The sequence below is a fragment of the Haliotis rufescens genome, unplaced genomic scaffold (assembly GCF_023055435.1).
Source record: "Haliotis rufescens isolate VD_foot unplaced genomic scaffold, xgHalRufe1.0.p SCAF_18, whole genome shotgun sequence".
Classification (NCBI taxonomy): Eukaryota; Metazoa; Mollusca; class Gastropoda; order Lepetellida; family Haliotidae; genus Haliotis; species Haliotis rufescens.
In genome coordinates, this window is record NW_025963868.1 from 10,076,105 (window position 1) to 10,148,193 (window position 72,089).

Genomic DNA, 72,089 nt, shown 5'->3' on the forward strand with positions numbered 1-72,089 from the left:
ATTCCTATTGACTAGAATTTTCAACGAGACAGTCGTGCCACTTCAAGGAAAGGTTACTGGCCCAGTTTATAAGTCACTGGCATTTGGCTAGTGGGCAGGAAGCTTTTTGAACACTAAACCAGAATCAGGGTTTTACTCTGACTTACAAAGGTGGGGGTTCTGGGGACCCCCGTAATGAATTTTAAGGGTCCTTGCGGGTAATTTGAGTGAGTGAGTGAGTTGAGTTTAACGCCGCTTTTAACAGTATTCCAGTTAAACCACGGCGTGTCAGCTTAATGTGGGAGGAAAGCCCGAAGTGATGCAGGTCTGAGACGTTTACCACTTCGGTGAAACCCACGAGCACGGGTATGGTGCTGACAAACCTAGAAACATAATCGGGGCGAACCGGGATTCGAACCCACAGTCATAGGTTTCTGGCGTGCCCAAGGGACGCAACTCTGCACAGAGAATCGCGCGGGCAATTTGAGGGCCCTGTAAAGTAACAAAATGGTGAAGTGTACTGTATGTTTAGATGATTACTTTACAGCCTGGAATGAATCAATAATCATGTGGACAGTGGTCATGATTGATGGATGAAACGACAGACCCCATAACTGCTCTTGCTGCGCTGTGGGTACAATGGATGTTATTGTGCGTCCTGAGGTACACAGTATATATTTTTTTTTGCGTCCAATCTCAACATTTGTGCATCGCATAAAACCCTAAGCCAGGATACAAATTGTATCCCACCCATAGTATCTGATATGTTTCGTATCGTGACCTCACCGTATCATTACACCAACATGGCACAAAATTGTTTGTAATTAACAAAGCCATAAACATCAACAATCTCATTAAAATCAGATCTCAGTTCTGGCTATCGCTAAACAAAGATGACCTTTCATCCAACCAATCAGAGCGTCGCTTACCAGATCATGAAAGTGACCGTCGGAATGAGTTTTCTAATCATGCAACCAGGATATATTTAACACGGGGTATTCCGAACGACAGTTACAGGTTTTATGATTATATCCATACAATCTATGCCATCTATAAGCCATTCCAGAATGTTCTTCTTATCAGTTTAAAAATCTTTAATTGAGAATACGTCAAAATATGTTTCGAAGCGTAGTCGCCAATTTGAAACTAGTGTCGTAAAGCTCAAGAAAGCTGCCTTCTTATTGGCCAATGTCGATTTCTTGTCAGTCATTTCATTGGTCGGTCAAAATTCGCAAAAGGTCGTTCTGACGTGACCCGTAATGGGATGTCCTCAGATCTTTGTTTAGCGATAGTGAGAACTAAGATCTGATGTTAATGAGATTGTAAACATCAAATAAAACAGAGTAATGTAAGTCTTGTCCTTCATGAGTTGAGGCCAAGGTCACTGAGACCATGGCATGGTGATATTGAGTGAGGAATGTTTCTTGTTGAACTTGGCTGTGGCACGCTCCTCATCCACGGGATGTGGAAGTTGCAGATGAAGCTCAAACCTGTCAGGGACCAGCAGAGTCACATCATCCTGAAACACGGATCAGGGTTCGAAATTAACACAGGTCCGCTAGTCCAAGACTAGAACAATTCAGGAAGGACTAGTGACATTTCCTTGGAACTACCACTTATACAATTAAGCTAATAATAAAATAAATAACTTGTAACCCTTCAGATGGCAATATTTGGTTAGCAGGGTTAGACAGGGACGTCTATTTGGATGCCCAATTTTCCCCTTAGAACACGTTTCCTGGTTAAACAGTTCAACAGTTGGTTTTACAGAAACCCCCCCCCCCCAATATTTGGACTCTAGTTTTTAGCCCAGGAATCTGTAATCATGATTTAAACAAGGACACGGCCATCACTTTCCCCAGGTGTGATGAAATGAGGTGAAATTGGGTTTAACGTCGCGTCCAAGATTATTGCACTTATATAGTGACGTGCATGCAAGTGTGTGTGGCTGCTTGTACTAGTCCGGACTGATGCCGATTTATAGTGCTAGCCCACTGAGATACCATGCCGCAGTTTAACATGAATACCCCACTCAGACACAGTATACTGACTCCGAACCGACCAGTCCTTGTTTTAGCCCCTAATGCCGAGTGCCAGACAGGGTAACAACAAGTACCATCTATTAACGTCTTTTGGTATGACGCGGCCGGGGATCGAACTCCGGACCTTCCGCTCTCCGGGTGGATGCTCTACCACTGGACCATGGAGGCGGTCTCACTTTCCCCAGCCATGGGCAGTTGTGCACTTTAGAATTTTGACTGTTCATATTGTAGTGAATATGTGAAAGGGAGGGAAAAATGACTCAGCAAAAGAAGGGGGTTGCCCAAAAGTTATCAACTCTAATGGGGTGGGGGCATGAAAAAATGAGTTTCATTTTTTAAAATTATTTTTCCCCATAAATTAAACATTATTTAAGGACCAGTGATTTTGTCACAAAAAGCTATATATATAGGTCAATGACTTGGACCCAAGAAATGTAATAAGTCAATGGGAAATATCAATAAGTTAAATAAACAAAATGGAGGATGAGCCATAACAACAAATCAATCCAATACTGATCGTGATTAGATGAATATAAATATGATCTGGCCAATGAACATCGCGATAAGAAAAGGGCTTGATTAAGTCATTGTAGCTCGTGACAACTTTTCCGTATGATACAGAAAGTAAGATGCCAAGACACACGTTGCTCAGAATTTCAATTATGATATTTGATGGCTGTGCATCGACACTACAAGTAAGACTTATATTTGCTATTTACTTTATAGTCATGAAATTATGAATATGTGATGCCTTGCTTAGCATTTCTATTGCTCAAAAGTCTGACAAACAAACCATCATTCAAATTGAAATTAAAATTGAAAATATGTTACATAAAATGGGGTGTCAGCAAAGTATGATGCAGTCCTAACACCAATCTCAATGATCTCCCGACCCGTGAAGATCCGGGGTAGAATAGGTCTTCAACAACCCATGCTTGCCATAAAGGACTGTGCTTGTCGAAAGAGGCGACTAACAGGATTGGGAGGTCAGGCTCGCTGACTTGGTTGATGCATGTCATCGTATCCAATTGTGTGGATTGATGCTCATGATGTCAATCACTGGATTGTTGGGACCAGACTCGATTATTTACAGACCGCCGTCATATAGCTTGAATATTGCTGAGTGCGGCTTTAAACAACAAACAAATAAACAAACAAACAAAACTGTCCCTCCCTTGATAAATGACCATTGTGTATTCAAATGACCTGTCGCTTAGATATAACAACATGTAACATGAACTGGGAACATTTTAACTCTCCAGTTTGGGAATATTTAAAGCCGACCCCAGGGTTAGAAACTCACAGTTTTTGTCCAATAGTCCTTATAATGATAACATATAGCAAAACCCTTAAAATGGACTAATTTCTACTAGTCCTTAGGATACCTTTACTATTGGGCAGTTTGGTAAGGCCTACAGGACTAAAGTACTCATGGAAATGAAAAAAAACTGTTTTTTCGACCTCAGGTCTTAAATAAATGCAGTTAATATACAAAATATGTAAATATTCAAACAACTAAATTAGTACTAATTGGGCCGTGGCACAAATACAGCGTATCAAATGTTTTAATGCCTTTTTACACGTGAATAAAACAGACTATTGTGAAACAGGGCATAACCAGGTATAAGTAGATCAAGGTGACCTATGACACCTCGACAGGTGAGAACAGGTGCATAATGCCTATAGTCTGTTTCTGCTACAATGTATGTCAATTTGGACTTAGTTTTTATTTTTGAATGTTGAAAGTGCCGACAAATTACCTCCTGTAAAGTACATTTTGTATTGTTCACGGAGATCAAACTAGCAAATCCAGACTAGTACTTTTCGAGTTGTTTTGTTATTTCGTATTTACAGCTACGTAACACTTTGTGTCGATTTTTAAATTGAGAAAAACAGGGTTTTTTCCATTTCCATGAGTACTTTAGTGCCAATTTCTAACGTTGCACCCACCTGGGATATTTCCAATTCACACTCCTGGACACTGGTCACTTCTGGTAAAGAAATTTTCACCTGCACACATTTTCCACTGTCCACATCAACTGTTTCCATGCTGTACTCTGGTTTCCTTAAAAACACAACATCCGATGCTATTTCTTCAATCAAATTTGACCTTGTTGCCGTTTTCTCCTCAAAAGGCATTTTGATTTGTGATTGGTCAGATTTGGGAATACTTGAATTTGATTGGCTGTCACCGACACTGATATTGGCTAGTGCTTCCATTAATTTATCCTTGCCACCATGTCCTAGAGGGCCAAAGGACTTTTCTAGGTTTTCAAGATTGGACTCAAATTCTTTGTCGTCTTTGTTCTTGGAAGTGAAGCTCTTCTGAATATGTTTGAGGCAGCCTTTGTGCGGTGTGTCTCTGTCAAGTATTGTGTAACGCCGACTCACTTTGACTTTTTGTTGATCTTCTATATAGTCCATGGCTAGATTAATCAGTGTGTCTCGATCTGTCAAGTTGGAAGAGTCTCGGCCGTATTTGTCTAACACTTGTGGATTGAAGGAGACAGATGTCATCCTATAGCGATCTAAAATATTAAATAAACGTGAAACCAAGAGAGTTATTTGTTTTTCGAAAAATCATATTCTGTAACTGGAAATAATTACCGTATTCGACGTAATAAGCGCCCAGGGCGCTCACAAAATTAGAAATAGGGGGCTCTTAATAGAATATAATTTTGGTGAAAGAGTCGAAAGATTGTAATTTTATGGTTTCTGCTGACAGCCTGAAATGATACAAAAGAAAAGTTTGTGCATATTATACATGACAGATATATTTTTCCAGAATTTAATTGCACGTAATTAAGGGTGCATAAAACACATGAGTGAGTATTATACACAAATAAATGTACTCGAATTGTGTACACTGATCAGTTGGAAGGGTGCTAATTGGGATTGTTCACTAGCCAATAAATTGGAAAATATCGCTGTGTGTGCTTATTAGAGCGGGGCGGTTATTACGTCGAATACGGTATGTGTATTATACAATAATATTATATTATAATTGTAACCTTTTGGATGACATAATGGATACTGGTTGGTGTTATTGATGTGATAAACCAGTCTCATAAACTTGGGCCGATCTGATAAATATTTAAATGGGGTCGCACACCTTCCCGAGGCAAGGGAGTTAACTGACTTTAAAAGTCCAGTTTCCACCCTTGCCGAACTAGGCTGGAATAACAGGGCTCGATCGTAGCGCCACCAGTGGCCACTACCAGTTATGTCCCTTCTAAGCCTCTCCTATGGGCCAATCAGGTTCCACCTCTCGTATCACTTGCGTTTGCTTCAAACAAAATGGTGGCACCCAGTCAGGATGGTCTGATCGATAATCAAGATCTATATTGTGATAAAACGGGCACGTGAGCACCTTCATTAAAAACATGAAAAGATTTGGAAAATATCTGCTGACAACGAGTTGGCGATGCACATGCTTTGCAAATCCTGCAATCGATCGAAATCTGCACGACAGTTTACGAACCGGATTTCGATATTTCGGTGCGCGATTTGATTGGACTATGCATAGACTCATTAGTCCAGCCAAAATGTAACTCCATAATACCAGCCTAGTTCGGCAAGGGCAGAAACTGGACTTTTATAGCCAGTTAACTCTCTTGCCTCGGGAAGATGGGAGTCGCATAGCAGGAACTACTTTTTAACTAGAAAGGTATTTACATTTAAACCAGCCTATTCACCACCATCTCCCATCTTCCCGAGGCAAGAGTGTCCACTAGCACATATCGATAGTCCAATCAAAGAGCGTTTCACAAAATCAACATCCATGACTGGTACATATTCATATGAAAGTGACATACTGCTGCCTGTCTTTGTTGACCCGAATATGTCTTTTTCATTTTTAAAATCCCTCAACGATTGCCTTTGTTTTTGTGTCAGGGATGAAATCGTCTTGTTATCTGATCGACTAGGTCGTCGCCTAAGGTAGTCGCCATCTTTGTGAAGCTATACGAGATAAGAACACTGATCTGATTGGATATCGCATTTTCATTACAAGGGGCACAACTCGTGATCACGAGAGGGGGCGCCAGGGTCGAGCCAAGAAAAGTGGCCTTGATGTGGCAAGGGTAGAAACAAGGCTTTGATATAGGTTTGTGGACACGCTTGCCTTGGGAAGATGCCATTTCCAGAAATTTACTGAACAATTATGACTACTTCATAAGTGACATCAGGCATGCAAACACTACAACTTTGAAACAGAAGGTCCTATGCCTCTAGCTATGTTAATAGCAAAGTTATGAACACTTCTGGTTTGGGTAAATACATTACAAATTATTTGACCACTAGGCTACCCTCATGCCCCAAATCCCAGATAGACCACTGGTAGCCCCAATGTGCTAAACATGCAAGTACACCTTTCTCCTGTGAGTGGGCAGTCGGGTAGCCTAGTGGTTAAAGCGTTCGCTCGTCATACCGAAGACCCGGGTTCGATTCCCGACAAGGGTACAATGTGTGAAGCCCATTCTGGTGTCCCCTGCTGTGATATTGCTAAAAGCGGTGTAAAAACTCACTCACTCACTCACTCTCCTGTGAGTACACCTGCCACCGTGATATTGCTGGAATATTGCAAAAAGCTGTGTAAAACCATGCTCACTCACTCACTCACTCTCTCCCCTTCCTCCTGAGAGTACAACTGATGCTGGTTTAATCTCATTAAAATCAGATCTTACTTCTCGCTATTGCTAAACAAAGATCTGAGGACATCCCATTACAGGTCAAAGTTCGCGAAAAGGTCGTTCTGATGTGACGTGTAATGGGATGAATATAGATCTGATTTATTGAGACTGATGCCGATTTAGATTAATACCGGTTCTGTCTTCCATCTGTTCAATTGGCACTCCAATCACAGGAACAGCATCATCTGGGGTTTTTGGTCCCGGAACTTTAGCCCATGAACAAAAATTGATGTACAGTTCATCTTTTTCAGGTTTCTGTAAAAAAATTAAGGTGAGGTGAAATTTTTTTACTTTGAAATTTGACACAAACTAATGATTTCATCTGAGCATTGCTTATCATATATGTTACAGTCAATGTGTGACCTGTGAAGATCCGAGGTAGAATAGATCTTCAGCAACCCATGCTTGCCGTAAAAGGCGACTACGCTTGTCGTAAGAGGCGACTTACGGGATCGGGTGGTCAGACTCGCTGACTTGGTTGATGCATGTCATCGATCCCAATTGTGTGGATCGAAGCTCATGATGTCAATCACTGGATTGTCTTGTCCAGACTCGATTATTTACAGACTGCCGTCATTTAGCTGGAATATTGTTGAGTGCGGCGTTAAACAACACACAAACAAACAATTTGAAACAAACAGTCAATGTGTAAAATTACTGAAATACTTACTTAGGCAATTGATAAAACGCCTAAAGATTTCGCTTATTTTCAAATTGACTGGAAATTTCTTTTATTATGATAACAATTCCAAACATTTTGATTTTTAATTTCATCACCCCGTGAATGAAATTGATAGGATTAAAAGAAAACGAAAGGCAAAGTACATTTTTATATTTTTGGCTTCTAATCCCAGCATAATTAGTCTATTGTGATGTTTTTAAGCCCTTTTGAACTTCGTAATAATATTTAGTCAATTTGTTATAATTACTGGCTAGCGACCAGTTATTGCCAAAGAACAATTATCGCCAACTCCCTGTTATAGGGCTCACGTGATGGCATCTTGTTTTACTTTTGCGCGATTTCATTAGAAGAGAGAAATATTACCCTGTAATATCACAAAATCCTTAGTACATAGAGTTGAGGATGTGCATGTGTAAATCGAATTTGGTGAATATTGGTGTTGGTCAGTTTGAGGACGACAAATGGATAAAAGCATTTCTTATCAATTGTAATGAATACAAAAATTGAGTGAGATACCAGAGAAAATAGAAAATTTAATTTGTAAAACGGAAGCGGTGTGTGTGATCACGTGCTGTTTAGACGATGGCGATAACTGGTACAGTTGGTTGATGGGAAATGTCTCTTTCCCCTGTTTTGATTCCCTATCATTATAACAGAAATCTACTGAAACTTTTCCATGGAGAGAAATACGCGCATTTGTTCATAGTTTCGCACAAATCAAAGTTATAAGCACAATTAACTTTCTACACGGAAAATTTTAGAATTAACATGAAAAAAAATAGCTTTTTGCATACAATAACCAACATATACTGGGATTCGTACCCATGATCATAGGCTTATTGTGTGCCCAAGGGACCTAACTCTGCACAGTGAATTGCAGCGCCTGAAACGACTGGGCCACCAGTACTTGGGGCGTGCCCTCACTAAAGACATGAAACAGTAAAAATGTTCATGAATAAATCCATCAAATAATATTCAATTGAAATCCAAACAACCAATCCTACCAGCATAGTTGTCTTGACAACCATGTGTGGATTTGGTGGCGCCAAGGCCTGTTTTCCTTCCTTCATCTGTTTGTCCATGAACTGTTTGTAACCCTGGGGATTGTTTGCCGCCATATCGTCCAGCATCGTCCAGATATTCTGAGCTTGTTTTAGAAGATCATCCTTGTTGTAGCCTCCCATTGTCTCAGCCATGTTAATTATCTGCAAAACTACAAAAATATGTTTCTGTAAAAATTTGTTTATCAAAGCTGCAATACCATAGTTTCAAATACTACCGTATTCGAGGTAATAAGCGCCCAGGGCGCTCTCAAAATTAGACATATGGGGGCTCTTATTAGAATATTATTTTGGTGAAAAAAACCAGAGTTGAAAGATAAATGTTGTGGTTTATGCTGACAGCTTGAAATGTTTATATACCACAGATATATTTTTTCCAGAATTTAATTGCCCATAATTAAGAGTGCACATAACACACCAGTGCAAATTATACGCGAATAAATAAGTCTGGTGTACATTGATCAATCGGAAGGTGTGCTAATTGGGATTGTTCACTAGCCAATATATTAGCAAATATCGCCGTGGGCCTTATTAGAGCAGGGTGCTTATAACGTCGAATACGGTATTTCTTTCTTTAAATAACAAATAATGGGGTTTAATGTTGCATTCCAAGTACAGTAGAACACGGATAGAACAAACACAGATAGAGCGAACAAACGGATACGAGCTGTTAAAAGAACCCCGATTTATCTCCTATATAATATCATATAAAATTTACGTGTATAACGAACTCTCTACAGCGAACTAACGGATACAGCGAACTGATATCTGATCACTGACAAGCCCAAATACCACTAATTAATGACGTGTGTAGTAAACTGAGAAATCTCACTCAGTGTCAAGTGTCACTGACAATTAACTGTACGCAATTAGCGGTGAATCAACACAATGGCGGCGAATCAACACAATCACTGGTGACGATTCACCTTTGTTAAACTTGCATTACGTTAATCTTACTTGTCCATGTAATTGGACTAATCCCGTCTGTTAAACAAACATTGCTAAGACAAGTCAATGCAGCAATGACTGTGTTCCCTAGCTATTACACTCTTCAATATAGCGCTAACTCTGTTATAGTGCACGGTAAAGCATGGCTCCCAAAAATTACATACATTTTTGATAAATCTAAGTTTTCCAGTGACACGAAATCTTCCCCATCGAAAAAAAACATTATCAGCTCATCATTCAATAACGTTTACATTAATTACGGCAAAATCGTGTGTAAAGGGATCAGGAGATTGCACAACTCACTGTTATTTACAACTACCATGGTCAGATTAACGCTACTGACGCCTTGATATGAACTTTAGTTGCAAGAGAATGGATACATATATCATAAATGCCATACTCTGACTTGTTAAAAGTCATATTTGATTCAGTTTGACTATTAAATGTCGATCAACATAACGTTTTCGCAATCAAAATACATGTAACACGGGAAATACCTACTGTGACAATTTCTTCCGATCATTGCATCAAATGCTTTTGAAGTTGTATCATTGGGTACCGGTAGATACGGGAGGAGACATGTTTGAAAGTATGTGTATTGTGTTTGGTTTTAGCCAAGATGGCGGTTGTTTCTGAGTAAAAACGTATATAACGAACAACATATATAATGAACTGATTTCTCCAGTCCCTTCAAAATTGTAGTTCGTTATATCCATGTTCTACTGTATATGTGTGTGTGTTAGTGTGTGTGTGTGGTGTGTGTGTTAGTGTTAGTGTGGTGTTAGTGTGTGTGTGTTAGTGTGTGTGTGTGGTGTCAGTGTTAGTGTGTGTTAGTGTTAGTGTGTGTGTGTGTTAGTGTTAGTGTGTGTGTGTGTATGCTTAATGTACAAGTACAAGCTAATGCCAGGATTTTAGTGCTAAGTGGTAAGCCCACTGAGACACCAATTACTATACCAACAGTTTAAAATGAATATCCCTGCTTTGACACAGTATACCACGGACTTGCTGTGCCGACAAGTCCTTGCATGCTTTATAACTCAAATATTGATTATTTCTAACACATCAAAAAATATAAAAAGTTCATCCTGAGGCATTTTTAAATCATGCAACAAGTGAAATTTAAAAAAATGAATAATTGCTAATCCGACTTGACAGATTTGTCCATCTAGAATTGCATTTTGTCACTTAACTATTGCCTTTGACTGTTTACGTAATTTTGTTCAATTCAAATTTAAATTATAAATGACCAAAATAGTTGTTATTACGAATTTCACAAATATTATTAAAATGACTGTGCCTCATGTTTCAAAATCTCTAAAATGTTTAGCTTAAAATAAAATGTAAAACAAAGCCGGTTGAAAATAAGCCAAATGCTTGTTAACAGTAAACCTAACAGAGTAGCTCATATGCTGTAACACTAACGGGACTTCCTGTATTTGATCGTAAATTTCAATAAACACAATGGTTTGGCCGTCATCGTTCTCGACATTGATATCAGCATTATTACAAAATCGCCGAATCTCTGTAAATATATGTTTAGTATATCACTTACCGAACTGAAACAATCACGCTTCTGAACAGGCAAGCACCTGTTTCAACGACAAGCGTCCTTGGTATGCGTACTACGAAGAACACATAACTTGATGACGTTTTGCACCGGAAGTGTGGAAAGACGCTCAATGCAACGTTGAGCGTTATTAGAAGGTTAGTTGTTTGTTGTTTCTTAAATTACCCAGGACACATAAGCCGCAAGTTTCCAATTGACTAAATGCAAATGTGTGCAGTCATACGCAAGTGCACGGTTTTCATTTTCAGAATAAACAATAAAAGCAGGCCCAAGAGAAATACTAAGCGACCGCTCTTATCCAACAATACCTCATGTTTTCAACTTCAAAGCTTTGCGTTTGACAAACGCATTATCGCTACATTTATGACGCTTACTTCTTTTCTTCATCATTTTTCGAGATGTCGTCGCCATTGCTTCAACTTAGTTGTAGGCGTGTGTATCAACTAGGTTGTAATTTTTAAAATTCAATTTTCTTTCTTTAATTAATCGTAGATCTATGTAGATCTATGTAGATCTAGGCGAAACGTATAACTGAGACAGTGAATTATTTACACCAAAGACATATAGCCTATACGTCTTTGGGTACACAGTATCGGTATCTTGATTTACGATGACATCCCAAACTAAACATGCTAAAGGTGCCAACTGAAATGTTTTTGAGTGGCACTCACTGTTCAAAATAAACACAAAACAATGAACACACATGAAATTATTTACAGTAAGACTTCACATGGGAACTGGCCCGTGAAGACGCCGGGGTAGAATAGGTCTTCAGCAACCCATACTTGCCGTAAAAGGTGACTATGCTTGTCGTAAAAGGCGACTAACGCGATCAGTTGGTCAGGCTCGCTGGCTTGATTGATGCATGTCATCGATCCCAATTGCGTGGATTGATGCTCATGATATTAATCACTGGATTGTCTTGTCCAGACTCGATGATTTACAGAGCGCCGTCATATAGCTGGAATATTGCTGAGTGCGGTGTTAAACAACAAATCAACCAACCAACCAACCAATCACATGGGAACTCGACAATCCCTTCAGGCAGATCCGTACCCAAACCTTCGGGCGAACTCGTACCCAAATGTTGAATAACTCGTACCCACTTGTACCTAATCAAATGTTGGATAACTTGTACCTAATCAACTGGTAGTACCCCAAAATGCGAATCCATACCCATTGAAAATATATATGATTTGAAACATTAATCGTTTATATTCACATACATTGATTGATTTGAGCAATTAAGGCCACTTGAGAACAAATTACAGACATTGATTGAGTTAATTAACTTTTGAATGAAACTAATGAATGAATTTGTAAAATGGAAAATGAATGAATTTTGGAAATGTATAATGAATAAATAAATGTTGGAAATGTGTAATGAATGAATATTGGAAGTGTATAATCACTGATAAGGAATGAATAAATGAATGTTGGAAATGTAAAGTGAATGAATTGACATATAGGCAGGCAAACTGAAAAGGCTACTTTGAGTATGCACAGCGTCCTCTGAAGATCAGGGTTAGAATTGGTCTTCAGCAACCCATGCTTGTTGTAGGAGGCGACTAACAGGATCGGTTGGTCAGGCTTGCTGACTTCGTTGATGCATGTCATCATATCCCAATTGCGTAGATCGAAGTCATGATGTGCGTCACTGGATTGTCTGGTCCACACTCGATTATGTACAGACTGCCATCATATTCCTAGAATATTGCTGAGTGTGGCATTAAACCAATCTCATTAAAATCAGATCTTAGTTCTCGCTAAACAAAGATCTCAGGACATCCCATTACAGGTCAAGTCAGAACGACCTTTCATCAATCAAAGCGTCGCTTACCAGATCGTGAAAGTGACAGTCAGAATGTGTTTTCTAGACATGCAACCTCAAAAACGTTAACATGGGGTATTCTGAACGACAGTTACCGCCCCTATAACGGGTTCCATCAAAATTATCGCCTATCTCTCGCTTCCGTGGGATAAACATTTGAATGGAGGAGGCGTTGCACAGTATCTGGGAAGCACTGCCATACAATCTCAGCCACATATTAGACATTCTGGAATGTTCGTTTGTTCAGCTTTCAAAATTTTAATCGAGAACTGTCTCAACATATTTTTCAAACGTAGTCTAAAATGGAAGTCGCCAGGTTGAAACGAGTGCTGTAAAGCTTGAGAAAGCTGCTTTCTCACTGGCTGATGTCGACTTCTTTGAGGTCATTTCAGTGGTCGGTGAAAGTTCGTGAAAGGTTGTTCTGACGTGACCCGTAATGGGATGTCCTCAGATCTTTGTTTAGCGGCAGGGAGAACTTAGGTCTGATTTCAATGAGATTGGGCATTAAACACACACAAAAAACTACTTATGCACATTGTTGTTATACTTATTGATATTTTACATGCATATTTGTATTCAAGCAATGCAAAATTAATTTGGTAGTGACACTAAAATGAATCTTATCTGGAGCTTTAATCATGCGAATCAGTGACTTGTTTATTTGATCAACTATTAATCACCAATTACTTGCAAGAAGATATTTGATATGCTTGTACATGTAGCTGTTAATTGTTATATTGCTCGCTGCAGTGTAACAATTATTTTTTTTATTTTTCAGGTTGGCGTTGGTAGTTGATATCTTTTAAGATGTTCTCCAAGAGCACCAAGCAGATGCTGAGAAATGTCATCCGGCACACAGGAACACACAACAGGGTGAGACATGAGCTGTATGTCACAAGATGGCAGCCCCCAGCCCCAGCCCCAAGCCCCAGCCCCAGCCCCAGCCCCAGCCCCGAGCCCCCAGCCCCCAGCCCCAGCCCCAGCCCCCAGCCCCAGCCCCCAGCCCCGAGCCCCCAGCCCCCAGCCCCGAGCCCCCAGCCCCCAGGCCCATGATAACAGGTCCATTAAAGAGATACAGGCAATATGAATGCAATATTTAAATACCCCAGAACTATACAAAATCCCAATTTTGAGCAATTTATTCCGTTAGCATGCCAAGGCCAATTAGTTAGGAATCCTAGATAAATCCCTGCTGGTTTCAATGGCTGTGTGATCTGTGTTGATCAGATGGTGGAGGAGACGGACATGTGGACCCAGCGGAGCTTGAAGAGAGACAGCCACGGAAAGGCCTCCCGGAACTCCTTCTTGTTTGACCAGCGATCAGACAACTATGATGACCGACGGCGCCGCGGTCACCGCACTGCCCACATGGACAGCGGGGACAGTGATGAGGACAAACAGAAGAGCACATACTGGTCCAGGCAGCTGCAGAAGGCAGAGGAAACTAACCCTGACAGGTCAGTTCCGTTTCTGTGGAAAATAAATCGGTATAGAAGGTAGCAGGAACTAAGTTTAGCAAATCGGTTCTGTATCCTTGGAAATGGTCCTGTTTAGAAGGCAGTGGCAGCTAATCTTGGCAGGTCGGTTCAGGGAAAATTGACCAGTGTAGAAGGTGGAGGCTACTAAATTTTTCTGTGCATTTCTTCCTTCTTCTTTGGATTCTGGTTTGGAAATGTCCAAGAACAAAGTTTCCAGCTTAAAAAAAATTACACCTGAACACATCCCATGATTACCATGGTCACCATCTAAACAATGGGCTATGCACCAGTGCAAGCCCCTGCAACCAGACCCTAAGTGACCTGATTACCTGACATTCCCTGCCTCTTCATTCTCTTTCTCATTGCCATAGTGTGGGGATATGTTTGAGTTCACAGAGAATTATATTTATTTTAGGGGTGGGGGTGGGAATCTTCCTTGGACAACTCAACATGTCAGATTCACATTTAGAAACACCCTTTTTGTGAAAAATGTAATCATACAATTGGACAGTAGACCTTAGCTCCAACTGCTGATTGTCATGGACAGTGCTAGTTGTAAAGATTTGAGTACTTATCTTTGCAAATGTCAGAAGCACAACACTGACCAGCGATCAAACTCTGTATCTTAGGACACGGAGCAATGGACCTACCACTACCAAGAAACCTTAATGTGTAGCACAAGTAGCTGTCAGTAAGAAGACGTAACTTTGTGGATAACAACTTCTGGTTTATTGCATATAGCAACATTTCAATGTAGATTCTTACACCGTTATCAGATCTTCATAGGCAGACGGGATGTAGTGTGTGCCATTTGTTATTTGTACTGTACATTTGGCTTCATCCAATTATCTGTAGGGCTGGCTATCGATATGGATTTCCTACTCAAGGCCTACAGTTCATAGGAGCTCACTTCAACACAATGTTGGGCAAGATTTTCGTCCCTCCGGTCAGGTGGTCAAAAGTACAGCCACTAGTGCCACCAGCTCTCGAACAGTTGTTATATCTTCGACAATGGCAGCAGCTCCTGGGTCTGTTGACATCTTCACAAACACCAATACAGTGTATTCAGTGTCTTCAACCAATACAGACGTGTCTAATTCCTGCAGCATGACAACTGCAAAGTCCTGATCCTTCCCCCGACATTGTTATATCATCATCTCCCGTAGTGGCTCCAGGAATTGGATTCTGACACACCATCTGTTTGTGCGATGCCTTAACGCCAGTTGGGGAGCTCACCTTCTAGATCAGCAGATTGCAGGGCATTGGTCCGCAGATGACTCCAAACTCGATATCAACAACTTGGAATTCAACGCAGTCTCATTGGCGGAAGTTCTACGAGCATCACAGCTAATGACCCAGTCAGACAACGCATCCGTAGTTTGGTGTATCAAAAAGATGGGCTCAACTTAGTCAACAACTCTCCTGGCCACCACAGCCCAGTTCTTCCAACTAGTTGACTCACTGTCAGCAGTAGAAACTTTTAGTCCACTAGTCCTTATAATGATAACATATATAGCAAAACCCTTAAAAATGGCCAATTTTTACTAGTCCTTATGATACCTTAACTATTGGGCAGTTTGGCAAGGCTGACAGGACTAGTGCCAATTTCTAATGCTGACTCTGCATTCAGGTTCCAGCCAGACACATTGCGGGGTTGCAAAACGTCATAGCGATGCGTTATCCCGTCTGGATTTGTCTGAACTTTATCCAAAGCCAGAAGTAGACCTCTTCGAAACCCGGTTCAATGCCTAGGCTTATCCCCCAACTAGCCTTCCAACTTGAGTTCTGCAGAAAGCAGCCATCACGAAACACCTTCAACTGCGTTTGGTCGCGCCCTTGTGGCCGGCGATAAATTGGTTCACCGTCCTGGTAAACATAGCAGATTGAAGATATCCAGCATTTGCATTCTATATTGAAGCTCAAGGGTTCGACTCTAGCTACTTATGTAGCAGCCATTAACTCCGTCATTGCTACCTCTGTGGGTTTGAAGATGTCCATGGAAGCTGAATTGCAAGCTCTCCTTCAATCAATTATCCCATTTTCGACCACTTGCTTGGGACCTTAACGTCATCTTACGCTATCTTTATCAGAGGACTATGAACCTTTTGAACATAAGGATTCAGTGTTTCTCTTCGAACTAGCAACTAGTGAGATTCATTCTCCCGACGTCAACAGAGTCCATTTTGAGACCAACATCGTGGGAAAGTCTTTCATGGGAAAGTGTTGTCGATCGTTCCCTCTTCTCGTCTTAGCATGCTTCAATGCCTAGAGGGTGATTGAAAGTTTTGACGATCGTGAAAAGAGATTCAAAGCTGACTCATCCTATTGTCTGCAGGAGAAGCATGTGAAGCCTGTCTTGTAGAACCAATTGGCCAGAGAAGGGGTATTTCACCTTTTCTTATATACTGAATTGGTTACAGGTCGTAACCTAAAAGGATCACCAGTTTAAAGTTACGCGGTCGTTCTTTTTTTATAAGACCGACATCCTGCGTGAAGACACACAACACATGGGTACCCACTATCATGATAGTTATGGCCTGGTAATGCAAAGGGGTTTTATCACTTTCCTTGGTGATCACACATTCACGAGGTTCTTGCCTTTACGACGCAAAACGACCCGTGAAGATTCCGGGGTAGAATAGGACTTCAGCAACCCATGCCTGCCTTAAAAGGTGACTATGCTTGTCGTAAAAGGCGACTAACGGGATCGGGTGGTCAGGCTCGCTGACTTGGTTGATGCATGTCATCGTATCCCGATTGCGTGGATTGATGCTCATGATGTCATCACTGGATTGTCTGGTCTAGACTCGATTATTTACAGACCGCCGTCATATAGCTGGAATATTGCTGAGTGCGGCGTTAAACAACAAACCAAACCAAAATACGACACAAAACATTGTACCTATCATGTGATTGAAGCATAGTTCAGCACTCACTTCCTCGTGTACGTTTCATAGTTGTAGTCTAATACAGGCTACAGTACATGCACCCCGCCATCCAGCCATGAGATAAATGCATAGTGTGAGATGGATAAGTTTAAAATTTGAAATTTTTACAATAAATTGTGTATTTATATACTTATCCTATCTCACACGCTATATGCCCACTCTACCATCACAGTTGCGCAAGACTGTACGCTCTGGAAAGAGAATGAAGAGGCAGGGTATGTCAGGTGATCAGGTCGCTTGTGGTCGTATCGCACGCATCTGCAGCGGTGCATGACCGATTGTTTTGTTGGTGGTCATATTGATTGTGGGATGTATTTGAGTGTATTGTTTTTTTAAGCTGGAAACTTTCTTCTAGGATGTTTCCAGACCAGTATCGAAAGAAGGAAGAAATTCATGGTGTGAAAAGTATATAAACATACAATTTATTTTCGTGTTTGGAGACAAAGTCAGCTTGTAGAATTATTGACCAAAATGGTTTCTTTTCATACTTGCAGACTTTTCTCAGTTTTCACCTATCCATGACTTTCCCCAACACGGCTAATAAATTTGTTCCTGGCTAAGGTGTAATCAATCAATACGTTGCACTGTTGGATAATCTAGTCTATCATTCAGAGATTGGATCCGCAAGCATGATCCAAATCAGAACAAGTAAGTAAGGAATACACTGCCATCAGGTGGACAGACCTGATGGTGATGTTTAAACTGCTTCAAAGCTATATTTAGTACTTGTTACAAGTTTATCAAAATTCACAGGATTAATGCTCCACTAAGGCTGATTTTATTTTTGGCCGACGATCTCACTTAACAAATTGGGCATTGATTTTGCACACCCTGGTTATACGGCTGGCAGATGAAGTGTAGCCATGTGTTATAATGTCAAGTGTCTTCTGTGCAGATGGGGACACAGTGGATTTAAGGAACTGTACCCTGATGACTTCGCCAGCGACCGCTCTGAAGGGGAAGAGAAAAGGAGTAGGAAGTAAGTGCCGGAACCTCCTACCCACTATATTAAGCACAAGCTGCCTGTTAGGTACTTTGTAGGCCTGTGACAGGCAACTCGGGTACTGGGGTCTGGTGGGTACTGAGTAGGACCCGGGTACCCACAGGACCCTTGGTTAGTCAGTCACGTGATATATTGTTCAATGACAAAAATTATATAGAACTCCATGTTTACTCTACAAGTCACTAATGTTTGCATTTCTTTCTGACCATGCACACATTCCTTCTGACTTTTATATGTCTGAATAAAGATAAAACTTCTGTCTACTTCAGTGTATGCAGGACCAGATTGTTTAATTAGTATGTGTACATCCAAATACATTTTTCCAGGGCTATGGTCAAATTATTTCCAATCGGACATTTTGTACCTGTCTCTTGAGACCTACAGCGGGTGCCTGGGGAGGTTCGGGTGATAGGGGTGTGGGTACCCAGGTAGTAAATCTGGACTCATCCCATCCCTAGTACTTGCATGTTTTCATTACCATAACCATCTCATTCTAACGTTAATTTTGAAGTAAGGGGGCGGGGTGAATGGTTGGAACATTTGCTGGTCATGCCGGTGATCTGGGGACCATTCCCCAATCCAATGGGGTACAATGTATGAAGCTCATTTCTGGTGTCCCATGATGTGATAATGTTGGAATATTGAAAAAAGGGGGGTAAAACGATATTGATTTATTTGAAAAAGTTGAATTGTTATTTCAGGAAGAAGAAAAAGAAAGAAAAGAAGAGAAAGAAGAAGAAAAAGGAGAAGAAACACAAGAGTAAACACCACAGTGACAGTGACTCTGAGAGGGAGAGGGATGATCACATGGACAGACCATCGTTCAGGACGAAGTCTGCCAACTCTCTCAACACGAGGGACAGAGTCAGTGACAGGAACTATCAGGACCACAGGATTCAGGAGCGAGAACCTAGAAAACGGAAATATTCTTCCTCTGACTCCTCAGCGAGCAGTTCCTTTGAACCTGTGCGGAAAGAAGGAAAAAGAGAAAAAGACTCTTTCCGAGAAAATGGAGACCATTACTCCTCATCTTCTGAATCTTCTGAAAGTAACACTTTCCGTCAGCCAATCAGAAAAGAGTTGAAGTCCCGCAGACATGGACTTAGGGAAAATCATAATCATAGACATTCAGATCGAAAGAAGAGGAAGAAACACAAGAGCTGATTGTGTTTCCTGCTGGCTCTGTGATGTGTTTAATGTGATAATTGAGCAGGGTTGCACATGGGTGTAGAAACTGAACTCCCTAAAACATGTTCCTGTATTCCTATATGGATTCCGTGGTGGAATTGATCCCAGCTGGCAATGCTTGTCGTACAAGGCAACTAAATGGAACGGGGATCAGGCTCGGTGACTTTCGGTGTTATTGAAGCCCAACGGTGGGATGTTGTTTATAACTCACTGGTTTGTCTGGTCCAGATGACATTATTTACAGGTTGCTGTCATGGCTGGAATATATCTGAATGATGTATAAAACAGAATATAAGACAAATGGTGATGAACTATAATTTCTGTTGCATCACTGTGGGTTTCAGCATCTCTGTGATGTTGTTCAAGGTAACTTTCCGCCACCACTCGGAACAGCTATGCACCTGGTTTCAACACAGCGATCTCAGTGCTGTAGCTTCATACTTCAGGACATGATGAGCATCACAGTATTTAAGTCCCAATTCATCAGTATACAATGCGTAATGACTTACGGACACTCTCGAACCCTTTCCCTTTCGTCGAACTCTAATTGTCGTAGTTCTAGTGTTTGTTCAAATGTGAATGCTTTGATCTCAACTCCTCTGAACTGATGAAACCTCAATCACGTCCCTACTCTCACAATCTCATTAAAATCAGACCTTAATTCTCGCTACCGCTGAACAAAGATCTGAAGACATCCCATAAGGGGTTGCGTCAGAACACCTTACATCCGACTAATCAGAGCGTCGCTTACCTTATTTTGAAAGTGACAATGGAATGTGATTTCTACCTCGAAATGTATAACACAGGGTATTCGGAACAATACTTACGGGTTTAACGACTGAATCCATACAATCTAGATCATCTATTAGCCATTCCAGAATGTTCTTTCAAATTTGTAATCAGAATTTGTCAAAATAAGCTTTGAAGCGTAGTCGCCAATTTGAAATTGGTGCCGTAAAGCACAAGAAAGCTCCCTTCTGATTGGTCAATCCATTGGTTGGTCAAAGTTTGCGCAAGGTCGGTCTGACGTTACCCGTAATGGGATGTCCACAGATCTTTGTTTGGCGGTAACGAGAACTAGGATCTGATTTTAATGAGATTGCTACTCTCATGATTCAGTGTCAGTGAGGACTTGGTATGGAATACTTGTGGACAGCTCCTTGGTGTCAAATTGTGTTTGTGTGAATATAATTTATCAAATTTAAACAATAAATTCAATAAATTTTGATATTTTAACACTATTTTGAAGTGCAGTCTGAAAAAAATTGGACATCTACAAATTAAAATCATAGCATGACTACTGATGACATGATAAACATATTTTTAGAAGGATTTATCTTTTTGAATTAGCAAATGTAGTGTATTTAAAATACTTGTGAAAGTTATTAAATATTCACTTGGCATAGATTATGGCACATGTAAAATTTGATTTTTTGTGGTTGGATTTTTAAAGTCATTCTGACACTAGTAATATTGATTAAATTCTGTTTTGAGAAACACAGTTTTATATGGCTTCTAGTCACATAGTTTAGGCAAAGATATCTAATGAGTTTTCATGTTCAATGATGAGCATTTTGCTTTGGGGTAAAAGACCAGTCTCTTCTAAAGCTTGTAAGCTTATAGCCGGAAGGGGGGTGTGGGTCGTCAGTCATACCCTGGTATATGGTACCACAATTTGCTGTGCAGAGTTGCATCCCTTAGGGCACGCCAGGAACCTATGAATGTGGGCTGAAATCTTGGTTTGCCCTCAGGTTTTATCCATCACAATTTACTGTGTTCTATAGGGATGGTCGGGTAGCCTAGTGGTTAAAGCAATCACTCGTCACGCCGAAGACATGGATTCGATTCCTGACATGGGTACAATGTATGAAGCCCATTTTTGGTGTCCCCTGTCGTGATACTGCTGGAATATTGCTAAAAGCATCGTAAAATAAAACTCACTCACTATTGTGTCCTATATGCATTCAAATTGTGAATGGATGCAAAAAACTTACAACAGTGAGTGGCAAGAATGTGTGACTGTTGAATCATGTCTCACATAACTGCCATTTCTTTTCTGGTAGGAAATAGCCTTGGGTGTTCAGGGTGTCAGTGGTTGACTTTCAGATTCAGAATTCCCATCATGACATTAACAAAAACATGGAAATCAAGTGAAGAGTGCCACAGGTTGCCAGTTTGGGACCTACATATTTATGCCATGGACCCCAAATATTTGTTACTGAAGGTCCCTTGAACTCCAAAATAGTTAGACTCAGGTAAGTCCCTGGCCCTGATAAATTTGTAACATATCGTGCCCGTGGGTTTCACCAAAGTGGTAAACGGCAAAGGCTTGCATGACTCCAGACAGTTCTTCCTTATGAACCTAACACACAATGTTATAACGTAAATGCAGTTTAAAATGTCTCAAACCAACTCAGTCACTCTCTCCCTTATATCCGGAAGAGGGTCATGTCATATATGGAGGTGATATCCGTTGTTCAAAATTTTCCGGGCACAGCAATTCCCTATTCAGATTTGCATCTATGTGTTTCATCAAAGTGGTATATAGCAAAGACCTGCATTTCTTTGGGCTTTCCTCCCACATCAAGCTGACACACCCAGCTAACTCATTAACTCAGTCCTGTGTCAGTAGAAATGTTTGAAGCAATTTACTTACTGGTCTTCAGACCTATTTCCTTTTTTCAATTGCTTCAAATACAAGTTCCTGTGGTTGTTTGTTAGAGGGAGGTAACTGCTGTTATTATCCCCCCACCACAAAGTGGAGGGGGAATATAGGAATGGGTGCTGTCCGTCTGTCCTTCCGTCCGTCCGTCACATTTCGTTTCCGGAGCAGATCTTGAAAACCGTACCATATTTCTTCACCAAACTTGGCACATAGATAGGTCTAGTGGTGAACTGGTGCCTTTTGATAGTTTGGGATTTTAAAAAAAGTTATTTTTTCGAGTTTCCATGGCAACAACTTTGATTTAGACTGAAAATGGCAGTAGTCCTCGTTTCCGGAGCAGATCTTGAAAAACGTACTATATTTCTTTACAAAAAGGCCCAGTGAACATAGTTCACAGGAGCTAATGCATTGCACACACCTGACATGTCATATTGGCGGGGGATGTGAGTATTTCATGCTTGTTACTAGTAGGCTTTCAAAGGTGACCAGACGGTGATATTTGCTAATATATTGGTAAGTGAACAATCCCAATTAGCACCCCTTCCGACTGATCAATGTACACAAGACTTATTTATTTGTGTATAATACACACTCGTGTGTTATATGCTTCCTTTATTATGGGCAATTAAATTCTGGAAAAATATTTGTCGTATTTACACGTTTCAGTCTGTCAGCATAAATCATGAAATTTATCTTTCAACTGTTTTTTTCACCAAAATAATATTCTAATAAGAGCCCCCTATTTCTAATTTGAGAGCGCCCTGGGCACTTATTACATCAAATACGGTATATGCCTTTTTGAGTCTCTCCAAAAACTCAAGGCTTTACAAATTTACTTATATATGAAGGGATGTAAGTATGGTTGCGGAGTAGAAATAGACCATATTCAAATACAGGTAGTTTCCTTGTATTTCAGACAATCTCTTTTCCACACACTTCAGATAATTATTTGAGTTGGTGATTGCATAGGAAAGTACATTTTTAATGTCTTTTCAAGCAGACTCGAAATTCAAGGCCTTTTCAAACTTGTGCAAACCCTTTACATCACATGTAATGTTTCAGGTAGCTTCGGTGCAACAATAAGGTCCGATAAAACTTGTAAGTTGTTTAGAGTCAGATTCCCACTGTGGAAAAATCAACTTATAAGAACAGGCCACATATGTCCCTGTTGTCAAAGGCACTGCAATTCACAGTGCAGAATTGCATCCCTTTGGCGTGCCAGACACCTATGATCATGGGTTCAGATCCTAGATTGTTACTAGGTTTATCCCCACCATCACCGTGTTTCACCAAAGTGGTGGCCGTCTATGACCTGCATCACTTTGGGCTTTCCTCCAACATCAATCTAACCTGCAAAAATAGAACTGAAGTATTGTTCAAAGTGGCATTAAACCAAACTCACTCACTCATTAAGACTCATCAAGACTTTGGAGACTTGAAAGGTTGTGCTGATTGTCCAGCACAGTGATTTGTCAAGGTGAATTAAGAGGACGATATGAAATTTACAGCATGTCAAAAAACTTACAGGCCCTCCAGGCTTGTAGAATTATCATTTTAATAGACCAAGGTCATTTCTACTAGCCTCGGGCCTATGGGCGATTGTTAATTTCCATCCCTGTTCTCAAGTGGACAAAGTCAGAATATGTTTCAGAAATAGAAACTGAATTAATCAAGAAAGATGTTTTGTGTTTCTATTTGGTGTACGAAAGGAGTATGTTGTTTGTATACACAAAACCCAGTGTTCTGTTTTGGTCCAAGTTTACACTGCTGTAATGCTGTGTATCACAAGAGTTAAAAAATTGTTGTGAATGTCTATTTTATATTTGTCTTTAGGATTTTATCTTGTGTTTTCAGTTACTTTTAACTTTTTACAGGGTACTTTTTCATTAATATGATGCATTGTAATATTTAGAGAAAATAAACAATTTATGCAGTTAACTTTGTTTGTGGGTCTTGAACTTTTTAAGCAACTTCTTATCTCTGCATGCTGAGGGACTACTGAAAAGATTTTTTTTATTCTCATGACCTGCACAAACCTAAAATTGCCCCCACATTTTTAAGCACTGTTAATGAAGCACCCTTGCAACTTATATTATGACTTTCGAACATGCTATAAGATTCATATAGTGTCAGATTCTCAGGGATCTTCACCATGGCCTTGGGTCCGTCTCTTCATACTTTGAGGACCGCCTTTGTGGTGTAGTGGATAGAACTTCTGTCTGGCTCTCTGAATTAAGGGGATGAGACAAGACTGATTGGCTCGGAGTCCCTATCTCATGAATAGTGTCAGATACTCAGGGATCTTCGCCATGGCCTTGGGTCCATCTCTTCATACTTTGAGGACCGCCTTTGTGGTGTAGTGGATAGAACTTCTGTCTGGCTCTCTGAATTAAGGGGATGAGACAAGACCGATTGGCTCGGAGTCCCTATCTCATGAATAGTGTCAGATTCTCAGGGATCTTCGCCATGGCCTTGGGTCCGTCTCTTCATACTTTGAGGACCACCTTTGTGGTGTAGTGGATAGAACTTCTGTCTGGCTCTCTGAATTAAGGGGATGAGACAAGACTGATTGGCTCGGAGTCCCTATCTCATGAATAGTGTCAGATACTCAGGGATCTTCGCCATGGCCTTGGGTCCATCTCTTCATACTTTGAGGACCGCCTTTGTGGTGTAGTGGATAGAACTTCTGTCTGGCTCTCTGAATTAAGGGGATGAGACAAGACCGATTGGCTCGGAGTCAGTCCCTATCTCATGGTTGGTCACATTTGTTAATCCGGATAATTATCCCTTGCCCAACAAAGTTGGTGGGGGATATAGAAAAAGGCTCCGTCCATCCATCTTGTTTCGTTTCCAGAGCATAACTCATAAACCGTTCAATATTTTTTCATGAAACTTTGCAGGTTTGTCAGGTACATGCTGAACTGGTGCCTTTTGCTATTTAGAAATTTTAGAAATTTTTATTTTTCTACGTTTCCATGGCAACAAGATGGACTTAGGTTCCAAACTCTTTTTTTTTTTACAATTTCCATGACAAGTTCCACCTCAGTTAAAAAAAAGTTAGGGTTTGTTTAGATTTAATTATGTCATAAATTCTGCAACAGGGGCGGGGGATATAGCCACGTTTGTGGCAAACTCTTTGTTTTTATTGGGACTGGTTTCATCGAGCTTTACAGGGTTTGACTGTAATTGTGTTTGGCTATGGTTCTGTGAGTGGTTATACACTGAACTTTCAGCAAAGGGATGGACAACCACTTAACTATTGAAAAGAAAACAATACACAAATGTTTTCTCAAACATGGTTTTATTAATAATAAACATTATGTTACATGAATAATAATGAATATGTTACACAAGGCCAGCAGGTAGAGACACCTAAACCTTAGGGTCCAACTGACCCAGCAAACCTACAGACAGCAAGGGGAATGATGCGTCACAAAATAGGAAATAGGAGATTGAAGGGAATTGAACTCATGACCTAAACTTTAGACCGCAGAAATACTGATATAATGCTGTTTAAACCTATTTTGGCGTTATGTCAAAGAATAAAAGAATAAAAAAATAAAAAAATGATGTCCTAAATTCAACTTTCAATGCCTGTCAACAGATGAATGAATATCTTTTTGATAAGTTGATATATTTACGTAATGAAATTATTCCAGTGGCAGTTTCAGCAGACTTTCTCTCATGCCAATTTCCCAGGTTACAAAATTGTCTATGACTCCCCTCAGGGAGTTCAGTCAGCTGCTTCAGCATCTTCAGTAGTTTCTGCCTGTTCCCCCTCCGCCTGTTGTTCTCCTTCTGTCTCCTCTGCTGTTCCCTCTTCCTGTGTCTCACTCTGTTCCCCACCTGTTGTTGGCTCCTCAGTTTTTTCCTGGTCTGCAGGTTGTTCCCCACCTGGAGTTGTCTCCCTTGGAGTCTCGCCCGTCTGCTCAGCAGTTGCTTCAGCCTGCTCACCCTCACCTGAAAAATTTGAATTGAAATAATTATGGGGTTTGGGTCACCTAAAATATGTTAAATTGGGTACAACAAAAACATTTACATATCTGAAAAAGAACATGTTCAGTATATGAGAAAGCAAGTGTACACGCTTAGAGCTTCCTGAACAATGTTATATCAGAACAACACTTAAGAATTGAATAATGCCTAATTCAGAAAGAGCAAAAAAAATTACTTTCAATATGATAGTTTTTCCATTGATCGAACCAGGAAGAAAATTAATGATTGGTTTCAGTTGAGTGAAAATTGCATTACGCCCCATAATAAATTTTACAACTGGAAACATTCTTCAACTGATGACTGTACAGTATTTTCAATTCATTTTTGGTTATCAACATTCTGAAAAAGGTTTGCCAAGCTTGCACGTTCAGACAGACAATAGTGAAACCAAGTGCTTCAGCTTACACATTAAAGCAATGCATCTGAGAACAGATCTAACTGTTTGCTGAAGATACAATAAATAGCACCAGCGGAAGGGAGGACACAAATACGAAGATTTATACCAACATTTGTCAAAAAACATTTTGTAAACAATGCTTAAAACATCTCAACAATAACTGATGATAATGACTGATGTTCTTACTTAAAAAATGCTATAGTTGTTCTGGAAGTCAACTGACCCATTCTCTTTAATAATGTGCATATTTATATTTAATAATCTACATCCTAAAGCATACTCAAAGTGCTGCATTATTACCCTGGTCAAAGGATCAGTGTACCTGAGGAATATACAACCGAAGCAGCTTTGAGGCACTTGAAGGTTAACTGTCACATTACCATCTCATCCTACTGGGTACCCATTCAATCAATAAATAAATCTCTGTACATCAACTCTCGATCTGGATTTCCTCCCACATCAAGCTGACACATTGTGATGTAACTGAAATACAGTTCAGAGAGGAGTTACACCCAACTCTCTGAATATTGGGACCCGTGAAGATGGGGGTAGAAAAGGGCTTCAGCAACCCATGCTTGCCGTAAAAGGCGACTATGCCTGTTGTAAGAGGCGACTAACAGGATCGGGTGGTCAGGCTCGCTGACTTGGTTGATGCATGTCATCGATCCCAATTGCGTGGATCGATGATCATGATGTCAATCACTGGATTGTCTGGTCCAGACTCGATTACATACAGACCGCTGTCATATAGCTGGGATATTGCTGGGTGCGGCGTTACAGCAAACAAGCAAGCAAATAATATTGGGGTTTACAGTAAGGGTTTAATCTAAGTTTTGATCTAAACGACTCTAAATTTTGGGCGCATGGACATGGAAAGAACTGAAATAAAATAGACATATTTCAAAAATAAAATACGATAGCTGAACAACATGCACAACAGACACCATACCTTTATATTACAAATCTGTGAAGAAACATGATAGTAGTTTAACAGATGGTTATATGGGCAATCAGTGATACTATATTGGAAGGATGAGATGATAGACGGTGTTGGAAATCAAGGATGAAAAATTGTGGCTTGTAGGGATATACATGTATTTAGATCAGCTCAGAGGCCTCAAGTCTGCAGCATATGTCAGTACAAATTCCCAATTTAAATAAAAAAAATCCCAATTCCTCTGGAATTACGTATATAAGAACATTAAGAAAATTCTAGTTTCAGAAAATCACGTTTTTTTTTCTCAAAAATTCCTGCAAAGGGTGCTTAGTTTGGAATCCTACATAAATCAAAGGGATTGCTTGTCATAACCTACCACCAAAACGGGTCTTTTGAGAACGTTAAAGGAGACTCGGTGGTGAAGAAATAACGTTTTCAGTGTGTCAATCATATTGATATGTCTAAACATTTAACAGGTTAAAATACCCTTCATTTTTATTTTTATTCCCTCCAGAAAGTATCTATGTAAGGCTATAAAAAATTATAGTCTTGGTTCACCGCCCGCCCGCCCGCACTATATTTTCAAAAGCCTGAGAACCAATTGTTTCATATTTTTAAGCTTTGTGGAGATCATTCATATGGCTAAAAAAAAGAATAGTCTTGGTTCTCAGACACCGCCCGCATCATCATAAAGTTCGCCGCACGTTTCGTTCTTATTTCAATTTAAAAAAAATAAAAAATAATAATCCTTAAATATTCCAAGCCCCACGGTAGTCCAATACTGTATTCCAGTATTTTACTCATCAGGGAATACATTTATGTATGGACGCCCTTGTAAACAGAATCAGTGACTTTCAAGACGAACTGAAGTAGTGAATAGGACAACAGTGTGGCAATCCAAAAATTTCAAATGAAACGTGGACTAGTTCTATTTTATAACTCAATGAAAATTTCACCCCCAAATATTACATGGCCCACTTGCACAAACCAATCTTCGCACTGCAACAACTGTGTGTCCATGTAAAAGTACGGGAGTTGTATCAGCGTTAAAAATTGGCACTAGTCCCATCGCCTTGCCAATCTGCCCAATAGTTAAGGTATCATGAGGACTAGTAGAAATTGGCCATTCTTATGGATTTTGCTATATGTTAACATTATAAGGATTAGTGGACTGAAACAGTTAGTTTCTAACGCTGTATAATATATTTAGTGCTAAGATTGTCCTGTTTCCCTCGAAGCAATCTTCGATCTTTGACTATCGGAAGTCTACAGTCTGTGACTTTAGTCACTAGTCCAAAACCCGAGTCAGTAAAATTTCTTTCGGCCCAGTAAGCTTTTCTAATAAAAGTCCATACATTAACATTAAAATTTACTGAAAATGACATCAAGTGACAGGTTTGAGCTGGTAGACTTAAAATGTTTTGGGCACGGACAGAGTCTATGGGACTTACGGTGGTTGCAGTAACACGATATCTTAGTGTAACGAGGCCCTAGTAGATATCAACCATTAGCCATTCACACATGATAGTAATAGTAATAGTAATGGTAATGGTAATTCACACATGATAGTAATAGTAATAGTAATGGTAATAGTAATGGTAATGGTAATGGTAATAGTAATGGTAATGGTAATGGTAATGGTAATGGTAATGGTAATGGTAATAGTAATAGTAATAGTAAAAGTAATAGTAATAGTAAAAGTAATAGTAATAGTAATAGTAATAGTAAAAGTAATAGTAAAAGTAATAGTAATAGTAATAGTAATAGTAATAGTAAAAGTAATAGTAAAAGTAATAGTAATAGTAATAGTAATAGTAATAGTAAAAGTAAAAGTAATAGTAAAAGTAATAGTAATAGTAATAGTAATAGTAATAGTAAAAGTAATAGTAATAGTAATAGTAAAAGTAATAGTAATAGTAATAGTAAAAGTAATAGTAAAAGTAATAGTAATAGTAATAGTAATAATGAATAGGACATGCAGAAGATGAGATGACTCCGATGGAATCTCTACACACCTTGCGTCTCCCCACCGGCCGCTGCCTGCTCCCCTTCCGTGCTGGCCTCCCCGGTCTGGGTTGTCTCTTCTTCCTCCTCTTCTTCCTCCGTGCGGAGATGGATGGCAGTAACCGGACCAGCCTTCCACTTTGGGATGATGTTAGCCTGAGTCTCCTCTTCATCAACCTTGTCCTCACGTTCCTGCACGACACATCAGCATCAGTTTACCATCTACAGTACCTACATCGTCAATTGTTTGTAAACATGCTCTCTATCATCACTGGTGAATACATACAGTTTGTTGGTTGTTTCTTTGAGTTTGTGTGCACTCAGCAATATTCTGGACCAGACAATCCAGAGATTGACATCACGAGGATCGATCTACGCAATTGGTATTCGATGACATGCATCAACAAAGTCAGCGTCCCTGACCACCCGTTTATATTACGAGCAACACCCCATAGTTTATGATCACATACTATCACCGAGCCTGACCATGCGATCCATTCAGTCTCCTCGTACGACCAGCATAGGTGGCTGGAGACAAATTCTAATGTGGAATCTCCAGGGGACGTTAATACACACAACCACTTTGCAACATGGGAGTGATGTCTGCAGTTTATACCTCACAGACGTCAGCCCTACTGTGTGCATGATCTTTGCAATGCATAGGGAAGGTCAAATGTGGTGCCCTTTGGTCTGAGCACTCACTGGAATCAGGAAATATCTCGTTTCTATGGTTACAAACTTGGACAACGCAACAAGTCGGCTGTAAGTATTCACTGGTGATGGTGGAACGTTGCGTATATAAAGTCTGGAAGGTAATTTAAGGTACCGACGTTTACTACAATATCTGAAAAACTATCGGACCTACTCCTGGTGATGGTGGAATGTTGCGTATACACCTGTGGAGTAAGTTCCCCGTGGTCAAGTGGCCTGGCGAACAAGAAGTAGTTGCTGTCAACCACTTTGTGTTTAAGTCACATTCTAAAGGTTTCATTCAATTATTTAGGATTTTGTTTTATGAAAAAGTGTAGGGTATTGCCGTTATTGTAAAACTTTGTAAACAATCCTTTTTGAAAATCAATAAAAAATTTAATATAAAACTTTGATTCATGGGTAGGTACTGTCATCAGTTTGTGATACATCATCTTAATAATTATCCAACAATCTTTTTTGCTATCAAATATTGACTCCCAACATGTGAACTGCAGTATCGTCTATAAGGGCTGGGACGGGTAACTCGGGTACCTCGGTCGGGTGGGTACTGAGTAGGACCCGGGTACCCACAGGACTACCCGGACCCGTGGTTAGTCACATGATATATTGGTTAATGACTAAAATTATCTTGAACTCTATGGTTACACTACAAGTCACTAATGTTCGCATTTCTTTCCGACTATGTACCCTTTCCTTCTGATTTTTCATATGGTTGAATAAAAATGTAAATTCATTCAACTTCAGTGTATAAATGACCAGATTGTTTAATACATGTATCTAAATACGTTTTGCCATGGCTATGCTAAAAATGTTCCCAATCAGACATTTTGAGACATCTCCTGAGACCAACAGTGGGTACCCGGGTAGGGTCGAGTAATAGGGGGGTGGGCACCCGGGTAGTAAATTTGGACTCGTCCCAGCCCTATCGTCTATGTACCTGTTCGATGGGGATGTATTCTCCGTGCTGCTCACAGCCAATATCAAAGACGTATTTTCCTTTCCCCTCCATCTGAAAATGTGAAAGTGACATATACTTGACTGCAAACAATCCTCAAGACAATCAGACATTTCTCTAAAATCTCCAAACCTAGTCACCTATTTTAATGGTTTGACTGTATTCTGAAGTGCCTGTGACAATATGTGATTGAACCCTTTAATTGGCATCTCAATATGTAAGTGAGTGAATACTGTTTTCATCACAGACAGCAGAATTCCAGCTTAATGATGGCCTGTCAGTAATCAAAGTTAGCAAACAAACCAGTGATCGATAACATGAAAACAAATGCGTGATTGATAAAATGGGCAACAATCCGTGCCATCTGGGACAACCCTTTCATCAATAGTCAAGTCTTGTGACAAGAGGTCTGCTTTAGGGTCAACTTAAGGCAGTTCTAGGTCGAACTGACATGATTTTGTTTTTGTCTGACGATCGCACTAGTCGGCAAGTTGGGCATAGATTTTCCACACTGCTGTTTTTTCACAACTCACCCTGTCTTCTTTGAATGTACCCACATATTTGTGGTTAGCGTGGACAAGTTCTCCATGGCAATCCCTCTTCCCGTCCATCCATGTGCCGACGTAGCGTGAACCGGTGGCAGCGTAGGTGTACGTGCCCTGGCCGTGACGCACGTGTTTCTGCCATTCACCCTCGTAGGTGTCGCCGTTCACGTAGAAGTATTTGCCAAATCCACATCTTTGATCCTCCACCCAACTGCCTGTGATCACACAAGAGGTTTTTTAGATGCTTTAAATTATTATTTTTTAGGAACCCTGGAAATATATGGTTGGATCCGAAAATTTATATTTTTTAAATCTTTGGAATCTATGTCTACAATAGGAGCATCATCTATGATTTATTTTGTTGTTGTTTAACACCGCACACAGCAATATCCCAGCTATATGACGGCCATCTGTAATCCAAACAATCCAGTGATTGATATGAGCATTGATCTACGCAATTGGGATATCATGACATGCATCAACCAAGTCAGTGAGCCTGATCCCCGATCCTGTTAGTAGCCTCTTATGACAAGCAAAGTGTGATGGCAAATGATCATGATGTAACTGTCATCATGGAGTTTGGCAAGGTTGACGGAATGCCCGTTTATAATTTCAAAATAAGTTGCTGATTTGCGTATCGAATACGCAGGGTTACTTCGCAATATTTTTATAATACGCACAAGTTTTATTGTTATAGCGTATCTGTAATGTTCGTTGCATATTTGATATGCTTGGATTTTATTTTACTGCGCATTTCTGCATTTCTGATGCGTATTTTACGCAGATATGCAGCTTATCTGGAGCTCTGCATTTGATGTAGACCTGTCTGAGAACGACTTGATGTAACCCAGGACACACAATAGCTTTCATGCTAAGATCACTGTGTGCAAGGTAAGGTATTAGTACCTCCTACACTATGTTTAGAACTGCAATATTTAGTACTGAGATTTGGCTTTAGACAAGGAAACCAAGAAAATAGTCAAATATGGTTATTTAGAAAAACAAAATCATTGGAAATAAAAAGACATTAATTATACAGAACACATACAATATAGTCTTTGTTTTTATATAACTTTACCTTCATATTTCGAGCCATCAGGGTAAATGAATGTTCCCTGGCCATGTTTCTTGTTTTTGACATATTCTCCAATGTATCGGGCACCGTTCTTAAACCTGTCAGTACACGAAGAAAAATACAGATAAACATTTTCCAAAAAATAACCACCACAATCGCCTGACTCACATGTTTAGCAAGATTTATTTATGGTTTTCACTCGAATATAAGAACATCATTTGCTTGAAGACAGTTCAGTACCAGTATTTTTTGGTCATGTTTGTTTGTTGTTTAAAGCAGCATTCAGCAATATTCCAGCTATATGACAGCGGTCTGCAATTAATCAAGCCTCGACCAGACAATCCAGTGATTGACATCATGAGCATCGATCCACGTAATTGAGAAACCTGACCACCTGATCCCGTCAGTCGCCTCTTACGACAAACAGTCACCTTTTAGGCAAGCATGGGATGCTGAAGACAACACAGATGTTTGTTTATGCAATAATAAGATCTGTTCTGATCTATTATAAATGTTTGCTGAGTATATTTGAATGTTTTGATACACGTATGACTATATTGTCGCTGTCATATAGCTGGCTTATTGCTGAGTGTAGCATGAAACAAAGAAAGAAAAACAAACATGCACATCAAAGTACATAAAGTTATCACCTGATTGTATATAAAAATATATCACAAGGTCTATTTAGCTTAGTTACTTCAAATAAACGTCAATTTATGCTGAATTTGCGCAGGCTGGTTGCAGCAACAATAATTCCTTTACCTGTACACTCCCTGTCCATGGCGCTTTCCATTTTCGTAGTTTCCTTCGTATGTATCACCATTGGGCAGAGTGGCCTTGCCATGTCCATGGCGTTCCTCGCGTTCATTACGCCCTCCTTCATACTCCTGTGTAACATAAGGTGTATGTTATGTACATGGTAGTATTAAAATGAAGTATCATGAGCAATAATGCAGTATAGCAGACACCTGCCATTTTAGTCAGGGATGTGCATGAGTTCATTCCATCGTAACGGTCGCTATATGGCTGAAATAATGCTGATGCGACGTTAAATTTTAACCCACTCACTCCATAGTAATGGTTTCTAAGTTTGGCCCAAGGTCTTTCAGACGCCATTTTTGTTGCCCTGTTAAGAAAACAGGGGTTTGGGGGCTTGAGCCCCCACTCAACAGCCTGAATTAAATACTTTCGTAAGTAAATGTTTAATTACCAAACTAGATGCAAAATACGTATTCGCCGAAATGTTGCCATTTATGATTATGGAACTTCTATTTTCAAGTACTTTCGTCCATTTGTTTACGTTTATGCATCGCTTTGATATTCAATATCAAGGATTAATCATATTAAACCATACAAATGCAAGCAGGGTAATTTTTCTGCTTATTTTTAGCCTTATCACCCTATATTGAAAGTTATGATGCTGTTGCGTGCACTTTTTAGTTGGATAAAACAAACATGGAGGATAGGATTACGGTATAATGTATGTGTACGGTATCACAATATGCATCATACTACTTAGTAACAAGTACTGATATTTGCATTAAAGTTATTATAGTTGATACCGAAACTACTCTGCATGTCAACTACACAAATTGACCTTAGCCACATGCACGAAGTCTAATGAAACATATTTAGGTATAGTAAGCACTGCTGAAAATAATACCACTAAATGTCCTTTTCGAAAAATCAGGGAGAACTCTTTGATAAAAACACAACCATTTTAGCCCTAGAGTATACTCCTCGACCACAGTACCTACCGCAAGGTAATGTATGGTATGTTTGATGCCTGGGAAGTTTTGCGCAAACATAGATGTTTATAAGTTTGTTAGGACGTCCTCATAGAATATCCTTGAAAATGAGCATTAGGTCTGCCTGTACTATTGTTAGCATAATAGCTAAAAAGTATGGGTCACCAACACATTCATTTTTTTGTCGCACATTGGTTGCTACGTTCGGCGATATCTGGGCTTGACATTGTTGTTATAAAATTATTAAGAAGTAAATAACTGTTTAAAGTAAGCGTTACAATACCTTAAAAAATAAAACGCCTTTCCCTACGTGTATGTGAAAAAAGAAACCTCTACTAAACTGGTAGCTGATAATGCAATATAACAAACAAAGTGTGTCGGTAAATCAGTGCGCGAAAACTGAATGACTAACGCATAACGGTTGATCAAATCGACATATGAAATAATTACGATGAAAGAAAACTTACGCCTAAATAAGGCCCCTGCTCCTCCTCCATCTCTTCAGATCCCATATCCGACATTTTTGCTGTTTTTGTCTTGACAGTTTACCTACACAAAATGAAGTCTGCAACTGCGCCAGTCCGCCTTACCATTACCGGTTTACATATGGCGGAGAGTCTTAACAACCGTTGCCATGCAACAGTGCAAACGCCACCTAGCGGTAAACAGTGCCAGTGCCCGTTGATGTCGCTAAGCTCACGCCCAAGGTCAAGCTTGAAACTGCGTATTATTTGAGATTTAACAAGTTGAGCTGAGGTTCAAATTAGGATTTCATTTATCGGTTTAGTCATGTGTCATTATGTCAGTTGTACATGTACAAACCCTTTTTGTTATAATGAAGTAAATTATATATAGACATTGTTTAAAAGGGCGGGGGGTATTGATGACTTTATCTTCTTTTTCAGTTTACATCCCGATGGTCGAAAGTATTACAACAACCGTTTGCAATGGCAAAATGGGGTTTCTTTGTCCGCCTCAAATCAAATGTTTAGTTTGAATATCACTGGTCTATTGACACAGCATTAGTACATGATGAGATGAGAGATATCGTCGAAACACAAATGGGATCCAAATCAATCTGTCATCATCGTTCTTTTCGTCTTTTTGTTTGGGTGGAGAAATTAATTAACGTGCGTCCTTTGTGATATCGAAATCTTCATAGATCACGGGTAATCAATCAGTGTTCAGAAATGCGTATAGATATTGCCTCAAAGTTTCTTTACGATGTCCTTACAGACGGTAGCCCAGTCTCTGGTCATGCGCAGTCGTGTTATCCAGCAAATCCACTCACGACAGCGAATGCACATATATACACACTGTGTTTCCAAAGTATATATACAGTAATACGTAATGAATGTCATATACACACACTGATTTCCTTATTTCCTTATTTATAGTATGAAAAAGTTAATAAATTACGTTCGACCTATATCAAGAGTAAGGAGTACGCAGTACACTTAAACATAAAAATGACTTGATGAATTTCCATGCGGAAATGAACATAGCTAAAATTCATGCCTTGGAAATGTATCTAAATATGCAAATGAGCTAATTCTAAAAAAGTAACGTATTTAAAAATTAAGTTTCTAAAAAAATGAAATGGGAAACCAAATCAATATTCAGATACCTCCAAATGAATACTTAAACATAAAAATGACTTGATGAATTTCCATGCGGAAATGAACATAGCTAAAATTCATGCCTTGGAAATGTATCTAAATATGCAAATGAGCTAATTCTAAAAAAGTAACATATTTAAACATTAAGGTTCTAAAAAAATGAAATGGGAAACCAAATCAATATTCAGATACCTCCAAATGAATACTTAAACATAAAAATGACTTGATGAATTTCCATGCGGAAATGAACATAGCTAAAATTCATGCCTTGGAAATGTATCTAAATATGCAAATGAGCTGATTCTAAAAAAGTAACGTATTTAAACATTAAGGTTCTAAAAAAAATGAAATGGGAAAAAAAATCAATATTCAGATACCTCCAAATGAATACTTTCCAAACTTTATGATTTTCTTAACATAAATTTGGAACATTTCGTGATATCAAATCTTAGAATATCAATCTTAGAAGATCATCAAGGATATTTCTAAACCAACAAATATATTTAACAAGGTGTAGACGGAAGCGATACCAATATATCAGACATGAAGATATGCATAAATGTACAAACGACAGTAAGATATATATATTAAGAGTTCATGTTTTGTTTTGTTTTTGAATCATCTGAAAATTATATGTAGAATATAACAATGCGTTGATACACAAAAAAAGTGAACAGCTTCTATTGTCAGTCAGATTTGTTTGTTTGTTTGTTTGTTGTTTAACGCCGCACTCAGCAATATTCCAGCTTTATGACGGTGGTCTGTAAATAATCAAGCCTGGACCAGACAATCCAGTGACTGACATCATGAGCATTTATCCACGCAATTGGGATACGATGACATGTATCAACCAAGTCAGCGAGCCTGACCACCCGATCCCGTTAGTCGCCTCTTAGGACAAGCATAGTCGCCTCTAATGACACGCATGTATGGGTTGCTGAAGACCTATTAACGTAGTTGCTAATCTTATCAAGTGTCTTTTGACCAAATACATAATAAGGAAATAAAATTAGGACAATGACTGTTTCAAATGAGACGCAACAAACATACTCAACGAGTTATCAACATGCATAATGTGCAAACATATTTGGAATGAAATATGCCTTACTAGTCCTTCACTTTTCACATGATTTGCAGTGAATCAATTTATTGTCTTTATACGCCTCTAGATTAAAGATGAAACACGTTTTCCAGTACGTTAATATATATATAAAATATGTTAGTGTACGGCTACAAATTCCTTGGCGATTTATGAGATCGGACGGGCAAAATTAGCTAAATTAGTAATTGCCGCGTGTGGACGGCAACACGTGGGCGACAGTAAATCTGTAGACATGGTGAGATGACATTAACAATGAGATTGGGGATTCTATTCTGCGATATAATAAATCAAAACTAAAAACAGTTAGGCTACAATAAGAACATTATTGTGCATAGCCGAACAATATGTATAACGCTTGGACTGACGGAGCGCTGATCCTGGATGAGAAAGGAGAGGTGAAGGTCATGCCCAAGCGGCCCGGATTTGTTGCGAATGATGTTTTTATCTCATTGGCAACTCTTGAAAGAATATGTAACAGTTCATTCCTACTTTACAAAATTTAGTTGTATATGAATACATGTTGATGTTTTTTATGTAGTATTTCGAAACTGAAGCGATGGAATTAGGCCAGGCTCGCCGACTTGGTTGATGCACGTAATCGTATCCCCATTTCGTGGCTGGATGCTCATGATGTTAATCACTGGATCGTCTGGTATCAACAACAGCTCATTTGGGTGCTTGAGATCTATTCTGACCCAGAATCCCCACATGGCATTGAACACATTACGACAGCTTTGATTTTCCAATGGACAAAAGGAGCGGCCGGGTAGGCTAGTGGTTAAAGCGTTCGCTCGTCACGCCAAAGACACGGGTTGGATTCCCCAAATGGGTACAATGTCTGAAGCCCCTTTCTATATACATTCACATGTGTATTGTGCACACTCCACATGGAGAACTGAGGTGAGGTGAAGTGTGTGTGTGTGTGTGTGTGTGTGTGTGTGCGTGCGCGCGCGTGCGTGCGTGTGTGTGTGTGTGTGTGTGTGTGTGTGTGTGTGTGTGTGTGTGTGTGGTGTGTGTGTGCGTGTGTGTGTGGGTGTGTGTGTGTGTGTGGTGTGTGTGTGTGTGTGTGTGTGTGTGTGTGTGGCTGCTTGTACTAGTCCGGAGTGATGCCGATTTATAGTGCTAGCCAACTGAGATACCATGCCGCAGTTTAACATGAATACCCCACTCAGACACAGTATACTGACTCCAAGCCGACCAGTCCTTGTTTTAGCCCTTTAATGCCGAGCGCCAGACAGGGAAACAACAAGTACCATCTTTTAACGTCTTTTGGTATGACGCTGTCGGGGTCCAAGTCCCGACCTTCCGCTCTCCGGGCGGACGCTCTACCACTGGAGCACGGAGGAGAATTGAAGGGCATTCATTTCAATACAAATAAATGCATCACTCGAATGTATGATTTCAGTATTTACATGATATATATTTACCACACTGCATCAACTGTACATCCTAAAATTGTATCTTCCGTTGTAGATCGTAAAGAAATCGTATCCAAGGACAGCAAAGAAAGAAACTGGATGTTATGTTTTGACCACGTGATCATAATGTTCCCACTTTGTATCTTGTACATGAAACTTTCGACCACTTCACTGGAGGAGTTAAAACTGACGAAAGAATGTTAAATGTTCTTGAACCTGCACATTATTGTTTCCTTCGTTGGTGTTCATGTAATCCCCTCCGTATACTAACTAAACGCTGACGTCGGTTGTGTAGAGACCTGTTGTTAAAACGTCGGCGTTCTTGCGCTGCCCCCTTGCACTGTTTTGACGCTGACGTCTGTTGTGAAGAGACGTGTTGTTAAAACGTCGGCGTTCCTGCGCTCCATCCTTGCACTGTTTTGACGCTGACGTCTGTTGTGTAGAGACGTGTTGTTAAAACGTCGGTGTTCCTGTACAACACTCAGTACACTGTTTTGACGCTGACGTCTGTTGTGAAGAGACGTGTTGTTAAAACGTCGGCGTTCCTGTACAACTCTTCGCACACTGTTTTGACGCTGACGTCTGTTGTGTAGAGATGTGTTGTTAAAACTTCGGCGTTCCTGTGCTCCACCCTTGCACTGTTTTGACGCTGACGTCTGATGTGTAGAGACTGGTGTTGTTAAAACGTTGGTGTTCTTGTAAAGTTTTCCGTACACTGTTTTGACGCTGACGTCTGTTGTGTAGAGACGTGTTGTTAAAACGTCGGCGTTCCTGCGCTGCACCATTGCACTGTTTTGACGCTGACGTCTGTTGTGTAGAGACGTGTTGTTAAAACGTCGGTGTTCCTGTACAGCTCTCAGTACACTGTTTTGACGCTGACGTCGGTTGTGTAGAGACGTGTTGTTAAAACGTCGGCATTCCTGCGCTGCACCCTTGCACTGTTTTGACGCTGACGTCTGTTGTGTAGAGACGTGTTGTTAAAACGTCGGTGTTCCTGTACAACTCTTCGCACACTGTTTTGACGCTGACGTCTGTTGTGTAGAGACGTGTTGTTAAAACGTCGGTGTTCCTGTACAACACTCAGTACACTGTTTTGACGCTGACGTCTGTTGTGTAGAGACGTGTTGTTAAAACGTCGGCGTTCCTGCGCTGCACCATTGCACTGTTTTGACGCTGACGTCTGTTGTGTAGAGACGTGTTGTTAAAACGTCGGTGTTCCTGTACAGCTCTCAGTACACTGTTTTGACGCTGACGTCGGTTGTGTAGAGACGTGTTGTTAAAACGTCGGCATTCCTGCGCTGCACCCTTGCACTGTTTTGACGCTGACGTCTGTTGTGTAGAGACGTGTTGTTAAAACGTCGGTGTTCCTGTACAAAACTCAGTACACTGTTTTGACGCTGACGTCTGTTGTGTAGAGACGTGTTGTTAAAACGTCAGTGTTCCTGTACAACTCTTCGCACACTGTTTTGACGCTGACGTCTGTTGTGTAGAGACGTGTTGTTTAAACGTCGGTGTTCTTGTAAAGTTCTCCGTAGACTGTTTTGACGCTGACGTCGGTTGTGTAGAGATGTGTTGTTAAAACGTCGGCGTTCCTGTACAGCTCTCAGTACACTGTTTTGATGCTGACGGCTGTTGTGTAGAGACTGGTGTTAAAACGTCGGTGTTCCTGTAAAGTTCTCCGTCCACTGTTTTGACGCTGACGTCTGCGGTGTGGAGGCTGGTGTTGTCAAAACGTCGGTGTTCCTGTAAAGCTCTCAGAACACTGTTTTGACGCTGACGTCGATTGTATGAAGGACAGAAGATCCGACAAGCCTGCTCACGAAACGGTTTGAATGTTCCAGTAAATATGAAGATATTCATGAAGCAGCTTAATCGCCGAAGCATGTTCAAACTATAGTTTATGGAGGAATCTGAGGGAGCCAAATCGAAGAACAACACGACAATTGAGGGCAGGTAACACATCGTTCCCCAAGCCAGGAAACACGTGATCAGCCATGGAAATTTCATTGGTGTTGCGGGAACGATACGACGTTTGAATTCTCTGCATATTTGTATCAAAGAGAACGCCATGGCACAAACCGGAACAGCAACTATCACAGCAACGTACAGTTGGCTGAAATACTGGTTTGATCGCGCGGGAACACATCGGAAGCCATCTAATTCACGCCCTCCCCGTGAAACTACAGCCATGGGGACATTTACAGCTAAGCACAGCCCCACAGACGCCAACATGGCACATAGGATGTTTCTCCCGGAGAAGAATGTCGTGTAACGGAGAGGGTGACACACAGCAATGTAGCGATCAAGCACCGCCAACATGACCTGGAACATGTTAAATGAATGCAGAAGAGCTGCAAGGAATCCTCCGAAAGAGATGAACACATTGTCACATGTCAAATGGGAAAAAAATGTCAGTGGAACGTCATACAAAATCAGGTGCAGTCCCGACACAAAAGCAGTCACGCCAATGCCCGTCAAAATATGAAGCGTTGGAATTTGAAGATGCCTTGACTGGACAGTGACAAATATGATGATTCCATTGGTTGTCATGATAACTATGGCTAGACAGATGTAGACGGTACCAAGAGCAGGGTTACTCTCCCGATTGGGGAGCCCATCTGTCTGGTTCCACATGAAGGCTACCTTGTACACAGTCGTATCTCTGTCATTTCAAGATTCCATGTCATGCTACTCCTCTCCAGTTTAGTATCTGAATATCGGGAGCCAGGTGGTGAACAATAAGTCATTAACGCCTTGTCATTAACGATGCTGCGACAACACTGAACAACAGACGCGGCTGATGTGTCCAAAGGCGATACTATTGTCTGATTATCAAGCAAGATAATGTTAGTTACAATAACGAGGCTAGTTTCAGCTTGGTATTGTTATGAACTCATGTGAGCTTCTTGTGATGAGCTCCTGTGAAACCTTATATTCAGACCTCTGGGTCCATTTTGTAGTTTTCTTTTTTGGTTCGTTACAAATGACAAACAGAGACTTATTTGTAAACTAATATTTCAAAATAAATTTATCCATTTTATTGCTGCATTTAGCTAGTTTTCTTGTTTAGGGATCACTGATACACGAGTCATTTTCAAAATTACATAATCCAATGGTTGATGTATATATATATCTTTTTGAGATTAAATTGAATAACACATATCTGAAGCTGTCAATAACATCAAAGTCTTAATGATGCCTTTAAGAAAAAGGAATAACCAATTACCTTGGCAACTGAAAATTGGCATGTCTTTCCTAATACAATGTTTGTGTGAATTTTTTTGGATTGAAATTCATGAAAATGCAAAAGTCACATCTAAAACATTTATTTCTTCCTGATTTTGTATTTTAAACTTGAAGTGAGGATGAAGGTCATTTATTATGTCTCTTGACCAATATGTACTCAGAGTCAATTCTATGAAATACTGTTACCCATTCAACATAAATATAACGATTATATCAATTAGATTGAAATTACACACTGAAATTCCTAAATAAATCTAGATTTTATGAGACAACCACAGTAAAACTAAAAATATGCTAATATGTATAAAATGATAGTTTCTCCAATTTTAAGCTGAATGCACTGGGACAGCCAAAGAATGCATTTTCTACCCATTTAAAATGCATCAAAAACACATAATATGACACAATAATTGAAACTAACCGTTTTATTATATGCATTACTTTGCAGGTGATAATCTGTATAAATTGCAATGTAAATATATATTTTTAAAATTTTGTAATGAGTTTGGACAAATATAGTGACATCTTTTGAAAATGAGTCATCCAGGCATTTATAACATTATACTCATTGTCCTATCTCCTCGGCGATGAAGATCATTAGCCTTCTTTTCATCTGGCACGCATTGTAATATCAGTCAATCGGGTGGGAAAACAGCCCAATCCTCGCACTATAAAGGACTATGTCAATCATTTTGGGAGAGACTTTATACTGAGGGTGGCGCGAAATATATCCGCCCGGGGGAGATTTTATTTCAGAACAGATTCTCCGGTACCGGTATAAAATCTCCGGGGGGAGAATTTGTACGGGGGAGAGTTTATAAAAGGACACCGGCTAAGAAGGCTATATTATGTTGTCAGCTCTAGTGATCAACCGTCACACTTCAGTCATTAAGTTGCAGGGATATATCTGACAGATAAATCACTCTCTCATTCAGTTCACTCTCTTGCTTCAAACATAAATTGTGATTCTGGTACTTAACTAACCTATCAGTTAGCGTTCTTGAGAAATAGTCAACGACGCTCATTACCAATTAAATAATAATAATATTAATGATAATGATAATAATATAACCGTCAATGTGTTATTTTGCATCAAAATGTAAATATGAAATTTAGTTTATGCAATAAATATAATGAGACTGTCCAACACATTGTCAGTGGATGCCCAGCTTTGACACAAACACTGTATCTTAAGCGACATGGTAGTGTAGATCGCTCATTTTATTACCGTCTTGTGGTTTCGACACAGAGGTCCATCCATGGTACGACCTGGAATTTGTAGAGGGCGTCATGGAAACTGATAACAACAAAATTCTTTGGAATAGGCCCTTTTACAGCCTCAGAAACCCGTGAAGATCCGGGGTAGAATAGGAACCCATGCTTACCGTAAAAGGCGACATTGCTTGTATGAGGCTACTAACGGGATCGCTTGGTCAGACTCTCTGACTTGGTTGATGCATGTCATCGTATCCCCATTGCGTGGATCGATGTTCAATATGTCAATCACTGGATTGTCTGGTCATGACTATATTGTTTACAGACCGCTGTATTATAATCAAACCAAACCATACAGCCTCAGACGTATCCAGGACAACAAACCCGATCATGTTCGTTTTGATAAATCCAATAAAATCATTTATATCATCAGTATTTCAATACTATCTATACTGAAATTTCAACTTAGTTTCCTTTTTTTCGATACTATCTTGAAATTTCAAGATCCTAAGTTGAAATTTCAAGAAACTAAGTTGAAATTTCAAGATACTATCTTAAAATTTCAAGATACAGAAGTTGAAATTTCAAGATACTAAGTTGAAATTTCAAGATAATTAGTTGAAATTTCAAGATAGTATCTTGAAATTTGAACTTCTGTATCTTGAAATTTCAACTTCTTGAAAAAGAAGTATAGTATCTTGAAATTTCAACTTAGTATCTTGAAATTTCAACTTAGTTTCTTGAAATTTCAACTAAGTATCTTGAAATTTCAAGATAGTATCGAAAGAAATATAAAAAACACAAGGCCCTAAAAGGCTTCCGTAATATTGACTATTAAACAATGAAAAATCAACCTGTGATTCATAAGTCTGCTACAGGAAGGAAACAAAGTGGTGCGTTTAGTTGTTTATTGGTGATGAATTAAGTTAAGTTGAATATAGAGTGATGACCATTACACACAAAATGACATAGCGTGTGTATATTGTTTTCCCAAAGCAGCCTGCAATAGTCTAGCTATTGCAGCCTTAAACCAGTGGTTGATATTATGAGCGACGTCTAACGTCGTCAGAGATACGCCATGAAGCTGACTGAAGTCCCTGAGCTTGACAATTCCACCCAATTAAGTTTTCGTCAATGCGCTGTGGACTTCAACCTGGTTTCCCAATATTCCAGCTATATGATGGCGGTCTGTAAATAATCGAGTCTGGTCCAGATAATCAAGTGATCGATATCATGCGCATCGATCCACGCAATTGGAATACGATGACATGCGTCAACCAAGCCAGCGAGCCTGACCCTCCGATCCCGTTAGTCGCTTCATACGACATGCATGTGATGCTGAAGATCTTCACGGGTCCCATCGCCTAATGTTGGTTTGTTGGTTTGTTGTTTAACGCCGCACTCAGCAATAGTCCAGCTTTATGTCGTCGGTCTGTGAATTATCGAGTCTGGTCCAAACAATCAAGTGATCGATATCATGCGCATCGATCCAGGCAATTGGGGTACGATGACATGCATCAACCAAGTCAGCGAGCCTGACCACCCTATCCCGTTAGTCGCCTCTTTCGACAAGCAGAGTCGCCTTTTACGGCAAGTATGGGTAGCTGAAGACCTATTCTACCCCGGATCTTCACAGGTCCCATCGCCTAATGACCTAATGATATTTATATGGTTGTTAATAGCCATAGTATAATGAAAGAAGGACACACTTTAGGATTTCAGCTTTTATTTAGGAACCTGGCACTCGGGCACTGCACACTCTTCCGAGCGTACTTTCGGATCAGTGGTATAACACCACACGCTCTTGTCTGCCACCATGACGCCGGGGTCACGGCAGTAGTTGGCGGCGTCGCGGCGTGTCTCCCGACCGAGACCAGTTGTTGTCTTGAAGCTCTCGTTTGTGAGGAACCAATGCCTGTTAGGCTTCTGTTGGTCCCACCGTTGACAGGTGCGCCCGCTCTTAGTGGTGGAGACTGTTCCCCCGTATACACTCCGACCTTTGACAATCTTCGAGCAGGTTGTGACTGAAACCAAATTTAATTACTTATGAAACGTATATGTTTCGATATTTTTTCAGTCGAGCGTCGAGACTAACAATAGTTATTCTTAAAGGAGGTGGAACTAAACAAAATGTTTTGACCAACACATTTTTTAATCTGATCATGCAGCTCGTCCACTGAAGCATTTATTTTGGTGTTTTTTTTCCTTTGTTTAACGCCGCACTCAGCAATATTCCAGCTATATGACTGCGGTCTGTAAATAATCGAGTCTGGACCAGACAATCCAGTGATTGGCATCATGAGCATCGATCAACGCAATTGGAATACGACGACATTCATCAACTAGATCAGCGAGCCTGACCACCCGATCCCTAAAGTCGCCTCTTACGACAAGCATAGTCGCCTTTTACGGCACGAATGGGTTGCTGAAGACCTATTCTACCCCGGATCTTCACATGTCCATATTGTGAAGTAATTCATTGAGGGTTTCTATGAGGGCACAAATTACATTATTTGAAGTGAGCAACTATCAGGCTAGTCCTGCACCATGACCGTGAAATATATTTATTTTATGAAAAAAAATCTAGAAACGCATACAAAAGCAAGTCTAGCCAGCTCAAACTGGCTCTATTCCACAGCATAGGGATTTTTAAAAATATTTTTAGAGTCAAGAAGGATATTGTGTAATATAAGATTTCAGAGACTAAATGTTAGTCTACTATCAGGTGAGTTAGGCATATACTGGAACTTACAGTTTGTGCAGAAGATGTCAACTTGGGACCATTCGCCAGAGGCAGTATCACACACAGATGAAGTCTTTTTCCCACCGATGTTTCGGTGCTTTGGTTTACACTTGTACACGGCGGTGCGTTTTGTCTGAGTGAACGTTGTACCGCCTCGTGGTGGTGGGGCTCCGCAACCAGCAGCCACAACTTTCTCAGATTCCGTTACTGGTACTTTTGTTGCCGTTCGCTGAAATTCTTCCTTCTTGGTCTGTTCTTCCGTTCCCCCGGTAACAGCATCTGAACATTGCCGTATTGTAAACCATAACTAGTACGCAACGGCTGGAGTTTGTTTTTTGATTAACCACGTATTTAGCAATATTCCAGCTAATTGTCGGAAATAGAGTGGTGTTTGTTTGTTTGTTTGTTGTTGTTTACGCCGCACTCAGCAATATTCCAGCTACTATATGACGGCGGTCTGTTAATTATCGAGGCATGGCCAGAAAATCCAGTAACAGACATCATGAACATCGATCCACGCTATTGGGATCGATGACATGCATCAACCAAGACAGCGAGCCTGATCACCCGATCCCGTTAGTCGCTTCTTACGACAAGCAGAGTCGCCTTTTACGACAAGCTGAAGATCTATTCTAGCCCGGATCTTTACGGGTCGAGTTAGGAACAGACGAAATAGTTTTTGATCTGACGAGCAACGGTGTACGAGGACACGCAGTCAACCATTCCGCCGAGCCTGGCCAACGATCCATTTCAGTCGCTTCTTTCAACATTCAGCCCATTTCTAGTGTCCCTCACCGTGATATTGCTGGAATATTGCTAAACGCGGCGTAAAACGCAGGTCGCCCATTCACTACCCAGGGTTATACGAAATTGAATCTATGTTGTCACAGTTCAGAACGCCGAGATAATCAAGAATGAAGTTCAAGGTTGTTTTACCTCGCCCTGAAGTAGGCTACATGAGATATGTAAGCTTAATTTAAAGCAGGTATTTCTAGCATGATTGTACATCCATGTGCTTACCTCTTTGGTAAGATTCGAATTTTGGTTTCTTTTGTGCTGCTGTTGGCCTCCCCTGTGGTTCATCCTTCTGCGTCTGTGCTGCTGTTGGCGTCCTCTGTGGTTCATCCTTCTGCGTCTGTGCTGCTGTTGGCCTCATCTGTGGTTCATCCTTCTGCGTCTGTGCTGCTGTTGGCGTTCCCCGTGGTTCATCCTTCTGCGTCTGTGCTGCTGTTGGCCTCCCCTGTGGTTCATCCTTCTGCGTCTGTGCTGCTGTTGGCCTCATCTGTGGTTCATCCTTCTGCGTCTGTGCTGCTGTTGGCGTTCCCCGTGGTTCATCCTTCTGCGTCTGTGCTGCTGTTGGCCTCCCCTGTGGTTCATCCTTCTGCGTCTGTGCTGCTGTTGGCCTCCCCCGTGGTTCATCCTTCTGCGTCTGTGCTGCTGTTGGCGTTCCCCGTGGTTCATCCTTCTGCGTCTGTGCTGCTGTTGGCCTCCCCTGTGGTTCATCCTTCTGCGTCTGTGCTGCTGTTGGCGTTCCCCGTGGTTCATCCTTCTGCGTCTGTGCTGCTGTTGGCCTCCCCTGTGGTTCATCCTTCTGCGTCTGTGCTGCTGTTGGCGTTCCCCGTGGTTCATCCTTCTGCGTCTGTGCTGCTGTTGGCCTCCCCTGTGGTTCATCCTTCTGCGTCTGTGCTGCTGTTGGCGTTCCCCGTGGTTCATCCTTCTGCGTCTGTGCTGCTGTTGGCCTCCCCTGTGGTTCATCCTTCTGCGTCTGTGCTGCTGTTGTGTGATCATCAATATATAGGACAAAAATAGGTATGCAACACCTCTCTGACCAGGATGCATCACTTACTAACAACTATAATATATTTCTTTGTTTTCAATGCCACTTAAGTGTTTCTGAAGTCGTGGAAAGTTGGCATGATATCGACTGAAAGGACAGTTCAGAATAATTACAGAGATATTTGTTTAAATGTAACTGGAAATCTATTTACTTTTAATATGGAAAGGCGTCGTCGTGTTTGGTTGGATGAGAATAATCTTCTATCTGAATGTAAGGTTGCTTTTCGTCCAAACTATTCAACTGTTGACAATTTATTTGTATAGCAAGCATTATGTTCCCAATACATATGTAAACCCAATACCTATGTGAATCTACCTATGTAAACCACGTTTTTATTGTGCATTTGTAGATTTAAAGAAAAATTCTATAAAGGCTTGTATTAAAACATTCAAGTGGTGTGCCCCAGGGATGTGTACTTAGTCCAGTTTTATTTTCTGCATAAATGAGCTTGACACAGAAATATATAAATAAAGCCACAAAACCCTTTCCTTATCCAATATAATTCAGTGTCGATTGTATAATACCGAGCATGTGTTTATGAATCATTATCAAATCGTAATGATACCAGGTGTTCGCGAAAAGGTGAGCGTATCCTGCCCCACCGGTGGCACCCGTCTCAAACACATGCAAAGTCAAGTCAACTGTTCACCCGAAAAAAATTTGGGAAAAACATAGGGCATTGCATCGGACATCATTTTTGTCACTGATGCGTCAAATTTGAAAACGTCCTCCACATGTCTACCATAAAACTTTTTTGAAAGCTTTACTGAGGCCTTGAATGTTGTAACCTTGATCAAACAACTCCGTCGTATGACGCTCTTGGTAGAAAGGGCATGCTCGATTGTATCTCAAAATTGCAAAATGTAAACACCAAAGGCTCGAGCTGCTGGAATATTGCTCGACATGAAGGGAAAGTTGACTATTGGAAAGTTGAAGTCATCACCAATGGATGCTATTATGGTGTGTTTGCTACACAAGATGCTGGTGATGTTATACTTTTTTCATACTCTGTTACTGGTCTACAGAGGAAATTGAATGTGTTGATTTCGATTCTGCTTGCAACAAATGGAAGTCTGGAAGTTAATTTATAAAAAACAAATGTAATTGGTTTTAGTAATGAAGGTATCATTATAAAATGTTTTAGTTATAAATATTTAGGCTTTACGCCATCATCTAATTTACCATAGTCAAAAGCGTGCAAACAATTAACAACGCAAGCTTCAATTATTCCTATCTATATTCATTTTTCCAGTACATGAATATTTCTCTACAGCTTGTGCTATTTTTGACGGCCAAATTGAGTCAACGACAATTCAGTGTATATACTGACTGTTTTATTATGACAATTCGGTGTATATACTGTCTGTTATTATGACAATTCAGAGTATATAACTACCTGTGTTCCTATGACAATTCAGCGTATATATACTGCCTGTGTTAATATGACAATTCAGTGTATGTAACTGCCTGTGTTCCTATGATAATTCAGTGTATATACTGTCTGTGTTATCATGACAATTCAGTGTATATGCTGTCTGTGTTATCATGACAATTCAGTGTATATACTGACTATGTTGTTACGACAATTCAGTGTATATAACTGCCTGTGTTATTACGACAATTCATGTAATTAATATTGTTCAGGCTTATAAGGGGCCCACCGTTTAATAGGGAAGTCGCTAAATGTCATATTTACATTTGTCTAACCTGGTAAATACTCAGCAAGATTAAGGTACACATTTCTTCCAGTGTTAATACATACCTTGCTTGGACTCCAACTCATCTAGATGTCTGAGGATGTCCTCAATAGTTTCCTGAACGACAGTCTCTGGGGAAAAATGATTAATCTGAGATACTAGTTCTTGTTTTTACCAATATTGTTAGCCATGATATCGTTTTCGAGAAATGTTAGTCATGGGTTAATAAATAACGACCACTGTTGTTTCACCAAACAAAATTAACGTAGTTATTTAAACCATTTAACTATAAGTTGTATTGTAAATTGTGAAAACTGACATGACCAACCCAGATATGCTTGTAACATAAAGATCAATATATACTAGTAGCCAACATGTTGTAGTCATCGCTTGCCGTAAAAGGTGAATATGCTTGTCGTAAAAGGAGACTAACGGGATCGGGTGGTCAGGCTCGCTGACTTGGTTGATGCATGTCATCGTATCCCAATTGCATGGATCGATGATCATGATCTTAATCACTGGATTGTCTGGTCCCGACTCGATTATTCACAGACCGCCGTCATATAGCTGGAATATTGCTGAGTGCGGCGTTAAACAACAAACCAAGCAGCCTGGTGATCACTAGTCACGATTACTTACTCATCTCAGCTTCCAAGGCAGTCAGTCTCGTTGTGATCGTGGATTCTTGAAATTAGAAAGTATGGAAAAGGTAAAAAAAACCTTGGTTCCTGGTCAATATTGATTCCACAGAAAACTTTGCAACTTTTATTTTTACATGTTCTATACACGTCTATTACGTGTAATGTGCTTTGCGTTATCCAAGATGGCGGACGTTTCCGAGCGAAAACGTATATAACGAACAACGGATATAACGAACTGATTTCTCTGGTCTCTTGTAGTTCATTTTATCCGTGTTCCACTGCATATGGAAATGTTTTGCAAATTGGGGTTATCTGTAATCACGGCATGGCATTGAACAAAACACCACCATGTGTGGCCATTACTCGCGTTCGGCCATGTTTTCAGCTTGAGTCGGGGAAGGTACAATCTCATTAAAACAGTTGGCAAGTCTAGATTACAGCAGTGTCAATAAAGAGAGTCTCCGGGCTCCTTTTTATTATATTTTATTAAGATAATTTAGCAAACCAAAATTCTGTAAAATATTTTCATTTCAGAGATGAGATGATACCTGTTTGGAGCCATGCTCATTGATTCAAGGCTTTACTCTACCGCTAAACAAAGATCTGAGGACATCCCTGACGTGTCGCGTCAGACCAACCTTTTGCGAACTTTGCCCGACCAATGGAATGACTGACCGTGACAGTCTACAGCAATCTATGAATTTACCTTAGTATCTATCTGACAAACCGTTAAATGATCGATCGGCCAAATGATCAATGATGATTATAACATGTAACCGTCAAAAGGTTCATGAACAACAGCAGAAATCTCTCCCGTCACGTTTATCGTGTCGGCCATTTTGACGTCTTGTACTTGATGTAAATGTATTTCGACGCGCTGTCATTGTGACCGAGACCCTTCTCACCCAATGATGATATTATTTGAATACATGTGTTGAAAACAAATTACAGCAGATGTTCATCAAAAGCAATTTGATCATACATACGCTTATGTCACCTCTCTTTTTGCGGGACTATTTTATTCCGCGATACAGCTGGTTGTTGTATGGCTGTCAGCGTAAACATGAAGTCACGCGTACTTTTTTAAATATATATTAATATACTGAACCAAATTAAAAACTTCACAATCATAAAATTTTAACATTTTGACCAGTTATCATTGTGGGCCCTTATTTTTGTACTTAAACAGTAATGGCCACGTATTGTCTTCAGATAACACCCGTTTTTGTGCAGGTGAATCGATCAAAATCATGTCCACAGCACTATAGTGGCAAAAGTGTTTTTTCACGTGCAACTGGTAACGTGGCCATAATACCGCACGTGTTTTCAGCCATACTTGTTAGCAGTCATTAACAAAGAAAGAAAAACACAAGAAAACAAAAGTCTTTACGGCCATTTGTCATGCCACGCCTTTCAAATGTGCAACGTGAACGTGCCATCGGCATGTTGCAGACGGGAACGTCCGTAGCTGAAGTCGCAAAGACGATGGGTTGTAGTCGACGGACTGTTTATGATTTACAGACGCGTCTACAGCAAACGGGTACCACCATCGGCCAGGTCGACCACGTGTGACGTCACATGCAGAGGATCGTCAGATTGTCTTACGTCACCTCCGTAACCAATTTTTGACGGCTACATCAACCAGAAATGAACTGTTTAGGGGTAGACTGAGTGCGCAAACTGTTCGAAACCGTCTGAGAACTGCTCACCTTCAAGCACGACTGCCATACAGCGGGCCGATTCTGACTCAATTACACAGACGTCAACGTCAATTGTGGGCAAAGCGACACTTACGATGGACTCAGAGGAATTGGAATCAAGTCGTCTTCAGTGATGAATCCCGATTTAATCTTCGATTTGCTGATGGTAGGGCCAGGGTGTGGAGTCATGAACGTCATGAACGTTACGCCCAGTGTTGTGTACAGGAAGATGACAGATTTCGAGGTGAAAGTGTCATGGTTTGGCAACCTCAACGCTGCTGCTTACCGCGAACAGGTACTGGCACCAGAACTTCTGCCTTTTATGGCAGCACATGGACCCGTTTTGATCTTCCAACACGACAATGCCAGACCCCACACAGCAATTTTGACAAGGAATTTCCTTCAGAATGCGGGAGTCAACGTCATGGACTGGCCGTCAAGGTCTCCCGACCTCAATCCCATCGCACACGTCTGGGATGCTCTTGGCAGAAGTCTGCGCACTCTCCAGAACCAACCAAAGAAATTTGCAAGATCTTGGCACCATTTTGCAGCAACAATGGCGTCGTCTTCCCAATCATGTGTTCACAAGCATCACAAGGTCCATGCGGAGGCGTTGTGTGGCAGTTGTCAACGCACATAGTGGCCATACACGCTACTAAACTTGTGTGCCATCAAATTCTCGTGCTTGGGACTTATGACTTAAACTGTTGATGGTATTACCGAATACCGTAGGTGCTTGGAACAAATTATGGTTACCACCGTTAATTAAAATCCTTCTTTGGACATTAATGATTAAAAATTACCTTCTCTGATAGATTTGACCGTTGTATATCATATATGGGATTACTTTTAAAAATGTGAAGTTTTTAATTTGACTCAGTATATATCTATAGACGGAACGCTACATCCTTTGGGGTAAATAATAGCTTCCGCCGTTTGACCTTTGTTGACCCTTCCCCAAAATGCCCGGGATTTTCAACCGGGCAGCCCAAGTCAAAATTGTTCAGTGTACATCAGGAAACTCAAAAACACTTTCAAACCTTTGTTTCCATGATTTGGTCACGGGACCTACAGGTTGGTCCTCTAGTAACAGGCACTCAGACGATTTACAATGCCCGTTGTCAAAACGCCCCTTTTGGAATAGCATATGGCAGGCTGAGCAAAGTACGAAAAATTGATGAAAATGGCCAACGGATTAGTTGATACTTACTCAACGACAACGACGTCGCTACCTCATCCCTGGCGACACCATTAGCCACAGCATGCGTTGCACATAGGAACACCAAACAGACCAGAGAGGCAGCCATCGTCTGTGTAACCCCAGTCGGAACTGTGCCCCTTTGCCAGGGGTACTGGCTTTTTATCGACAGAAACGTCGCGTGCAGGTATGATGAAAGTCTTCACAACACAAAGGATGAAACGTTGTAATGCATATTCAAATGAATATGAAACAGACCTTGACGTGGTATAGTGCCTGAATACGTTATTGTTCACAATGGAAAAGAAACAAAGCATGTTATTGCCTTTGAAGCGACAAGCAGAACTGCATGTCCTACTTCACGGAACTTGAAAGAGCTTTTGGAGATTTTTTACTGCTCTGAATCTTGATGATTTCAAAGACATTCTTGCATGCTTTCTTAACGTCCCCTGTCATGCTTTCGTCATGAAAAGGCTATTCATAAACACTTTGACTAGGAAAAGTGATTTGTCGTATCCCAATTCCGTGGATCGATGCTCATGATGTCAATCACTGGATTGTCTGGTACAGGATCGATTATTTACAAACCGCCGTCATGTAGCTAGAATATTGCAGAGTGCGGCGTTTAACAACAAACATACGATATCGAATTAAATAATACTTTTGTTGATACCACTCAAACTTGTAAAGGAAATAAAAGCTTCCAAAAAGCTATCATTTTAACCACAGGTCAGGAGGGCTGATTACGCGGCCTTATTGTCCGTCGCGTATCAACAGTCGCTTCTTACAGCCCCTAACGCTGACACTTTGTAAGACTGACGTCAGCTACCATGCCTCTAAAAGCTGTTCCCACTACTCTTCTCAATATCTTTAATCATTCAGCGACCCGTGAAGATCCGGGGTAGAATAGGTCTTCAGCAACCCATGATTGCCGTAAAAGGCCATTATGCTTGTCGTAAAAGGCGACTAACGGGATCGGGTGGTCAGGCTCGCTGACTTGGTTGATGCATGTCGTCGATCCCTATTGCGTGGATCGATGCTCATGATATTAATCACTGGATTGTCTGGTCCAGACTCGATTATATACAGACCGCCGTCATATAGATGGAATATTGCGGCGTAAAACAACAAACCAAACCAAACCAATCATTCACCGCTTCAAGACATCCGAGCCTTTCTTCTCCATCAGCATCCAGAATGCCCTTGAAGAATATTTCTTGAAAAATCCGAGAACACAAACATTTTCGGGCACAGATTTTTTTGTTTTAAATATATATATATATATATATATATATATATATATATATATATATATATATATATCCCCTCCTATAAATACCACATTGATGGTTGTCCCCTTAGTGACTAGAAACATACACAAAGCCATTTCCATATTCATAAGAAATCTTAGTGGTGGCAGAGTCCATTGTAAGATTCTGACTATATCGAAAGTTTATGAATCACTATCAATTAGTTGTGATGCCAGGGGTTCCCGAAAAGGTGAGAATATCCTGACCCACCAATGGCACCCATAAGACACACACACGTGAAGGCAAGTCAAGTATTTAGCTGAACACACACGTGAAGGCAAGTCAAGTATTTAGCTGAACACACACGTGAAGGCAAGTCAAGTATTTAGCTGAACAAACACGTGAAGGCAAGTCAAGTATTTAGCTGAACAAACACGTGAACATGTGGTGCATGTCAACATCGAATTGCATCGGTCGTAACCTTGGTAGCTTATGCGATAAATGTCTACCATAGCACGTTTTGAAAGACATACTATGGCCTTTATGCTGTAATCCCGATCGAACAGCTTGTTAACAGCAGCCGCTCTTTGAAGCCTTCGTAGACACCTTGATAAGGTGTGATTGTATTGTTATGGAGTACAATTATAGTTGTCCATACCACGATATGCGTATTCATTAAACAAGCACCGAGAAGCTGGTGTATGTAGTATGTATTTATACAAGTTTCCTACCTGTGAAGATCAGGGTTAGAATAGGTCTTCAGCCAACCATGCTTGCCGTAAAAGGCGACTGTGCTTGTCGAAAAAACAATCAGTAAAATCAGATCTTAGTTCTCGCTATCGCTTAAAAAAGATCTGAGGACATCCCATTACGGGTCATGTCATAAAATACATATATTTATAATACATAAATTTAGACTAAATAAAAAGCTGTCAATGATGTACAGTACACTAACTAGAATATCACAGACTCGATTTAAAACTACTTCAGAATATATAAAAGCAGAAAGTATTAGTGAACACAATATAAAAATGGGCTAGAGATCGTCAGTCACTGAAGGGTGATCACCATACAAGGAACCATGGGGACTTACGGTACCTCTGCAAAAATGACTAAAACACTACGTTTAAAAGTCTGGCATGCATAAAAAATAATTCGAATGTTGTGGAACTTACGAACCCTCTTAGGGGGACAATAATTTTACACTACTTCAACCCCCCTCGTGAGCACAGCCACTAACAATCTTAGTTACCAATTTATAAAATAATACCCGAAATACATCAATATGTCTGAAAAAGTTCTATTTCTTTTAAAAAGCATAATATTAAATGAGAATTAACATAATTAAAAAGGTCCTTGACTGTTTTTACACTGACATATTTATCCCTTGTGATGGAAAAATCAATACAGTCAAGCAGGACATGCTTGACCGTGATTCTTTCATCACAAGGGATACAAAACGGAGGATCCTTTCCTTTTGACCTTTCATAATGACCTCTTCAAATCTGGACTGACAACCCAAGTATAGTCTGGAAGATAATTTAAGCAATGATTTGTCTAAATGAATAATTACGTATGATATATTACACCTAATAACATGATGCATGAAATATAATAATGTGGCAAGGAATGATACATTCAAGTCAATAACACTGACCTGAAAAAGAATGCAAAAATAATTTGATAAATATTATTAAATAACTGCTTGAGACGCCCAACGCTAACACCGTATTCGTGCGTGCGTGATTGCCCTGCAACCTTTCGAGTTGAGTTGATTGGTTCAACTGTGTCATATGGCCCTGTGACGCAGGGGTAGCATTATGCAGATGGCTGTTAAAATGAATGCTCGTTCCACCCATGACGAACAGGTCTGGTTGTTGATGAAATACAGTGATAGCTAAATAGACAGATTTTTTTAATTCATGCACCGATTGTCTTTAAATGTAATATCCAGTTATGTATGACTGTTTAATAATATCATACCAACTTTGACTGGAGTAGGTCCAAAAGTTTTTCAGATATTGTAGTAAACGTCGGTACCTTAAATTAACTTCCAGTCTACCGATATGTGGTTTAATTACATGTAATTTATTGATAGCTTCCTGGGTGTCCGGCTTCTTTTGCATAATTTCACGGATGTAAGATCTGATTACAGGTTTATAATCAGTGTATGGGATAAGAAGTGTTGTCACAGATTTGTTGAGTGCTGCTTTTGCAGCATCGATCGGCTATTGCGTTACCAGATACCAACATGGTTTGGTAACCAACAAAAGACGATGCCATGTTAGCCAGTAGCAAGATCATAATAAATTCTATAATTTCGTGTAAAAGTGAATGTTCATATGAAACATTCGTAATGGCTTAATCAGAAAATCTGATGAATTGATTGTTTGGACTGAGTATTTATATATTTGCGAGCTGTTAATGTTCAGCCGTTTCAACATTATCTCTCATAATAATTTATAGAAGATATAATATGTTTGTAGTGTAAGAACGCTGAAGCGAAAACTCGGTCTTCGTCGACTCAGTGAAGTTATTGATCACACTGGGCCCATGAGCCACCGCCTAGTCAGCAATCATCGGGAGAGAGAGACTTTTTGCACATGCATTAGCAAAAAGAAATTTTTTCTTGACTTCAGGAGACTCAGTTGCCGCCTGGTGGAAGAGCAGCCTTGGAGAGGGGAGGAATCCTAAAGGCGGTATTTCGTTTGCGCCGGTGCCGAAAACCAATAGATCCTTGAGTGAAGGGATTCCTATTTCTTCTGAAATGGAAACGTTATATTAAACAAACGTTTCTTCTTTTCTTAGATTTGTTTATCACATGAAGGGTTTCAAAATTGGGTCTAAAAAGGATGATTGGATTGATGGTGAAATATGTTAAACAAAGTGCCCATTCTTGTCAATCATGTGAGGTGTTTATCGGAATTTGTCTCAGGTAATATATATTTAGTTTGATATCTATTTCGTACCTTAGATGTTGGTATCCGTTTTCAAATACATATTTGTTTTCACGCTGCTAATAACAGAAATACCTCACACTCACTAACTCACCTGCTCACTCAAATATGTTCGAATAATCAAATACTTCATTTTAATCATGGGGGCATAATGACCTAAAATTATTAACTTAATACTCCTGTTCATGGCAATGTTTTGAGAACTAACAATAGAACTGAGTGAGATGTGAGTGTACCTTCTAAATCCAGAAGGAAATCTCTTCAGCTTGACAGCACTATTCCCTCTGTTCGGTGTCGGTTACTGTTGGCATCGGCAAGTTCAAGTTCGAAAAGGATTTCGACGGTCGTGGAATCTAAAATCTTGTTTTGATGGACAAAAACTTCTTCCATTCGTCTTCCATGAGTTTTTAATTCTCCGAAAACGCCAAGAGTCTCAAGCCCTCTGCAGAATCTGAGGAAGGGATAATGAAATGTTTAATATGTGTATAAGTGTTCGTGTGTGTGTTTGTGTGGGGGATAATGTGATTTGTTGAGGTTTGTAGAATGTTGTGTTGTGGTGAGGTATATAGAATGTTGTGTTGTGGTGAGGTATATAGAATGTTGTGTTGTGGTGAGGTATATAGAATGTTGTGTTGTGGTGAGATGTATATAATGCTGAGTTGTGGTAAGGTAAAAGTAATGCTGTGTTGTTGTTTGGTATATAGAAGGTTCTTTTGTGGGTAGATAAAGGGTATAGTAAGTTTTGTGATGTGGTGCACATGTTCCAGTGTATCCTATTGACTATCAGCATTCCTTATGCGAAACTGCTGTAACCCTGCATTTATTTGGAGTCTGCTTAACCCCTAGGAGGGCATATATGCTATGGTGCATAGCCACAAATATATTTGCTGTCCATTGGTATCGGATACGAAATGTTTTATGTGGTAAGGTGTACTGAATGCATTTTTGAAGTAGGAATGGGGACCATGTGTTGCTGTTTATTCAGAAACATTGAACAGAAACATTCGTTTTAAAGCTCGAATAAATATATGCTTCACGTTTGCACTTACTGGTCAAAACCTTGATGTGCACGCCCAAAGACAATGAATTTTGTGATGGCCTTGCACATTTCATCTCGCCTGCTTAACGCGTGGGCCATGGATGTGCACCCGGCCATCTGAACGAGGTCCTCAAAATCCGTGTAGTCTTCGGTTTGGGATAACGGATGAAGAGATAAATAGTTTATATGTTATGATATAATTTTCGCCATTTTATCACTTGGATATTTGAAGGTTCAACCAGACCGTTTTCATTTCTTTTTTTCTTCGTATCCTTCCTTATCCTTAGTTCACATGCATATCCTACATGACATATATATATATATATAATTACAGTTTAATAACGACAACATAAGGTTACTATAAATCAAACAGTGACAATTTCTATAAACCTTTTGTAATTTAAAAAAAAATGGATTTAAATTAAAATAGGTACGTTATAAAACTCTTGGAATATTATCTTATCGCATAGAATAAATTCGCTATTCCATAGATATCGCATGTAACAGATTCATTACTGTATTTTGATACCCGTACACTAACCAGATGCAATAAAAATGTGGGATTAATAATCAGGCACGTGTATAAAGCTTTTTTCATGAAATAATACCTTAAAAAGGACATATAGCGATTTTTTCAACATTTTGTAGTAGATACATTTGTTATATATAGAGACAGATTGCTGTCTATTTTGCATACACGCATGTAGACTGCATACATCTTTTAGTGTTTACTTTGTTGCATTGTAGTAAATAAGCGAAATTCGCATACTGTTTACAAGAAACATAACAATAACTAATGCCAACAAATATATTAAACGGTATATTTTTATGGCAGACATGTGGATGACCCTTCCAATTCTGACGCATCTGTTACAAAAAATATGTCCGATGTTATTCCTATTTTGACTTGTGCCATATTGCCTCATGATTTTTTTCAGGTGAAATTTTTTTCTTGCCTTTGCATGTGTTTGTGACGGATGACACCGGTGGGACAGGATGCCCTCACCTTTTCGCGAACACCTCATATCATCACTATTTGATAGTGATTCATTAACATACACATTCGAGTTCAAACAATTGCCTTTTAGCAGACATTTCATGTTAGAATGGAAATGGTCTTGTTGCTTTTACTTATTAATAAATCCACTTTTTCATTTCTCTACAGTTTATAAAAACAAAAACAACCTTGTTTATTCAGCTCGTAACTTTGAACACTGTTTCCACTCGGGACATATTTTTTCGTAGCATACCGAAATTTGTTGGTTTGTCTCAGTCATTATAAAGTATCTACGCCATTAACCCATTATACCTTAATGACCTGATCCCTGTAATCGTGGTCCATTATGTGGTCAGTTGTAGGCTGAACGTTGTCTATGCCATGGACCATAGCATCATACAGTTGAGGGTGGAGGAAACTGGGCAGGGGTCCACTGTGCACAATAGAGTATGCCATCATCTGTCCTACCAGTTCGTACGTCTTGTCTTGCAAAGCTGACAATAGAGATAGTTTACAGTCTAAGGAAAGCGTAAATGCAATCACATTAACATTAGCATATTATCCCTAAATATAAATATGCTCCCTTAGTAACTCATTACAAAATTACTTAAAATATTCAACTCTTAATATGTCGACATCTTACATTCAAACAGCATTATGTTTATATTTTGTATGTTATTATTAGTTTATGCTATATTATGTGTGAGAGAAATGTTAGGAAGAGGAAAGATTATACACAAATATTAATTTTCCTGAATGTACGCCTATACAACATGCAACTAAGAAAGCAAGACAAAACGACACGATGACAAAACACTAACACAGATGGTATTAAAGGCGTTATCCCTTCACCAAGAGTACAATAAGCATATGAGACGTGCCAATACCTGACACTCCATCAATACACAAGAGTCGAAGGTGATTACTGTGTTACTTAAATATAACATTATATATAGCATTGATTATCTTGTAGCTGCATGTAACATCGTACACATTAACGTTTTCTTATTTGCTTCGAGGCAAAATACTTGTTATCTTTTCAGGTTATTTTTACATAAGACACAAAAATATATTTATTATTACAAAAAATGCAATCATTACACATAAATGATAAGTATAAAATAAATGTCTTTCAGGAATAATAGTTAATGCTAATCCTACGCATATATTTTACCTGGGTAGTTAAGGTCGATCATTTTGGAATGTTCCGGTCCGTAAAAGATTGGTAGACTGACGAGCTCCGACTTTAGTAGTCTGAGGAATTCCCTCGTTGGACCACCTTCGTCAATGCCACATTCATCAGCAAACTTAACAGAGAGCCGACTCCTTGGATTAAAAGATTTTCGCCTGAAGGCCCTAGTGGCTCCCTGAAGAACAGCATATCGTGACACAATCACAATATTCGATGTTTCCTCATTTGTCCTGGCCGCTTGTCTTTGAAGTATGCAATTCAAACTTTCCTCTGGAACTCTAAAACAACATTTTTACTGTTCAGTATATGTGATTTATGCATTATTGGGGTATATAATGGCCATACGGTTAACTTATCCAATTTAACTTGCCTTTTGAAAAAGTTATAAGTTCCGTTATTGCATTTCATTATGATAGTCTATTTTAAATATATGCGCTATGCATTTACCGATAATCATGTCATACTTGCTGTCTAAGAGTAATATCGCCATAACTACGAATTATAAAACCAATACCATGAACTATCTTCACGTCCATAGAGGTATGCTACCAGGGATGTCATCTGTAACAGTTGTACTTTTCCTGTTTTCATGAAATGATGGCTTTTTCGAGTATAGCACAGGGGGGGTTCAGGAAAACCTATATAACTGTAAACGGATTTCACAAACGGCAACTGTCATTAGCTTTTAATTGCTGGTCATTGGACATAAGAAACTTAAGTGTTGCTATACTCAAAGAGCTCAAATTCCTCCATGTTGAGTTAATCTAAGGGAGTTTAAATGGGACGTTAGTAAGTCTTAAGGAAAAGCGTACATTGTGTCTGCTTGTGGAAGGTCTTCCACGATGTCCTTTGTCAATGCTGTCTACAAACGCACTACTGTACTGTTGAAGTCCTTCACCACCTGTTTGATCATCGAGTTCACTCTAAAAAAAGAAAATAAGTAAAGTCATTCACGAAATTCAAAGACATGTTTGCTTCATTTGACTGAAATTAGTAATATTTGTTGCAATACATCATAGAGCTCTTTTTTTCATTCAACAAGAAACATTTATTGCACATTGAATAATAAAATTATTTCGTTAGTTATGATTCTGCCGTTTTGTCTTTACTCTTACTTGTTTCTTTTTTTGACAGTTTAAGCAGTATATTTTGATAGCGGAATATGTCATGATATAGATCTATATAATAAAAACATGTTTTTAATTAACATGACATTTTGCCTTGTTAAATAAAGAGGTTGAAGGCATATATGACACCTGAAAGCGACCCCCGATATTGAAGATGACGGTTGGCGTCCCACTGAATATTTCGGGCAGTTCACCATCACTGTCGTCGTCCAGACATGTGAAATATAATTCAAAGTGGAAAAAATACACAATTGAAATGAATTACAATCCCGATTTCTTTTTGAATCGCCAGCATATGTATACCACTTTCAATATAGGACACTTAAATGATGGAGTCAGTTGCATTTCTTCATTTCACATATAACAATCACAACGCCTACATTTTCGAAGTTATCCTAACGCTGCCATAAATAAAATGTACCTGGCTTTTAACTGTCGCAGCGCTGAGAGCTCAAAATATAAGCCCAACACAATTAAAAATACCTGTTGGTCACCACAATTTGGTTCAATGGTTGTCATTTGTTGACTGGCGCCAATTGCAGCTCCGTCGACAGCCTGTGGAAATAGAAATAGAATAACCTATGAATGCAACACTCCTTTCAATGCAGATCATCAAAGATGGAGTCAATGCTATTCGTTCATTTCATAGATGTTAATTATAAGGACAATTAAATATACCTCTTGGTCATCAGCGTTAGGGGTATTACCCGTCTCTTGACCGGCAACACTGGCAGCTCCGTCGACAGCCTGTGGAAATACATATATCTATATATATGAGATTAATATATTGTCTTGTTCATAATCACATTAATGACACCTTATCTGAACTGTTATATTATCAAACAAGTGATGAACGCAATTGCAAATGAGTGTATGTGATAAGCGTGTATATAAACAGAAATAGCGATAAATATTACATAGGAGACGGAAGTGAGGAAGTGATCTACTGAGTGTGAAAGTTTGTTGTTGTTGTTGTCGCATTAAGTGTTTAAGAGGTCGCCTTCTGCCTAGGCAATTTCGGCTGACCTGTCCCTCTTTGGGACTCCTGTGTGTGAGAAGGGTACACATTTATTGGGAGTTCGGTGTTCACATAATTTCTGTTTTTGTATTGATATGATTTCTATTTTCTTATATTGATATGATTTCATTTTTATCCTTGGCTGCTCTGTTTATATACGTTCGAGCAGCTGTCCATCTCTCAGAAATAGAGTTAGTTTGGCCTTCGCTATTGCATCTCTTGGCTTTAGGAGATCTATGACAGATAGCGGATGTAACTGCAATTCTTGTTTTAACCTAGCCCGGGCTGGGGCATGGTCTTGACATTCTAGTAACACGTGATCAATGGTTTCAGCCTGATTGCAAGATGAACAAACCTTGTCATAGTGCGTTTTGTGACCAAGTCTGAGGCGTGAGATAGCAATTTCAATTTTCCTTTCATTTGAGTATGAGTTTGGCTTTTGTTGGACCTTGGGTTGAATTTTGTATAGCCATCTGCCGATCTTACTTACGTCCCATTGGGCTTGCCATCTTTCTGCTATGGAGGCTTTGATTTTGCTTTTTATCTCTAGTTTACTGAAGGGGATAGGCTGTATATCCGCTTTGTCTAGAGCTAGCTTCGCCAGTGAGTCTGCTTTTTCATTTCCATGAATATCTATGTGAGAGGGGACCCAACACAGCTCCACCTGTTGCCCTTGGTCCGATAGTTTTGTATATTCGTATAGAATATTGTTGACTGTGTTTGGCCTGGAGTTTGAGTTTCTGCCACTGATGGCCTGAAGTGCACTTAGCGAGTCTGAGAGGACGACTTCCTTTGCTTCCGGAAGTTCCAGTATGAGTTTGAGTGCCTGATGAATTGCCTCCAATTCAGTCGTGAATACTGACTGACCATCAGGCAAGCGAACTGAATGTGCTTGGGGTTTGGAGCTGTGGATATGGATCCCGTAACCAGCACAGTTGTTGATAGGATTCTTGGATCCATCAGTGTATATATGGGCCCAGCTGTCCCAGGTAGTTTGAATTTTAGTGATAGCTAATGATCGTAGTAGGGTTGGGTTTTCTCTTTTAGTGACTTCTGATGTTAAAGCAGTGTCAACTTTGGGAGTTTTTAAAGTCCAGGGAGGGCGTAACCCTTTGTAGTGACTATCTGGAGGCTGAATGTCATCGCAATTGTGACTTCGAATGAGTTCACGTACTAATATCCCAGATGGCTTTAGTGAGGGATTTTTTCGAGCTAGGGCTTCATCTCGAGTGTTTTTGTCTTGCCATATCTTTTTAACCAAAGGGTTTGATGTTCGTCCCCAGAACGATAATATTGCCTGCTCTCTTCTTAGTTTCAATGGGAGTTCTCTCGTTTCTACTTGTAGTGCTTCTAGTGAGGTGCCTGTTGCTGCGACTGTGGCCAGCATTAGGGCTTTGTAGTGTATTCTGTCTAGGCGCCTCAAGACAGTATTTGATGCTGAGTGAAAAGCCTCACAACCATAATCAATTTTTCATCTGATAAGAGATTTGTAAAGGTCCAGCTGAGTGTCCCTCGATGTGCCCCAAGATTAGCCTTAAATTGCCCGTAATACGTTCAGGTCTTTTTGGCATCTGTTTTCCACATATTCTATAAGCTTGCGCCAAGTGAGGTGTTGATCAAGGATCACCCCAAACAATATCGCAGATTTTACGAATTTGATAGGTTTGCCCTTTCTGGAGACACGGGGTATCATAGCATCTTTCCCCCGGCGTTTGAATAGAACTCCAACAGGTTTTTCACTTGAAAGGGTGAATCCGCATTTATTGCACCATTGATCTACTCCGTCCAGGGCTGACTTGAGTTTTTTTCTGATTTGTGAAATATCTCTGTGCTTTACCCATATTGCTCCGTCATCAGCGAATTTAGAAGATTGGGTAGGAGAGATGACATGGTCAAAAAGATCATTGATCATGATATTAAACGGGGTTGGGCTTATAATGCTGCCTTGTGGCGTGCCATTGTCCAGTGCCATAGGATCAGATCGATTGTTCCCTATTTTAACTGAAAGCGACCTGTCTTGCAGGAAGCTGTCTATGAAGTTTGACATGTTCCCTTCTACTCCATTTTGTGCTAGTTTTGAGAGGAGTCCGTCATGCCATACCAAGTCGAAGGCTTTGCTGACGTCCAGAAATACTGCGGCTAGGTATTGTCTGTTTAATTGAGCTTTTTTTATTTCATTTTCCAGTCTTAGAATATGATCTAGACACGAGTGTCCCTTCCTGAAGCCACTTTGGTCAGGTTTTATGTGGTTGCCAGTTTCAAAGGTGATGCATGAGCCTTTTTGTAACCATGGCTTCGCACATGTTTGAGGTGAGTGAGATCGGTCGATAAGAGTTTGGTAGGGCTTCGTCTTTCCCTTGCTTTAGCAGTGGGATAACTGCAGCATGTTTCCATGCTTTTGGGACTTCTCCTTTGGACCATATCATGTTATACAACTCAGTGAGTAAGCCTTTGGTTTGATCAGGTAGGTTTTTCAATATCTCGTAGCTGGTTGTGTCAAGACCAGGTGCTGTGCCTTTTCTATTTTGTATCGCATCATCAAACTCTGTCACAGTTAATGGTATATTGTATACCAGATGCTTGCTTTGCGGCCGTTTTGAGATCTTGGGCATAAGTATTTTTTCCTGTTTGAATTCTTCGCTTTAATTTGTGTTGTTGCTGACAGATGAGAAGTGCTCAGCTAGAATGTTGGCCTTTTCTTAGACTGTATGGGCGTTGGCTAACTTGGGAATTTTTGTGGGTTTACGCTTACACCTGATTGCGTGTATTTTGCTCCAGACTGTTTTAGCATTTGTTTTCTCATTAAGGGATTTGCAGAAGGTCTGCCATGACTCTTTTTAGGAATCGTCTATGAGTTGTCTTACTTTTGTCCTGGCTGCTCGGACTTGGGCGAAGGCTGATTTATCCCTTTTTGACCTATTTAGGGCTTATTAAGATCTTGGGAGAAGTCTGCGCTAAAGACTACTTTTTCCCATTTGGTTTGTGGTCTTTTATTTTGTTGTGTCTTTGATTCTGATGAGACCATTCTTTTCTGTACCATTTTAGCCTTAGGTGGGCTAGATTGAGGCTGTTTGCGTTTAAGCATGCCTTGAGCCCATAGGGCACTATAATCGATATTTTCTTTGTTTTTAGTTCCTGAGAACGTGAATCTGTCCTGAAAACGGTCAGGCACATTTAGCGCGGCTTGACTATAAGTCAAGTTGGCTGTTTTTTTGGCAGTTTTTCTGGTGACCAGAGTGAAGGGATTCCCTTCATTTGGGTTTGGCTGACCCTTTCGAGAACTGGGCTGGTTCTCTTGGGAGTTTGGCGAACTCTCAACAATTGTAATTTCTGGACATAAGTCCGCCATCTCCATTTCCAAGTTCATATTTGTCAGTCCCAGGGGCCTGGGTGATTGACAACCGTGCAGTTTACGCTGGTGAGCGAACCGAGCTTGGTAGGCGCGGAGGGTTGAGTACAGTACGGGACCTGTGACACGAAAGTTTACTCTCTGTCTATACTTTATATCTGTTCACACGTGTCGCATGTGTGGAGGTACACCCTAATCGGGTGAGATTTCCTTCGTTTGTAGAACAAATCTACAGTGAAGGGCTCTCCATTTATGTTCTCTGGTAGGGGGGCATCCTTACTTACTTACTTACTTACTTACTTACTTACTTACTTACTTTGGAGATTTAACGTGCGCTTTCCGACTGATGCGTATTTCGCACACGGGCCCGGCCCGGCCATTTAATGTGTTTCCGAAAGGGGCGAAAGTGGTGTGAGCAACCTAAGAGGGGGTCTTAGGGGTTGCTTATATAGAATTTGGGAATTTTGAGATTTGGAATAGATGCCGATGGGATTGGGGAGGAGAACTAAGGGAGCTGGGTATGGTGGATGTTTGTTTGTTTATGTAATTTTGATTTGGTAGATTATAGTGTTTTTAGATGCGTTTTATTAGTTCCGTTTTGATTAAGAATACGCCTAAGGCCTTGAAGTTTTCTAGTTTATTTTGTGGGTTTAGTATTGCTTCTAGAGTGAGAGCCTTGTTTAGTTTGAGGGTGATTTGTAATGCGGTTCGATGTGTTAGGTAGTGTGTGCAGTGGATGAGTGCGTGTCCTGGGGTTTCTAGTTGTTTGCAGTGTGGGCAGTTACCTGTAGTATGTTTTTTAAATTTTTTTAGGTGGTTATTTAGGTTGGTATGTCCTGTTTGGAGTTAAGTGATTACTCTGTCGATTTTTTTTGATGGATGGAGAATTTTTGGTTTGGTTAGTGGTTTGCTGAGTACTTTTTTGATTTGTCTATTTGAGTTTAGATATAGGTTATGCCATTTTTTGGTGATCTTTGCTTGTTTACGCTTTTAATTTCTGATTTTGAGATAGGTAAGTTGAAGCTTATCTCTGGGATTTTGAGGGATAGTTTAGCTGCCTTATCGGCGTTTTCATTACCGTATATTCCTACGTGGGCGGGTATCCACAAGAAGGTTTTTTGTTTGCCTGCCTTAGTTAGGTCGTTGGAGCTTTTAAGTATTTGATTTATTAATTTAGGTCGGTTCTTGGTATTTTTGTTTTGGAGGGCTTGTAGTCCAATTAGGGAGTCGGTAAGTATTAGGATTTTTTGTGGTTTTTGGATTCTTGATTATGGAGGGCTGAGGCCATGCCCATTAGTTCTGCCGTGAATATTGATTGGTTGTTTGGGAGTCGGAAGGATTGTGTGGTTTTAGTTGGTTGTGTGGTATGGACTCCGAAACCTGTGTGTTTGGAGGTCGGATCTGAGGATCCGTCCGTGTAAATGTGACACCAATTTGGCCAATTTTCGTGTATGTATGCTAGTGTGGTAGTTTTAGCTATGTTTGGGTCGGTTTGTTTATTTATTTGGCTAGCTAGTGTTGTGTCTATTTTGGGTATTTTAAGTTTAGGGGTGAAGATATTTGATTGTTTGCAGTTTTGTTTAAGATTTTTAATTTGGTGTTCATTTAGGTAGTTTGTTATTCTTTGGGATATTGGGGTAAGTAAGGGCTGTTTACGAGCTAGAGCTTGGTTTTTGGGGCTGATATTTTGGTTTATTAAGTTTTGGATGAGAGGGTTTGTTTGGGACGCGGCCCAGAAATTTAAGCTTAGCTGTTCCCTGCGTAGACTTAGTGGCATTTCTCCTGTTAAGGCCTGAAGTGAAGTGTAGGAGGTGCCATGTTGGGTGCGTGTAATTAGTTTGAGAGCCTGATATTGTATTGAGTCAAGTTTTTTAGATAGAGAGTTGTTTAGGGTGTTGTATATGGCGCAGCCGTAGTCTAGTTTTGATCTAATTAGTGATATGTAGAGAGAGAGGAGGGTATCTTTGGAGGCTCCGCAGTTAGAGCCAGTTAGGCATCTTAGGGTGTTTAGGTCTTTACTGCATTTGGTTGTTAGGTTTTGGATGTGAGCATCCCAGGTGAGATGTTCATCGAAAATAAGTCCTAAGAATTTGGTTTGTTTTTGAAATTTGATTGTTTGGTTGTTTAGCTGGAGGATTGGGGAGGCGGGTTTCATGTTTTTATGTTTGAATACTATTCCTGTTGTTTTTTCTGAGTTAAGGGAGAAGCCCCATTTGTCAGCCCATTGTTGTATTTTATTAAGAGATTTTTGGAGTAAATTTTGGGCCATTTTAATGCTTTTAGTACGGATCCAGAGGGCTCCATCATCTGCGAATTTTGATGTGTTTACTTTCGGGGATAGGCCCTCTAATAGATCGTTTGTCATTATATTGAAGAGGGTGGGGCTAAGGATACTGCATCCTACTTGTCCGGCACCTTTTGTCTTAGGAGTAAAATCGCCCAGGCGTACTAATTGGTCAAACAATAGGGGGATTAGGGGGGCATCTCAAGATTTTATGCTAGGGATGAACAAATTTCACACTGTAATGAATTCGGGGTTGAACACATTTTACGCTGTTAGTGATAAGTTGTTATTGGTAATTGATGAATTCATATAACTAATCAAACCGTGTTGTGTGGAATCACTTCCATACCACTGGTCCACGTACAACCAACCATCTTGAAGGTTGGCACTCCAACCTAAAGAGGCTTGGACGCAGTCACCCAAACCTGTATAAATTCATTGAAATTATCCAATTTGAGCAGGACAGTAATGAGATTGTTATCATGCAGCTGCAGTCTGGAAATCCAAATACCAGTACCATGACGCAGTGTCGCATCTTGATGGTTTGTGAATTGTGAATGTATGTACAGAAATCATATTATATATCGAATAAATAAAGAAACATTTTGTAATACAATGGGAAAAGCATTACTAGTGATACTATTGTATTGTATTTTTTGTGCATTTTTATCTAATAAAAGTATAATTTGAAATATATACAAACGTAGTTTGTAAATGTGTATGTATGTGATATTCCACAATTTGTATATGGATATACTTGAATCTTTATTTTTAAAACAATATCAATAGAAATAAAATGTTGAACAAAAAAACTTTCTTCTGAGGCCGGACTACTGGGGATCATCACTGACAGACTGACAGACTTTGAAACGACCCCTCGTTTTAAACACACATGGTGGGGATTAACTGTTTGTCGGCTGCCGGACAAGTAGGATATCACCTCTGGTAGTGTTGCGCCACTGAAATTAGCAAGATAAACACGTAGGTTGGACAGCATCAAGTTCTGCCTTTGATTATGTCCGTCCGGGAAATATAAGTCACACACTCTCTTTTGCTGTTGGAGTAGAGAGAGGTCTTTTTCTGCATCGATATCCTGAGCACCCCCACCCTTGCTGGCGGGTATGAGATTAAAAGACCCACGGATTTGGTGTTTCCACCCTAATTTCATTTTCCGTGTCGTTGATCTTGATCTAAAGGTTCCGTTGTCTGCCCGCCAGGATCCCTAGAAGGAAACGATAATACAACAGTGAAACTGATACATTCATAGGGTCTTGAAGAATCAATATACATACATGAATTAACACATGATAACAGATCTTCAACATAAAAGTGACAATAATTTATAGCTGGTTTTATGTAATAATTATTCATGATTTCGCTGACATACGCCAGTGACATACAAAATCGTATCCAAAGTTTGAGTTAAAAATCGTTTGTTCGTTATTTATTTCCCATTTCTACATTTGTAAAATGACGTCATACCCAGCTAAGCTGATATAAGAATTTTATTTTCATTAGACTGTGTCTTATGGGACATATAAACATGTTACTGGTAAAAAGTAAGTGAAAACAGTTATTCCTTATATGCCTGACAACAAAGAAAAATATGCTTGTACAAATACCTGTCGTCGCCGCTTTGATTGAAACATTTTAACACGTTGGACTATTGGTGACTCTGTTATTGATTCTGCAGTTGAAATAACATAAATATCCTTATCATTTTTTAATGTGAACTTATTGATCAATTTATTCAGATATACAAAGCTACCTACTATATCATTCCATTTTGCACTTGGTAACTCGTTACTGTTATATGTTGTATTATTTCATTATTTTCGATCAATTCGATCCGTCACTCGCTGTATTTTGTGAACAAAAAACCATATCATACGTTTGACATTATAAAATGTAATAGTTTTCAAATGGTAGAATTTACCACAGATCAAATCTTTGCAGCGTTGTCTGAGTTTAGCTGTTTCTCCAATTGTTTCAATCCCGAGCGTTGTAAACTCCTCGTTCGTCAGCGAAAGAACGTCCGTATAAAAATCGAGTCTGGACCGAGACACTCCAGTGATTGATATCATGAGCATACCAAGTCAGCGACCCTGACCACCCCATCCCGTTAGTCGCCTCTTATGACAAGCACGGGATCGGGTGGTGAGGCTCGCTGACTTGGTTGATGCATGTCATCGATCCCAATTGCGTTGATCGATGCTCATGATATTAATCACTGAAATGTGTGGTCCAGACTCGATTATTTACAGACCGCCGTCATATAGCTGGAATATTGCTGAGTGCGGCGTTAAACAACAAACCAACCAATCTAAACTGAATTTCTCTTTGGGAAAAAAATTCTAGATATTGTTGGTAGTTATAAAAAAAACAAGGAATCCAATTGCATAGGAACAGATGACTTGTCTATGGACTAAATATGGAACTTGAACCTGCCGGTGGGTTGTGTACTATCAGTTTTTGCTATCTTGGTTGTACCTATTGTATTGTATGGTTCGGAAATATGTTGTTTTGAAAACGTAGATATCATAGAAAGTGTACATCTAAAGAAAACCTTTAAATATTAGAGTTTGTAAATGGGTTATATCCTTTAGGCATCAGGTTACTTTTGAAAATGGTCCTCCCAAATTATCACATATGCTAAATATATTGTATCAGACAGTGACGTAAATGCGAATATTTACACTTCATGATATTATATGACTATTTTGTGTGCACCACCTACTTAAAGACCAATTATTTCAAAACTGTAAACAGTATCACCTTAGCATTGGCTTCGCCAGCTGTTACAGACGTGCGCCAGGTTCAAGCTAAAGAAACTCGGTTGTTCAAGGATCGTCCGCTACTTCTCTGCCTTCACAGTTTGTCATTTTCTCTCCCGCTCCCAGGAAATTTGCAATTAGGTGTTTGTCTTCTTTTTCTCCCACGCGTACTATCGCCTGGTTTCGTACGGGTTTCTCCTACCACGGCCTTCTACAGGGTAATCAGTTTGGTCCCTTTGTCTCTGCTGCACAGCAGCGCGGATAATCAATGTGTTTACCGGAGTCTGTCCATTGTCCATATCTAACAATAGCATTTGTGACAACACGTACCGCATGCTATTCCAAATCTCACGCGTTTGGGGTTTGATTAACGTGTCACGATCGTATCACTTATTTCGTGTGTCTCTAGGCAGTTTATACATAATTAGTTTTATTCACCGTTTAGACTTGCTTGACAACGGCATAAGGATCTATACCGAAACGTCGCTTTTTACAGTATTAAAGAAGTTGTTATCCATAAAATTGTGTCTATCTTGTCATCCGTCAACTTCTAAGTAATGCCTATCAAACAATGTGGAGGGCATATCAAAATGAGGCGTATCAGTGACGATGTCTGACACAATTCCTATTTTGACATGTACCATATGTTCCCGTGTCTTTTCAGGTAAACAATTGATTTGTTTTTTTCAGATTCAGATGGCTGCCAATGATAGGGCAGGATGCGCCTGGTATCATCACCATTTGTTTCATCAACACATGGTCATGATGTAGTCACAACCGAGAAACCGACTCTGTTTTAGCAAAGATTTGCTATGAATATGAAAAGGGTTTAGTCGGGGGGTATTATGTACCCATTGCTCTCTCTGTTGTTTCGCATTTCCGTACGTATATAATATATCATTGCACATAATATTTATTTAAAAAATATTTGAATATGTCAGTCATCGAAAACACATTCGAACAAAACATATTCGTTATATACTGAACCAAATTAAAAACTTCAAAATCCTAAAATTTTAACATTTTGACCAGTTATCATTGTGGGCCCTTATTGTGTATTTAATCAGTAATGGCCACGTATTGTCTTCAGATAACACCCGTTTTTGTGCAGGTGCAGTGGCAAAAGTGTTTTTTTACGTGCAACTGGTCACGTGGCCATAATACCGCACGTGTTTTCAGCCATACTTGTTAGCAGTCATTAATAAAAAAAGAAAAACACAAGAAAACAAAAGTCT

General features: G+C 39.9%; 4 protein-coding genes across 7 annotated transcripts; 1 reads left to right on the top strand and 3 right to left on the bottom strand.

The window, feature by feature from the left end:
* Nucleotides 1-1,179: 1,179 nt before the first annotated feature.
* LOC124120184 (PIH1 domain-containing protein 2-like) lies at nt 1,180-11,023 on the bottom strand. Of its 2 annotated transcripts, none has more exons than XM_048398043.1 (5): nt 10,956-11,023; nt 8,399-8,607; nt 6,847-6,967; nt 3,972-4,552; nt 1,180-1,498 (listed from the first exon to the last, which is right to left on the bottom strand). In XM_048398043.1, exons 2-5 carry the CDS (start codon nt 8,588-8,590, stop codon nt 1,361-1,363), a joined length of 1,032 nt encoding a protein of 343 aa, XP_048254000.1. In that variant the 5' UTR covers nt 8,591-8,607; nt 10,956-11,023; the 3' UTR covers nt 1,180-1,360. The 2 variants fall into 2 exon arrangements, with proteins under 2 accessions (XP_048254000.1, XP_046338893.2); XM_046482937.2 differs by having other exon boundaries at nt 3,972-4,549; nt 6,844-6,967.
* Nucleotides 11,024-11,045: 22 nt separating this feature from the next.
* Nucleotides 11,046-20,300, top strand: LOC124120186 (uncharacterized protein NKAPD1-like). Its single transcript, XM_046482942.2, has 5 exons — nt 11,046-11,107; nt 13,580-13,674; nt 14,029-14,258; nt 18,123-18,206; nt 18,932-20,300. The coding sequence occupies exons 2-5, from the start codon at nt 13,609-13,611 to the stop codon at nt 19,392-19,394; spliced, it is 843 nt and encodes a 280-aa protein (XP_046338898.1). The 5' UTR covers nt 11,046-11,107; nt 13,580-13,608; the 3' UTR covers nt 19,395-20,300.
* Nucleotides 20,301-25,723: 5,423 nt separating this feature from the next.
* On the bottom strand, nt 25,724-35,081 carry LOC124120182 (radial spoke head 1 homolog). 2 transcript variants are annotated; one of them, XM_046482933.2, is made up of 8 exons: nt 34,919-35,081; nt 33,466-33,590; nt 32,707-32,801; nt 31,617-31,843; nt 31,066-31,137; nt 29,429-29,609; nt 27,426-27,440; nt 25,955-26,043 (listed from the first exon to the last, which is right to left on the bottom strand). In XM_046482933.2, exons 1-7 carry the CDS (start codon nt 34,970-34,972, stop codon nt 27,433-27,435), a joined length of 762 nt encoding a protein of 253 aa, XP_046338889.1. In that variant the 5' UTR covers nt 34,973-35,081; the 3' UTR covers nt 25,955-26,043; nt 27,426-27,432. The 2 variants fall into 2 exon arrangements, with proteins under 2 accessions (XP_046338888.1, XP_046338889.1); XM_046482932.2 differs by lacking the exon at nt 27,426-27,440 and having other exon boundaries at nt 25,724-26,043; nt 34,919-35,080.
* Nucleotides 35,082-44,760: 9,679 nt separating this feature from the next.
* On the bottom strand, nt 44,761-52,993 carry LOC124120185 (trans-Golgi network integral membrane protein 2-like). 2 transcript variants are annotated; one of them, XM_046482939.2, is made up of 6 exons: nt 52,880-52,993; nt 49,968-50,012; nt 49,394-49,459; nt 46,815-47,564; nt 45,804-46,073; nt 44,761-45,075 (listed from the first exon to the last, which is right to left on the bottom strand). In XM_046482939.2, exons 1-6 carry the CDS (start codon nt 52,974-52,976, stop codon nt 44,777-44,779), a joined length of 1,527 nt encoding a protein of 508 aa, XP_046338895.2. In that variant the 5' UTR covers nt 52,977-52,993; the 3' UTR covers nt 44,761-44,776. The 2 variants fall into 2 exon arrangements, with proteins under 2 accessions (XP_046338895.2, XP_046338894.2); XM_046482938.2 differs by having other exon boundaries at nt 46,815-47,567.
* Nucleotides 52,994-72,089: the final 19,096 nt, after the last annotated feature.

Excerpts from the sequence above, each read along its gene's own strand:
- LOC124120185 (XM_046482938.2), bottom strand. The coding sequence starts at position 52,976 with ATGGCTGCCTCTCTGGTCTGTTTGGTGTTCCTATGTGCAACGCATGCT. Across the intron at positions 50,013-52,879 it reads AGCGACGTCGTTGTCGTTGA|AATCCACGATCACAACGAGA; the intron begins GTAAGTATCAAC and ends TCTAATTTCAAG. Across the intron at positions 49,460-49,967 it reads TGCCTTGGAAGCTGAGATGA|AGACTGTCGTTCAGGAAACT; the intron begins GTAAGTAATCGT and ends ATTTTTCCCCAG.
- LOC124120184 (XM_048398043.1), bottom strand. The coding sequence starts at position 8,590 with ATGGCTGAGACAATGGGAGGCTACAACAAGGATGATCTTCTAAAACAA. Across the intron at positions 6,968-8,398 it reads TTGTCAAGACAACTATGCTG|AAACCTGAAAAAGATGAACT; the intron begins GTAGGATTGGTT and ends ATTTTTTTACAG. Across the intron at positions 1,499-3,971 it reads GTGAATTGGAAATATCCCAG|GATGATGTGACTCTGCTGGT; the intron begins GTGGGTGCAACG and ends TCCGTGTTTCAG.
- LOC124120182 (XM_046482932.2), bottom strand. The coding sequence starts at position 34,972 with ATGTCGGATATGGGATCTGAAGAGATGGAGGAGGAGCAGGGGCCTTAT. Across the intron at positions 32,802-33,465 it reads CATGGACAGGGAGTGTACAG|GTTTAAGAACGGTGCCCGAT; the intron begins GTAAAGGAATTA and ends GTGTACTGACAG. Across the intron at positions 29,610-31,065 it reads AATACATCCCCATCGAACAG|GAACGTGAGGACAAGGTTGA; the intron begins GTACATAGACGA and ends TGTGTCGTGCAG.
- LOC124120186 (XM_046482942.2), top strand. The coding sequence starts at position 13,609 with ATGTTCTCCAAGAGCACCAAGCAGATGCTGAGAAATGTCATCCGGCAC. Across the intron at positions 14,259-18,122 it reads GAGGAAACTAACCCTGACAG|ATGGGGACACAGTGGATTTA; the intron begins GTCAGTTCCGTT and ends TCTTCTGTGCAG. Across the intron at positions 18,207-18,931 it reads GAAGAGAAAAGGAGTAGGAA|GAAGAAGAAAAAGAAAGAAA; the intron begins GTAAGTGCCGGA and ends TTGTTATTTCAG.